Source organism: Heterocephalus glaber, unplaced genomic scaffold (assembly GCF_053883595.1).
Source record: "Heterocephalus glaber isolate CG9 unplaced genomic scaffold, H.glaber_assembly_v1.0 deba00001444, whole genome shotgun sequence".
Lineage (NCBI taxonomy): Eukaryota > Metazoa > Chordata > Mammalia > Rodentia > Bathyergidae > Heterocephalus > Heterocephalus glaber.
Genome location: NW_028258297.1, coordinates 28,035,661 through 28,096,608, shown reverse-complemented (window position 1 = coordinate 28,096,608; position 60,948 = coordinate 28,035,661). Strand labels below are relative to the sequence as shown.

The 60,948-nt window shown below is 37.8% G+C and overlaps 1 protein-coding gene and 1 pseudogene across 1 annotated transcript; one reads left to right on the top strand and one right to left on the bottom strand.

Annotated features, from left to right (window-relative positions):
* Positions 1–206: 206 nt before the first annotated feature.
* LOC101722069 (alpha-2-macroglobulin-like) lies at positions 207–53,607 on the bottom strand. The gene is given in 40 exon segments (XM_087214234.1): positions 207–2,915; positions 3,440–3,481; positions 4,214–4,316; positions 4,925–4,993; positions 5,604–5,649; positions 5,935–5,979; positions 7,451–7,578; positions 7,742–7,960; positions 9,769–9,863; positions 9,866–9,991; positions 11,118–11,298; positions 11,721–11,795; positions 12,106–12,345; positions 12,991–13,163; positions 13,383–13,559; positions 13,854–13,910; positions 13,913–13,936; positions 15,891–15,942; positions 17,022–17,143; positions 17,377–17,503; positions 19,046–19,274; positions 19,827–19,941; positions 24,772–24,853; positions 26,251–26,412; positions 28,174–28,323; positions 29,236–29,378; positions 30,516–30,579; positions 30,795–30,950; positions 30,952–31,023; positions 32,233–32,397; positions 44,038–44,147; positions 44,284–44,401; positions 45,213–45,348; positions 46,858–46,942; positions 47,305–47,473; positions 47,770–47,790; positions 48,418–48,470; positions 48,575–48,735; positions 49,447–49,625; positions 51,523–53,607. Coding segments are annotated over 40 exon segments (4,818 nt in total). The 5' UTR covers positions 51,793–53,607; the 3' UTR covers positions 207–2,838.
* LOC101722426 (S-methyl-5'-thioadenosine phosphorylase pseudogene) lies at positions 52,878–54,058 on the top strand (annotated as a pseudogene).
* Positions 54,059–60,948: the final 6,890 nt, after the last annotated feature.

Sequence of the window (60,948 nt, the reverse complement as noted above, 5' to 3'; positions counted from 1 at the left end):
TTTGAAGTCTGAACATCCCTATAAGGAGTATGGAATTCAAATGAATAATCAAAAAATTACTAACAGAGAATGGCCCAGAATCAGGTGGCTTCACGAGTCAATTCAACCAAACAGATAAAGAATTAAAGCCAATTCTTCTCAAAAACTTCCCCCAAAAAGAAGAAGCACTTAAAATTTATTTAATCATGCTAACATTATCTTGATTCCAAAACCAGATAAAAACAAGAAAATAAAATTACAAGTGAATATTGACCATTTATGTAGATTCAAATGGTGTACATAAAACACTAGGAAATAGAATCGAACAGCAATGACCTGCTGGGGTTTATTCCTGTGTTACAAGGCAAGTTTCACATACACAAATATATAAATGTGACAAAAGTACAAAAACAGAATAAGGAAAAAAAATCACAGGATAAGATCTTTGAATGTAGAAAAGACACTTAAATTCAAAATTCCTTCATTATAAAAAGCACTCAAGAAATTAAAATACGGGAAGATTATCTCAACATAGTTTGAGCCTTATATGAAAATTCCAAAGCTAACATTATTACACTGAATGGTGAAAAGCTGAAAGGTTTTCCTCTAAAATCAGGAAAAAGGCAAAGATGCCTACTCTTGCCACTTCTTTTTAACGCAGTCCAAAGCAATTAGTCAATAAAAGGAAGTACATGTCACCAAATCAGAAAAAAGTAAAATTGTTTATTTGCACATAGCATAATCTTATATATAGAAACCTCTAAAGACTCCACAAATATACACACACAAAATTCATGGAATGGATAAGTTTTGTAAAGCTGAAGGACACAAAAATCAGCTCCATTTACTTTTTATTAACATATTAACTGCACTTGTTGAGGGGTCAGCATGACGTTTCCATAGACACATATGGTTTGCACTAATCATAGCTCAACCACTAGTTTTCTACCACCAGCTACACACACACGCACACATACACACTTCTCACTCACAAGTAATCACTACTCTACTTTCATGTCCATTTTTTTTAATGGTTTCCACATATGAGTGAGAAAGTGCAGTATTGTCTTTCTAGGCATGGACTATTTCACTCAGCATCATGTCCTTCAGTTCCATTCATTTTGCCACAAATGAATGAATCCATTCTTTATATCTGAGTAATAGTTCATTTATTTATGTATATTTATATATTTCCATGTGCCATATTTTCTTTATCCATCCCTCTGTTAATGAGCATCCTGGTTGATTCTATATATTTTCTATCCCCCAATTTTCTTTTCTCTATTTCTATATTCATTTGTCATCCTTCAAACACATCTCTCTTTCTGCCCCAAAAAGCTGACATCCCAAAAGCTGAAGCAGGTTTCTCCCCACAGCTCAGCAGTACAGGGTGGCAGTGACAGGTGGAAATTTGCGCTAGAATTCCCAAGCTCACCTTTCCACTTTTATAACTTGACCTTGGTTTCTTCTATCCCTTTTCTATACTTCTCTATACCTCTTTCTTATTTTAATTTTTAAAAATGAATTAAAACTTTTGGTTTCTCACGTAAGAGAAATTATGCAAATATATATTTTAAAAAACACACAAGATCTTGTTATTCAATTCAGACTGGCCTTGAACTCACTATATAGCCAGGCTGGTCTCAAACTTGCAGTGATCTTTCTGCCTCAGCCTCCCAAGTGCTGGAATTACAGGCATGTACCACCCAACCCCCAGCTAAACCATGTGATATTTAAGATTGTGTGTCTGATTTATTTCACTTCATATTTTGGTCTCAAGGTGCATCCATTTTGCTACAAATGACTTTAGTTTATTCTTCTTTCCAACAAAGTAGTATCCATTGTATGTAAATACCACGTTTTCTTTATGCATTCATCTCTTGAAGGACATTACAGGCTGCTTCCAGGATTTAGATATTATGAAGGGCTGCTATAAACATGGGTATGCATGTATCACTGTGATATGATGTCTTTAACTTTTGGGAAAAGATACCTAGAAAGGAAATAGCTGGGTCAAGTGGAATTTCAATTTTTAGTTTTTTGTTAACAAAATAAGTTAAGGTGGGAGGAAGAAAGATGTGGCATTTTCAGTGAGTTGGAAATTAGTTGGCTTGACTTCCAGTCCTAAATTTACAATTTACCATTTGTCTGCCTTCAAATAACCTCTGAATGTCAATTCCATGTGTCAGAGAGAATCTGAAGTTAGTGGGGAAGTGATAAACACAAACGGAGACAAGGTTTCTGAAGATACAAGAAGATGTAGTAGCACGAATGAAGTAGAAGGGTCAACTTAATTGTTTTAAAGAGCAAACTGGGTGTCTACCGTATGCTATGCACTGTTCTAGCCATTTTGTTGATATTATGTAATTCCATATAATCATGTTATGACATATGTGCTATGATTAATTTGTTTTTTACTTTTTTGTTGTGTTTTTTTTTTTGGTACCAGAGATCAAACTCGGGACCTTGCGCTTTCGAGGCAGGTAGCGGAACCACTGAGCTAAATCCCCAGCCCCGTTTTTTACTTTTTTATTTTTAACATTTTTTTTAATTGTGCTAGTACATGTGTGTACTACACCATGTTTGCACTGTTGTGGGGAGTTGAAATTCCTGTCTAGTCTGGCAAGTCTACGTCAATGCGTGGCATCCAAGACCACTCCTATCTTCTCTGAGGTAACCACACCCAAATATGCATGACATTCTTGCTCTCGGTCATCCATCCATCAACAAAGTTTTCTGTGCAGGTAAAGCTTTCTCAGATCACCATTACAATACTCTGCACAGCCTGTGGTTCTGTATCCTTGAAGCCGTTTTGAATCGCTCCCAATTCTACAATATCCTGTCTCCTCCATTAGAATGTCATTTTTTGTTGTTGTTCAATGCAAGTACAAGGTGCAGCGCAAAGTCCTGGGACCTCATTCTTGCCTGGAGTAAATCTGCATTGAATGAAGAAGGAATCCATGACAGGGACTCTCCAGAAATATGTGTTTATTTACCAAGCATGTGCAGTGCCTATATTGCAGAAACAGAACAATGCTCATGAAAAATCTCGGGGGTGGGGATTCCAGCAAACCACTGTTTAGGGAGAGGAGCCTCAAAAATTTTGTTGCTCTGCATCTATGGAGAGAAGAGGACAAAAACAGGATGATTTCAGGTTTGCTACATAGTGAATATAATTCTAGTATGGACAGCAGGTTTTGCTAAAGGAAACCAAGTTGACTCTGGTGAAGAGTGGGCGCCATCAGATATTTACCCTAAAATATAACAGACTTTTCTGATAAGAGAACTAGACAGGTCTTCCAGAGAGTTAGCGCTCTGCTCCCCACGTGTGCGTTTCTGTGTTATCGTGCAGTGTGAGGAAGCCAACAGCAACCATAAAAGCTGCAGACAACTTTGCATTTGGGAAGACGGGTTTGGAGAGCAAAGTGCAGGTGGAGGACAAGGGCTGCAAGTTGTTTACCTGTGCTGCGGGGGGCGCTGTATTCAGCAAAAGCTGCTTCACCTGAAAGACACAATGGAAACTTTGAAAACAGGAGCTTCGATAGGCTTTATGAAGAGCCTTTGACATATTCGAACGGTGTCCTCGCTGGATCATTGCCTGCATGATTGCTGAAGTCATCTCTTTGGGAAAGAGACTGGCAAGAAATGTCAAGGAAGTGCTGTTCCTGAAACCACTGATATAATGGTTTCTCACTCTAGGGGAAAATTAAAGCCTGCTCACTCCGCTGTGGTCAAGCTAAGCCTGAGGAGGTCCCTACAAGTATCCATTCCCCCTCTTTCTATATTTGCCGCTTTTGTCTTCGTGACATTTCTGATAGTTCTGAAAAAGTTGGTATTCTCCTCTCCACTAATTAGAATAATACCTACATTTATCCTCCAACTGAAATTTTGCTTTCTTTGTTTGGTCTTCAGGGACCATAAGAGCTATCGTCCTTTCCCAACTCTCATTCCTTCTGTAATTCCTACAAATGTTCACGCTCTTACTGGCTGCTCATGACTGCTACATTGTTAGGGAGATGTATGTATCCTCATATCGATAAGCAGATACCCTGCTTATTTTGCATGAGTAATAGACTTATTATATGGGGTTCACAGTCGCTTTGTAGGCTACAGATGCAGAAATAAGGCATCTGTGATGGAATAAGGTAAAGAGAGGACTACAGTGTTCCCCGCACTCTTAATTCCTTGATTAGGAACTGAGTTTATTTGGAGTCCTTAGTCCCTTCTTGCTCACCTGTCTCATAGTAGTCATAGACCTTCACAAGAGCAGGCTTCAGGTTTCTTACAGGAACGTCTTGCACCACAGTGAAAGCAAAGCTCAGTGTCTGATTGGTAACCTGAGAAAGGAAAGAGCAATGATCCGGAACCAGGGTTTGATACAACTGCTGATCAACCCCTGGGAACCCTTCTTATCCTGTTTTAGTTCGTGTTGTTTCAGAGGCTTTGCAGGGAGCTGCATCCCCAGCCCTTTTTGTTCTTCACTTTGTGACTGTTGCTAAATCATACATTGCCCAGGCTGGGCTGTAATTTGTGATCCTCCCCCTCAGGCACCCGGAGTGCTGGGATTGTGGGCATGGGCCACCACACCTGGCTAATTCTTATCTTTAATCAGCAATTTTGAAAATGGTTTCTAGATAATCTGGCTTATTTATTTTTTAAAAATGTTAACTTGGAGTCAAGACATACTCATGCTTCCATTTTAGTATATATAAACCAATAACACACTGGCCTCCCGCCAATCCTGCCATCTCTGACACTGCAAGTCCTAGGGATGCCTGCAACGAGGAAAGGGAATTTAAAATGTCATCTAACGTGAACAGAGAGGAGGTACTTTTTCAGAAGCTTCTTTAGGGTTGCTCATTTCGTACCACAGGCTTCCTAGAGGAAGAGACCCACAAAACAGGACCATCTACCTGGGAGTGGAGCAAGGCTGATGGGGCCTCACCTGATCCACATAAATCAAGACATTGCTGTTGTTCACTTCCTTCCTGTTCACAGGGCCAGATCTTTCAAGCTTAGGAAAAATGAGAAAAATCCTGATGTTATTGTATAAATGCAGCCCTTGGGGTACAAAGAGACAAATAGATGGTGGGATTCACAATGATAAAAAAAGAAGCTAAGGTTAAATTCCTTTAAACGAATTTGAAATTCAATAAAAATAAAAACAAACTCAAAAATTGTGAACACTTCATTTGACCAATGAGAATTTTTTGACTTTTGTTTGTCATAAGGGGAAAGTATCCTAAAGTTGGATAGTTATTCATCTGATATTATCTGTCATAATGTCTTTCTTCACTGTTATTAATCTTAGCATTCTTTAGACTTTCACACTATTTTTTAAAGTATATACCATCCATTATAGTATATCTTTTCATGAATTGGTAGTTGACAGCTTCAGTTGCCAGTTTTTAATATTAACTAGAATGTAGGTTCAATTACACAGATAACTTTCTTTCTTTCTTTTTTTCTTTTTTTTTTTTTCTATTGGGACCTAGCACAGTGCTAGACTTAAACTTGGCACCACATAAATTAAATTACCTTATGGTAGGGTCAATGTGACTTTGATGCAGGTTCCCATTACTAGACTGAGGATGCAGAAAACCAAATATCTAGCATCCACTTACCATTTTCACTGTTGGTTTCAGTGGACTAAAACCAGATACCATTTTTTTTTTTTATTAAATTCTTTTATTGGTACATTGTAGGTATACAACACAATTACATTTCTCACTGGGAATTGTACCTTTATATAATGCTTCTTGGTTCTTATTTTTTCCCCATTCCTAGCCCTCCCTTCACCCCCTCCACCCTTCCCTATTTACAAAGACTTTATTTCCATTTTTTCCATTTCTCATCATTTTGTCCTTTCCCTTTTTTCCTTTCCCCTGTGCCTCCCACTACCCCTACCCCTTTGGACCTTTTATTCCTAGTTTTACATTACCAGATACCATTTTTACATCAGCGATCACCATGTTAGAGACTGGGCATCTCCCTGTGTAGCTACCAATAAAAGAAAGGAAGGAAATAAGCTTCACTAGACTTTGAATCTTGCCTATTTCTCAGCCTAAGTCACAACATCTTTAAGTAACTTCCCTAATTACTGCCTTGTTCCCAATTACTTTTCCATTCCTCAGAATGGACAGACCTCACAGTCATGAGGAACAGCCCTGAAAATTGCCTGCATGGTATGACACTTGCAGAGTTCACCACAAATCCGTGTGTCTGAGCATAGCTGAGGCATAATGAACAACATTCCCGGGGGTGGAACCCGGAAATGTACATTTTCAAACAAATTCTACACAAGATGCTAAGCAGATTTTTTTTGGCTCAAATTTGCAGTTCATGTAGTTTACAATCATCTTGGGGAATGGTTACATGTACATATTCCTGCTTCTTTCATTTTTTTTTAATCCCCTTGCCTCCTCCTCCTCCAGTTCTCCTATCCCATTTTTCATTCTTCTTGATATTATTTGTCTATAATAGAATACTACTTGGCTATAAAGAATGACAGATTTGAGACATTTGTAGGAAAATGGATGCACCTGGAAAACACAATGTTGAGTGAAATAAACCACACACAAAGTTAAATACTTTATAGTATCTCTCATTTGACTGAGGCAAAGTATAAAAAAATATCTAAATGAAAAAGGATGGGTAGAAGGGGACAAGGGGATAGATCTCCTGCAATAGGGAAGTGGTCCAAGGGAACAAAGGTGAGGGTTGAAGAGGTGAGGAAGGGGAAATAAGAATAATAAAGATATGCCATGTTCAGGATCTTAATAGCTTAATAGCTTCAATTAATGTAAATGTTATATGCCATAACATGAGCTAAGCAGATTTTTTAAACTCTATTATATGCCACTTCTTCATAACTTACATGTTTCAGATTAATGAATGCTCTTTTTCTGTATGTGATGATTATGTTCATAACTAGAGTATAAGATTTCTTTAGTTGAAAGACTATATCTGCATTTATATTTTGCCTAATTAATATATCATGCTTTTGTTAAACACATTTAGATTTTTTTCTATTAGGTATGAATCAAATTATGAATATTATTTTCTCTGTTCATCAGAAATCCATCAGATTTTGCACTTATACCAGAAATCACTAGATATATTTTACCTAGAACCTTTGAAGTGTGTTATTGAATAGTGAGTCTTTTTTCTCTAGAAAAATGGAATTTTAAAAGAGTATTTTACAATTAAGAAGAGTGAGCCTATCTTAAAGTATTACTGAAAGGAATGATTTACTCTCTAACCACGATGGTGGGAATGAATCCTGCAAGCAGACTAAGTAGTGCTTACAAGTACAAATTTATCACTGCCCACAGTGGTAAAGATGATTCTTTTATACATAAGGTAAAAAGTGAAAGTGAAAAGACTTAGTTAATATATCTTCAAATCGACTTTCTGAAAAGCTCATGGTGGCTAGTATTTTGAAAGCTAGGTAGCAGAGGCAGATTCTTACCTGAATTCTAGTGAAATCTGGAAGCTCATGTGGGCTTCGGGACCATCACAAGTCTGAGGTATTGTCTGCACTTCAAGAGCGAAGCCAGAGTCTTCCTTCTCCAAGAGCGCATTGTATTTCAAAGCTGTCTGTTGAATTAAAGAATAGAAATAGTTGTCTCCAGACCAGAGGACCCCTCAGTCTGTCACCATGCCATGTTCCCTGATTTGCTCTTTACTTGTAGAGGCAGGAATAGGTATGGGGGGGGGGGGGGAACAGCTGAATCTATCCGACTTACTGCAAGAATCTTACCTGAGTGTATACACATCCTTCCCCTGACACATTTATGTTGTACTCCCCTGGAATGTTTGGTAATGTGACCTGCTGCAGCAATGGGCAATTACTGTTCTCCACTTGGAATTTTGTGGAAAATGTCCCTGAAGACTGGATTGTCACCGAAGACATTTTCCCAGTTCTGGAAAAAGTAGCGGCTCCATATCTGGACAAAGCATGGAGAGCTACCACTGTGTCCTGGAAGAGATGGAGGTGAGAGCTCAAGAATGCATCAACTGTTAGGGGCTTAGATTCTTCCCAAAGCCCATTTCTGGTATTACAAAGGTGTGGGAGGTTTGCTCTCCTATTAAATGAACTCTGAATTTTAATTCAAAGACAGATGTTAATCCATGATATATCTGATAATCAAAATGTTCACATTATTTCACTATACTCTTATCCCTAAAATAAGCAAATTCTTTCATGGCAAGTAAAAAATGTATGTATGAATCCAGGCCATTTCCTATAGTTTCCTATTTTTCTTTCACTGACACCCAGAGTGACTCCCGCTATTTTCCCACGAAGTTACAACCTTGTTCTCTCTCTTCGCCAAACATTCTCTGGCTTCATATGTGAACTCAAGAGACACAAAGGTAGTCACCAAGTATTGCTCTAATCAGATTAGTGCTCTAGTCAGATAAAGTGAAACCCTATTCTACTGCTGTCCAAGATTTTTCACTCTCTCCATGCTAGAGAATGTACTCCATGCTCCGGAAGGATTTCTCCCATTAGATCGCTTCTTCTCTTCCATTACAAATGGATCTTGATAGTGTCCTTTAGAAAACAGAACTCAAAAGAAACAAAAACAACCACACAGACAGTGTCTTCATATCCTGATTATCCATTTCAAAGGAAAGATGGAGAGAACTGAATTACAAAGCGGAGTGGTACAGATAATAAAAATTTCCTCTCCCACGTTGTATTTCTCCTTTGGAAGAATCAACCATTTTGCCAAGCTTCTCTAAAGTTCAGACATATATCCCAGAATACCAGAATTAAAGGTTATAGTGCTATGTTGTTACAGGTGTGTTTTTTAGAAATATTTCTTGATAGAGCTATAAGCGGCTGGAAGATCAGTGAATGGTTTATAGTCCTGATTGATCCAAATATCCGAAGGTGGTGAGAGGAAGCATGAATTTCTGTCACTTCTGAGAAAAGTCAAGGGTGACCTACTTAAAATTAAGAGCCAGATAGTCTTTTAGGAGAGGAGCGAAAGAAGATGTACCTAGGACAGCAAGAACATCAAAAATACAAGTTTGGTTCACACACCGTATCTTAGACTATCTACTGTGCTTGCTCAGTTAAGAGATTACTTCCATAGGACACATGTGTAAATACCAAATAGTTTCTCAGGTGTGAAAAACTAAAAGTGTAAATAAGGATCAAAATGTATAACTGATATTGTGAAATAGGAAGAAAAGGTCTAAAGGAGTAAGGGAAGTGGGAGGGGCAGGGGAAAGGAAAGAAGGGAAAGGAAAAACTATGAGAAAAGGAAAAAAATGGAAACAAATAGGGAAGGGTGGAGGGGGTGAAGGGGGGGCCAGGAATGGGGAAAAAATAAGAACCGAGATACATCATGTAAAGGTACAAGATCCCAATGATGAATGTAACTGTATTGTATCCCTAAAATGTACCAATAAACTTAATGGAAAAAGAGAGCTACTACCCCTAGGATTCTAGACATTTCAGAATTTTTGCCACTGTTCATAAATCAGGATTTGCTTCCTGACTAAAGGGCTCAGTGGTGCAACCCTGCTTTCATAATTAAGGTATAAAGAGAACTCTAGAACTCCAGCACAGGCGTGAGGAAAACTGTGGGGAAAGTGAATGTTTGGGGCTCTTTGTCTCATTTTCTGCAGACTCAAAATGCTCTTACTTGGCCTTCCCTTGACCCTTTCTGTCCTCCTCTCTCTTGGCCTTGCCCTTGTGACTGCTCATTTATCTCTTGTCCTGACCTCTCACCGCACCCTGACTCTCAAGGACGAAGGCTGAAGGAACCCACCCACCTGGGTGGAGGAGAAGCCGCCCTGGGAGTTCTGTTGCTTTGTGACTCAGTTCACAATGCGCGCTGCGGAAGTCAGCTCCTCTGGGTCAGGGCTGGCTGGGCTGTGAGGTGAGCGAGGAGGACGTAGGCCGTCATCTCCACCTCCGCAGAGGGCGCCTGGGGTTGGTACAAATATCTCTCCGGTTCTCTGGGTTTCTGAGGTCGCTCCCAATGAACTGAGTTATCTTCTGGATAAGAACAAAGGAATAATTAAAATATGATTGTACATAAAAATAAATATATATAAAAGCTGGAGTCACTTTTTAAAGCTGTTAATCCAGGGTAAAAAAATTGAGCTTATTTTCTGTGGTTGAGGAAAATAATGAGGCTAGAAGTTCGTAAGGTAACAACTGAGTTATTTTCTCAAATGTCATTCTAGTAGAATCGGTGAGGAGAATAAGGCATGATTTCTCACTGGTTCACCCCCTCACTTCCAATCTCAAGTTATTTGTTCAGTGTTTAGCTGAAATGAAAGAGGAAACTTACCAACTTCAAAGTTGTAATAAAAATAGTAAAACACCCAAGCTATTGTAATGGATTATAGTCCCTTTCCTAAGGTTCTTTTTTTATTTATTTTTGGTACTGGGGATCAAACTTGGGACTTGGGTCCTTGCCCTTGCATGGCAGGCAGCAGAACCACTGAGCTAAATCCCAGCCCTTTCCTGTGGTTCTTAGTAGTTTTTATTCATCTTGATATCTAGGTGGCTCATAAAGAAAAGTATGTCAACCATGTTGTCTTTGTAAAGAGGCTGAAATACCTGAGTTTTCCTGTAATACTGCTTGTTCTGTGTGTGTGTGTCAATCTGATTGCCTTGAGAGCCTCCTAAGGATTAAAAAGGCACCTTCAGGCTGGGCCTGGGCAGGCCACACAGGTGTGGCATTGTTCCTTATCTGATCCCTGATCTCCTCCTCTTTGGTGTCTCTGCTCCCCTGCTCTGCTTCTTGGCTGCCATAGCTGAGGACCTTAGCTCCACCATGCTCTTCTACCATGATGTTTCTCCCTGGGAGTCTGCTGACCATGGACTGAGCACCCCAGAACTGTATGCCAGACTAAACCTCTTCTCCTTGAAGTTGCAGGTTTCGTGTATATTGTACCAGGGACAGGACAGCTAATATATGACCTAACAAAATATTTCTGGGAAAGTGTGGGTATATTATGACCACTCATCTTGGAATGGGATGAGTTGTCATAGAAATCACAGTATTTCATAGTGGACCAAATCAAAAGGGAAAGTTATTTTCAGGAATTCATATCCCTTTTGCAATCCTTTGGAAATGAATGGAGAGAAAAATCTTGACAAATACCTTCACCTTCTTTCACGGCTTCCTCATCAATTGATTTCAGTATTTCTTTCTTCTTCTCCTGGTTTCCTGCCAGGGCAAATGCGTATGCCAAGAGTGCCTTGGTGTAGACATGGCTGCCGTTAGTCACCTCCTTTGTTGTTTCCCAGGTTGAATTCAGGCAGATCAGTGCTTTGCTGACAACAGGATGCTATGAGGAAGAACAGTGGTGCTGTGAACTCTGGGAAAAGTGTTCCTAGGGGGTCCTGAAATGACCATAGAGACTATGGGATAGACATACCAGTGCTTTTCCAATCTGTCTCTCTATCCATCTATCTAGCCACCTGTCCATCTATTCTCTCACCATCTTTTTCTAAAACACACTTTTTAAAAAGATTATTTTCTAATTAAAATATAAAATAATAAGGAATCGATTAGATACTGCATGTTTTGGATTCGTTTTGGAACATATCTAGGGTTGTTGAACAAGTATATTCTTCTTGTCAGAAATTAGCTAATGTGCAGAACTGTACAAAATGAAAGCTGCCATTTAGCATTTCAAGGCATGATGTAGCCACAGGTCAGTAGAACTCAAAGCAGTCTGGCAAGCTGGAGCGACACCATGGTACCTACAGTGGGAGGCAGTGGGATCTCCAGAAGGGCAATGGTGATATAGGCAGAAAGGGTCACCTCATCTTCTACTTCACCCTGTAAACACAAGAGATGAAAAAGAGATTAATCCCACTTCAGGAAGCCCTTTAAAGATGGACCAATCTTCTCATGGCCAATCTTTTCTCTTCTACGGTTCCTTAGAAGGTCTTCTCATCCATATCCCTATTGCACAAAGTCCATCCCAGCCTAGATTCCATTTCCTCCTCCCCTCTGGTATGCGGGTTTATTCTCCCACCTGTTTCCTGCCATGATTTCCAGTCCCTTCTTCTCACATATCTTTATCCTTAGAAAAACTGACATAGCTGAATGAGCCATGTGGTCATAACTAGCTCCCAAGGGAGATCACCTTCAGGTCATTGTGGAACAGTCTCCCGGAGCTCCTGAAACAGCCACTGTCCTTCTGCTTCTGGAAGAGCCAGCTCAAGGCATGGGTAATGTGGGTTTCATTGATGAAGATGAAGGCTCGAGCTTGGACAAAGGTCTTGAGCACAAAGGCTGTGAACCTGATGCAAAGAAGAATGGAGCGTGAACCACTGGTTTTCAGGCAGCACCTTCCCATACACAGGCTTCCCCCAGCACTCATGAGTCAGTATAAGGGTTTCCATGTGCTCACAGCTGGGAGTCTGCACTACCAAGTGAATTCAGCCTCCACCTGGTTTGCTTCCTTGTTGCTTCAGATGTTCAGGTTTTTCTTTGCTTACTCAGGTGGTTGATGAAGATGTTCCCACTCCTTTGTTGAGGTTTTTCCCCTTCACTGACCTTCTTTTGTAGATTAAAAAAAAAAAACAAAAAACCAACACTAATTTCCTGTTACATACACTAGCATTCTGTCAATGTTTTCTGCCCCCAAAATTAAATTTCCCTACACCCAATTGGCATCTGTCCTGCTCGTTTCACCAATCTCCTTGTCATTTATTATCTGCTACTTGTCTGTGCATTCTCCTTAGAAAAATAGTGTTATTTAATGTAAGGTAGTGGACAGAATGGCCACAGCTTTTTCAGCCTCAGGTTCTAGCATCTCTGGATGCTGGAAAACAACTTCAGTAGTCCTGAGTTTTATTTAAGATGGGTCCTTGAGAGAAATGAGAGAGCACTGGTGACTTATTGAATAAAAAATGAGTTTGGGAGTCAGAGCAGATAAAACCTTGGAGAAGTCTCAACCCTGCCACTTAGTATTTGTGCAATCAAGAGCCATTTGCTTAACAGCACCAGGTAACAGTTTCCACATCTATAAAATGAGGCTCATAAAATCTCCTGTGGGGAGGTTACGAAGCACAAGTATTGTACAGGGCCTGGCACATGGTGCCCTTTTCTTACCAATGTTGCCTTCATTCTTATAATCTTGATGCCCAAAGGCACTGTAGGAGCCATCTGGGTGTTTGTAGTTCAGTTCTCTCTGATAACCTGGGGTGGAAGGTCTCAGGTGATTCCTGAGGAATCAGTGATGCACCAGAGACAGACAGGCTCCCCACACATACAAACTGTAGCAGAGACCACCAACATCTCTGACCTCTCCAGCACGCAGAACCTCCAAGAGGACGGCTCTTCTTCCCCACTGAATGGCAAGCCTGCTTGAGGAGAGAAGGTTTACAACAATAAAGAGAAGTTCTGTCCCCTACTCACCAGAATAGAGATAGCTAATAGCCTTGGACTTGATCTTCTGAGTCAGCTGGTGGGTTTCATTCAGGTATTTCAGTATGTAGATGTTGGGAGTGAACAGGACCATGTTCTGCTCTCCACAGCCATAGGGCATCTGGAGGAGGTTCTGTATATTTTTTATGGAAGAACTTAATATATCACCTGGAAATGAGATAGGAGATATCAGGACAACCACTGTCATCAAGAATCAATGATATTTATATTTATGATGTTTATATCTTAAAAAATAGCTAATGTGCAGGAATTTTAATGTGATTGGAGGGTCAGACAAGCTGGAAACCAAGTGAATAATGAGGAAAAATAAATGTAAGCCGGAAGTTAAAGAGTTGAAGTGCAGTTAAAAACTATGTTTGTAAACCAAAAAAAAATGTGGTGGTGTGGAACCGTAGCACCTTGGGATATTGTCCAGAGTCCTCGAGGGGCTCAATAACTCACCAAAAACAGAGAAATAAGCTCTGGCTGAATCTTTCACCAATTTTGGTGGGAGCTTCGGGATAATTTTTCAGATTTCCCAGCATCTTGATAAACAAATACAATACATAGACATTTACCTTTGATGTCTATATTTTTAAAATCATACAATTAGTGGTTACAGGCATACATCTCAAACTTTGACTAGCTACCTCCTTAGAAAATGCTCTTGATTTTTAATATTCCAAATTCACATTTCCTCGTACTGGGTGGCTTGCCAGGCTATATTTCTTCCTTTTTTATTATCCATCACATTGAACACCTCAGCAGCTGTTCAAAGAAGGCTCTGAGTTTCTGAGGTGTCTGATTACCTACTTCTACTGGGGCCTTCATAAAATGCTTTATAGACTTATGAAAATAATGTATTTTTGTCTCAAAGGGAAGTTTGTGTATGAATAGACACTCAACATGTCAGAATAAGTAAAATAATAAACCAAATACAGCTGCTTGCCTTCCGGGGGCTCCTCCCTCTTGCCATGATCATGACATATTTCATTAGCTGTTCAGAGACACTTCTTTCATGGGAGCCCTTGCTATGGGTGTTGTGCAGGATGGTGGTTAGGAGATTAGATTACAATGATAACGTACCAGGAAAACAAGAACTGACCAATGGTAAGATATGTCTTTTGTTATTCTACTTGTAGATATTTCAAAAATAAATCTCATTCACCTCTAGTGGCCCACTTTACACCTTCTACCTTTCAATAACTGTGAGATAATTTAAGACTTTCAATAACTGTAAAATAATTTTTTCAAATGTGCCTTGCATTAATAGGAGTTGGTCACTTTTGGCAAAATCATTTACTTTATCTCCATCTATGCTTTGTTAAGTTTCTTGTAAGAATGGATTTTGGACCATGAGTTTACTTTTAAAACTTTATTTAAAATTATTAATTATTTAAACCACTATACACTGAAAAACCAACTTGTGCCAGGCACTATTCTAGGTCCTGGGAATAAAGCTGTGAACAACAGCAGACACAATCTGTACCGGGTTTTTTCATTATGTTTTGTTTTATATTTTTGTGGGTTGGTTTTTGGTTTTTTTGCTTTGCTTTGTTTTGTTCTGTCTTGCTTGGTATTGGTACCAGGGATTGATTGAGCCTAAGGCTTTCACACTGGGCTACATGCCTAACTCCCTTTTATGAGACACAATCTTGCTAAGTTGCTAAGCTGGCCAGGCTGGGCTTGAACTTTTGATCTTCCTATCTCAGCCTCCCAGAGTGCTGAGACTACAGGTGTGAGCCACCTTATGGACTTTGTGCTTTTCTTAAGTTCACACCTAGTAGAATTCCAGTTTTATCTTTTTTTTTCAGTACCAGGGATCGAACTCAGGACCTTGCACTTGCGAGGCAGGTGCTGTGCCACTGAGCTACATCCCCAGGCCAACCAGATTTATCTTGTATCATAAATGCCTGTAGCCTCTTTTCAAATAGTCATTTAGGAGTACATATACAGTGGTCAAAAATCAATATCACAACAATGGGAGAAAAATACTATGGTAAGTATATATTTTCATGATTTGCTATAGTAATATAGGAAATTTTCCTGCCATAAAAAGGTAAAATTTACATAAGCTGTAAGACTAGAAACACATATTGCTTTACCAAATATTCATAGATTGTTCCCATTACTTAAGGTACACTTTGACTCTGACCTCTTCCTAGCTTTCCCTAAGCTACTCCCCTTCTCAGCCTTCATATGTGCTAGATGAAAAGGTTCCTGTATTCTAAAGAAAAGAGCTCTTCTGAGAGGCTAAGATGTCCCATTTGGAGTTCTGTTTGTGGCACTGATAGCTCTATTAGTATAGCTAATAATCTTGATACTCTATAAGACTCAGATACCTTGTTTGTTTCATGGACATAGGTACATAGTGTCTGGATTTCCTGCTTAGAATACAAAATATCATTTAGGTGATTTAATAATAGATAGTATTTAATAATTATTATTTAATAATAATAATGTTATTGTCTTCTTATTGCTGTTTTGAATGACTCTTACCTGATGCACACAGAAATGAATTGAATTTATATTCTTTCTTGATTCCTTCAGGCTTGGATGGGAAAAAGGAAAATTCAGAGATGAGAAGATGCTGAGTATCCAGGCACAAAAATAATAATAATGGAAGTTTTGAGAGGGTATCCATGCCCCCTTTATTTGTAACTTGAGTTAGATGATTTCTAAATTCTGTTACATTTAATATGGGCACAAGGTTTGAGAAATTTAGGATACCTCAGGTTAAAAAAAAGAAGGGTATTGAAAGGATAATTAAGAGAAAAGGTAGAAAACTGATAGGAACAGAGAAAGATGTATTCCAAAGAAAAGATACTGGTACAAGGCCAAGCAAGGTGGTACACGCCTATAATCCCAGCACTCTGGGAGGCAGAGGCAGAAGAATTACAGGTACCACTCAACCAGGGCAACTTAGTGACTTAGTAAGACCCTGTCTGAAAATAAAAAATACAAAGAGAGCTGAGATATAGCTCAGTGGGAAGGCCCTGAGTTCAATCCCTAGTACTAAAAAATTATTACAGAATATACCCAGTCCGACTATTAGCTAATAAGAAAACAGCTGAAAAGCAAGTAGGAAAAAGTAAAAAACCTTCACTCTGCTAGTATTAAGGCATGAATTTCTCATATGCTATGAAATACACTGAGCTCCTGTACTATTCTTGTAATTATTTTTAAGGATGTATGAAATGACTTTATTATGACCATGCTGTGTGTAACATACCTGAGAGATGTTTAAGCAGGCAGATGGGCAGATGGCATAGTCATTTTAGTTCAAAGGGCAGTTTCTGAAAGGTACACATTTGAGAATCAATGGTATAGATACTCTATCAGCAGCTATATGGGTGCATATTTTTGTTTTATTTTTTTACTGGTACCTATTTGCAGTGCACAATGATTATATTCATCATAGGGAGTCGGTACATGTACAGAATGTGTCATAATTCTTTGTACTTCTTCCCCCTCTCTCTCCCATCTGTTGGTCCCCTTCACATTTGCAAAAGACCTAGCTCCCTGTTTCTTATTATCCCTCTTTTATTTTGCCCTTTAAATTCTTTTTAAATCAAAGATTATAGACAGTCTGAATTCATTCTCACTATCAGACAAATCAGACTTACCCACCTCAACTAACAGGCCTTTGACAACAGTGTCTTTCCTCCCGGCTTCAGGGACCGTGGCTACCCCATTACCGCAGAGCTCTGGGGACTGTCGAGTTTCCGCACTCACAGAGAAATTCACATTCCCTGAAACAAATGGCCCGTGGACCTGAGCTGGAATGTGCAGGGACTGGATATCCTCTAACTAATCCCCTGGATCCACAAAGTATCCTGAGTTCTGTGGGTCGTTCAAGGCTTACGTAAGAAGCTGGCAAGCACAGGATCAGAAGTGGCAGGGACTGGCACTTTCTTCGTGGGGCCCAGAGTGGAGACGATAATTAAAGGGACCAAGAGAGCGGCTTCGGGGCACTTTCACTCACCCAGCAATTTGGGAGTCACCAGCCAGGACACAGTTTGCCTCCCATCCGCACACAGGCAATAAGAATCTTGGTCTTTCTCTACTGGGACAGCCGTGAAGTCAGGAGAAGCTGCCAGCTGCACACTCACCTGTCACCCACATGGGGGGAGAGCCCAACACGACTTTAGAAGGGTAACCAGTGTATGCAAGGGGGAGCCAAGTGCAAGAGCCTGGGAGGAATTTGAGTGTTAAAAGGGACTGGAAGGAGAACTTGTAGAAGGCACAGAGTTGAAAATGATACATAAGCTGACCGTGTTTTCATAACAAGCTGTACAAACTTCCTGTAGAATACCTATTATATACATAAATATATATATATATATATATATATATGTGCAAACATACATAGAGATAAATATGTATCTATTGGTATTATTTGTTTTATTTTGGTGTCAGTAATGGGGGACAAGGAAAGGCAACAAAAGCATGTTGTCCTCAGGAAATTTACCTACGGGCTTGGGCTTAGATTCGTAAGAATTCTCCCAGGTTTCTATGTGGTTACAGTGTGGCTGAAGTTACTTCCTTTTCTTTTCTTATCTATGTGCTCCTCCATCTATTGGGTTGAAAACATATTGCAAGCTTTATGTGCATAAGGCGCTTCTAAGCCATAAGTGGCTCCTGTCCTCAAGGAGTTTTTCATTGCTGGACACTTAAAATACCCAGAAAGAAGAATTATGTTATATACAGGTAAATGACTTTACAGAAAATCCAAACAATGGAACTGAATGATAGGCAGTGACTTACATCATTTTTTGGTATACAGCCTAGTTTATAATAAGGTTTTTTTGTAAATTTTTAAAAAGTTGAGATCTGGAGTCTGTAAGCTGCGGTTTTGCAACTAGTGTTTTACGTATTTTGGGAGAGAAAAAACGTTCATTATGTCCCTTCTAACTTAGGACTTGGTTATTACTGGAATGGGTGGTAAAACACATGCCTTCATGTTAACGTTTAGTTCAAAGATAGACTGCATACCCAATGGTGATTCCATAAGCCATAATGGAACTGAAGATTTCTTATCACTTGTTGACACTGTGGCCATTACAAAGTTGTAAGAACACATTACACATGTGTTTGTGCTGATGCTGCTGGAAATAAACCTTCTGCACTGTAGGTTTTGATACAGTATACAAGAATAACACAGTTGTGTGAATACCCAATACTTGGAAAGAACAATAAATGACTACACAGTATTACTGGATTATGAACTTATGATACATTTTTATCTTTATGTTAAACTGTATTCCTCCTTCTATTAAAAAAAAAATCTGCTGTAAAACGGGATGCTGTGTTTCTCTAGCTGTAAGCTCATATATCTTATGCTCACTGCATGTCCTGACTGCATCAAAAGGCCACATGGGTGACTAACGTGTGCCATCTAGGTTAAAGTACACTATGGTGTTGCAATGATGACAAAAATCTCCTAATAACACATTTCTCAGAACATATCTCCATCAAAAGGTGGCACATTACTGTATACGTGTAGCTGCAGAAGGAATTATTGGAGGATCTGGAAGAGGTGTTAGTGAGCTAAATGCAACTTTTCATTTTTAAAATTTAAATTGTTTTGATTCACCCAAAATAATTGCCCTTTTCCGCTTCTGGTCATGCTTCGTAGGGAATGGTTCTCATACCCGGATGCAGTCGGGAAGGTAGTTCACTACAGTTGCCTTGAGTGTGAAGGCCTCGCCACGGACCACAGAGTAAGGCATCGTGAACTCCACAAAGAAGGACTGGAAGGCTCGGAGGGAGGCAGTGGGGGAAAGGCCAAGTCTGCTGTCACTGGACAGGCAGAAGGCCCCTGCCTTCCATTCCGTGATGGTGTCCGGGACTGTGACTCCTACTTCAGCCACGCCTGATGAGCTGGGACAGAAAGCAAGCCGGTGAGCTGCTTATTGCTGAGACAGTTAACTGATAAGCCTGACCTAGAACTATGCTTCTGAGTCCTCTCCAAAGAGTTATAGAAAACAAACCGTGTAATCAGGGGTCAAGGTAGAAAAATAAAGGCCTCTCAGTAGTTCTATTTTTCCGGCTATGATGGTCATACTTCTTACACCACCTTGAACTCTGCTACCACTAGAAATCTGAATAGGGATCTGAAATTGTCATTGAACTCTTCTCTCTTAAATACTATCTGGCAATCTTATAAATTACAATTCTCCAAATGGTTTACACTATGTAGGGTTGCCTCTGATTTTCTGCTCAATTATAATTCTATTATAGTTATCACATTCACTCTCTGGGATTGACAAGAATACAAATATTTATAATTAGTGATTTGACTTAATTGGACCACAGTTTTGTAAAGTGCCCTTTCTTTCCTTTCATGGAGATAAATTAATTGGAAAAATAGCTGAAAGTAATGAAATAATGTTTTCATACCCAAAGCAGATCATGCAAATGGCAGTTACTTACTTCACCACTATCAAGTCCCAGATCCATGTTTCAGGAAAGTAGTTTCTCACACTCTTGGTGAATGGCTTTTCAGATCCTTCCACAAGAATCTCATTGTGGGATAACATAACAGGCACTATGAATTTTACAATGAAAGAAAAGAAAATATTTATTTGAAACTATTTGCATATCACATAGTATACATATGTCTTTACTTGCTGACATTAAAATATTAAGATAACTGCATGGGAAACTATGTGATTAGCTATTCATTTTTTGGGTGAATAAAATCTTTGTCAAAAGCAGAAACTGTAAAATCCTTGAGAAAGCAGATCCTGGTGTAGGTGGAGCTGGAAAGAAAAATGAAGTAAGTCTATTTCCCTGGGTAGGGAAGACAGGGGGCACTTCTAAAAAGAAAGTAGGGCTTTCATCTCAAAGGGAAGGAAAAATCATAACACCACATTTCAAGAACACCATGTGTCTGTAGTGTAAATAGTTTGAGTATCTAATGACCAGAGCCAGACAATGTCAACATTATCAGTTGAGAAGGTCTTCTAATATTTTTCTTTCTATAGACATATTGTATCAAGCCTGGTCTTTTAAGTTATTTGTACAGTTAGTAAAAGGGAAAACTATAAACTGTGAACCAAAAAGCCACACACCATGCATAAAATCCCTAACAAGTATCTTTCTTTGGTGAAGCAAAAGAACCTATAAGCAAAAATCATAATATTGGCTTGGGTTTCTACTGGCAGGCAATGAAAATCAGGACCAATAACAGAAGTTCTGCGATCTGCATTTTCTTAAAATATTTTCATACACAGATTAGGAATTAAGGTATTGCCTTCATGGATTGACTTATTTTCAGAAATAATTTGTGATGAGTAGATGCAATGAAGAAGCTCCTTCCAGAGATTATTTCCCCCTATTGTTCATTTGGAAGTTTCTGCATTTATACAGTTTCACTTCTCCAGTTCCTTCTCTATGATGGGCACCAAGGTTTTAACTTGCTCTCTCACTTTCTATTTGACTTCCATACTCAATGTTTTCTAGTGTCTCACTTCTCCACTCAGTAGCTTAAACATCTAAGCAATGCCAAGCCAATTTATTCATTAGTTAGAGGGGGTGTAGTGCCTAAGGCTGCCAACTCTTCTAGGAAATCTTTAAAATATTCCATGAAATGGAAACACAGAAAAAAGCAGGAGTAGCTATCCCAATTTCAAACAAAGTGGACTTCAATCCAAAACTGATCAGAAGAGGCAAAGAAGGGCACTACATACAGGTTAAGGGGACAATTCAACAAGAACAGATAACAATTATAAACAAAATGCATCAAATACCAGTGCACTCAAATACTACTGGACATAATCATCAACACAATTACAATTACATTGAGAGACCTCAATACCCCACAGTCACAAATAGATAACTGAATAAAAAACCAAGAAATATGAGAGTTGACCCAAATCTTTAAAAAAATGAACTTAAAAGATATCTACAGAGTATTCCACCCAAAAACCACAGAATACTCATTCTTCTCAGCAGCATATGGGACTTTCTCCAAAATAGATCACATGCTAGCCCATAAAGCATGCTGAAGTAAATGAAAAAGAATCATAACTATCCCATATATATTATCAGGTCATAAAACAAAAAAGACTAGCAGTCAATGGCAAAAGAAAATACAGAAATTAAGCAAAAAAATGAAAATCAAACAGTACCCTCTTGAATAATCAGTGGGTCACAGAAGAAATTAGACAGTTCCTAGAATCAAATGATAATGCTAGTATGACATACCAAAACCTATGGAACACAATGAAAGCAATCCTCATAGGGAAGTTTATAACTATGAACATTCATATTCAGAAAAGCAAAGAAAGTCAAAAGAAATAATCTAATGATACTCCTCATGGTCCCACATAAATAAGAAAAATCCAAATTCAAAGCTAATACAATGAAGAAAATTATAAAGATCAGAGCAGAAATTAATGCAACTGAGACTAAAAAATACAAAGAATTAATCGAAGAGTTGATTCATTGAAAGAATAAACTAAACAGACATAGCCCTGGCCAAGCTCATCAAGAAAAGAAAAGAAAGGATCCGGGTCAATACAATGATAAATTATAACAACAAGATCACAACTGATTCTGCTGAAATCCAGAAGATTATTAGTAACTATTTTGAGAACCTGTTCTCCAATAAATAGAATTCTGAATAAATTGATAGATTCATAAATACATATGAATTACCAAAACTGAACCAAGAATGTACAAAAATCCTGAATAATCCAATAACAAGCAATGATTGAAGAATTAATTACCAATTAAAAATTACCAACTAAGAAAAGCCCAGGACCCAGTGGATTCACTGCTGAATTCTACAAGAACATTAGGGAAGATCTAATGCCAATATTCCTCAAACACTTTCATGAAATTGAAAGGGAAGAACTACTCCCAAAGTTATTCCTAAAAGCTAGCATTACCCTGATTCCAAAACCAGAAAAGGACTCAACCAAAAACAAGAACTACAAGCCAATCTCTTTAATGAACAAAGACGTGAAAATCTCAACAAAATAATGGAAAACAGAATGCAACAAATCATCAAAAAGATCATACATCATGACCAAGTAGGATTCAATCCAGGGGATGCAGGGATGGTTCAACATATGCAAATCAATAAATGTAATTCATGACATGAACAAAAACAAGGACAGAAATCACATGATCATCTCAATAGATGCAGAAAAGCCTTTGAAAATATCAAACACACATTCATGTTAAAAACCCTGAAGAAAATAGGTATAAAAACAGCTTTCATCTCAACCTGATAAAAGCTATGTACAACAAACTAATGGCCAACATAATATTAAATGGAGAAAAGTTGAAAGCTTTCCCCTCGAAATCAGGAACAAAACAAAGATGTCCACTATAACCACACTTGTACAATGTAGTTCTAAAAACATTAACTAGAGCAATCAGTCAAGATAAAGAAATAAAAGGTATAAGTATAAGAAAGAAAGAAGTCAAATTATCATTATTTGCAAATCATATGATCCTCTGCATAGAAGACCCCAAAAACTCCATAAAATGACTCCTATAATTAATAAATTATAAAATTCAGTAGTATAACAGGATACAAAGTCAACACACAAAAATTAGTAGTGTCCCTGTACACTAATAATTAAGTCACTTAGAAAGAAATTAGGATATCAATACCATTTGTAATAGCATCAAGAAAAATTAAATACTTCAGAATTAACCTAACCAAGGATGTAAAGACCGCTACAGTAAAAACTATAGTACCCTGGAAAAGGAGATCAAAGAGGACATCAGAAAATGGGAAGCTACCCCCTGTTCCTAGATAGGCAGAACCAATATAGCCAAAATGGCCATACTTCCAAAACTAATATACAGATTTCACACAATCCCATTCAAAATAACCATAGCATTCTTCACAGAACTACAGAAAACAATCGTAAAATTCAAATGGAACCAGAAGAGACCCAGAAAGAACAAAAGCAATCCTGGGCAACAAGAGCAAGGCAGGAGGAATCACAATCCCAGACTTCAAGTTATACTACAAAGCCACAATGATTAAAACAGCATGATACTGGGGGGAAAAAACAGACATGTGGATCAATAGAACAGAATAGGAAATGCACAAACAATTCCTGGCACATTCAGCTACATGACCTTTGACAAAGGGGCCAAAAAAGTATGTTGAAGAAATAATAGTCCCTTGAACTTACTTTTGTTAAACAGCAATAAAATGTGTATATTGAATTGATTCTGGTAAATTGAATATCCAATTTCCTGGATTGAATATAGTTCACTCTAAATTTAAGTCCTATTACTTTTTCCTTTATTTTTTATCTTGGAACCCACCTATGTGTCTATCCTTGTGATCAATGATTTTAAGAATCATATGTCCAAAACCTGCATCATCTTCTATTAATAATGAATTTTATAAGATTATAGTTTGGAAATACTGCTTTGAAAATGAGGTGGATGTGCAATGAGTTTATAGACTAGACTTGTAATGTTGCTCAGATATCAAAGATGTTAGGGAACAATTCTTTCAGTAGTCATTATCCAGGGAATATCTTACAATCACATTACATACCATATGAGTATCTTGCATCACATTATTATATAAGAAGGAAATTTAATAATCAATTATTTTGACTGTCCCACTTTATCAATAAAATTGATTCTTGAAGAGAATTGACTTCTTTCATGCCACACATCATGAGGTTTGGATCTTAATAAATCTTTCCTTTAATTTTCACTATGTTTATGAAGATAATCAATTGAGAGATAATATTTTAGAGAATGTTGGAAAGAATGAGTAGAATCAGAGGGGAAATTTTTGACCATACACCCTCAGAGTAAATACCCTGGACCAAGACTGAAAGTCTCAAAACATTGCAAACAGAATTAGGAAATAGAGTGACTATATTCACTTTGTAGTGCAATTTGACATTTCTTTTGATATCTTTTCCTTTGCTTCAAATGATTTTATTCACCACTTTCTACCTCCCATACACTTGCAAAACTTCTCTTCAATCTATATGCTACACCTGAGAATGTTTTTTGATGCTTCACAGAGTTATTTGCTTTTCTTGTATGTTCTATATACCTGCTTTAGTAATTAGTATATATTATCTTATTGCCTTGTTTTTGCTTGTTGGATGGCAATGCAGTGTCTAACCTATCAAAAGAAATGGTCCCAGTCTTGTCCTTGACTCTTATTGTCCACATAACTTTGGGTGATTAATTTGTCAATTTGCCCATGTAATCTTGACTTGTTTTCCATTGATATGAATGATATATCTATCATATATGTCATTATATATCTATATATCTATATCTATATCATATATATGTATCTATCATTTTATTGTCATCATCTTTGCTAAATAATTCATTTTCCATTCTTTCAGAACAAGCTGATTTGTTATTTTACCTGCTATCGGGGATAATGTGTTGTCAAGACATAATCTAGGGTTTCTGATCTTTAAGTTGGTGAATGTGTTTAAGCCCATGCTCTGGAAAAACAATGATTATCCAATGAAACATAAATATTTTTAAATTATGTAAAAATATTACAATATCCAGCCATGACATAATTTTACATAACCATAAAGAATATCTCCTCGAATTGTGTTCCTCATGCTCTAGCACAGCAAAGCTGAGTACTATAATATAAAGTTCAGCATTGTAGAGCCAGAGTATGTTGAAAAGAGCACAGGATTCATGGTCAAATGTTTGGCCTGCCCTGGGCTCTGCCACGAAGAACTATGTCTTGGTTTCCTTAGCAGAAAAAAAAAGCCTAAGTTGGGCAATTTCTAAGATTTTTTTTCCATGTGGTACTGGAAATCAGACCCAAGGGGGTTTTTCCCCATTAAGTTTATTGGTACATTTTAGGTATAAGATACAGTTACATTCATCATTGGGATCTTGTACCATTACATGAGTATCTTGTTTCTTATTTTTTCCCCATTCCCCAGCCCTCCCTGCACCCCCTCCACCCTTCCCTATTTGCAAAGACTTTGTTTCCATTTTTTTCCTTTACTCATATTTTTTCTTTTCCCTTCTTTCCCCTACCCCTCCCACTTCCCCTCATTCTTTAGACCTTTTCTTCCTATTACACAATATCAATTCTACATTTTTAAAATTACAATATCAAGATCTAGGAGACATCAGATTTTACAGAATTTAAAAGGATATAGAAAGCATATTACAATAATCTTTTTTGAAATAAATTTGACAACCTCTAAGAAGTACCTTGGAAGACAAATTAATGAAACTAACTCTGGAGGAAATATAAAATTTGAATAGCACCTACTAAAGAAAGTATATTCCTAGCTTGAAAACATACCTATATGACAACAACAGGGTCATAAACATTTTAACTGATAAATTATATCAAACATTTAAAGCATAAAAAAGAAGAAACACTTCTCCCCTCATTTTAGGAAATCAACATTGTGCTAATCCTAAAACTGGATAAAGATAATAGGAGAAAAAAGTCTGAACATAGATAGAAATTTGTTTAACAAAACAAACTATTAGAAGTCAGATCTGGCAGTATGTAGAAAGTGGTTTTATTATAGGGATGGCAGTGTTGGTTCAGCATTGGAAGATCCACCCCCAAAAGTCATCATTTTAACAGAGGAAAGGAAAAAGCCATATGATCCTGTCAGTAGTGGGAGAAAAAGTATTGGACTAAATTCTACAGCTGTTCATGGTAAAAGCTATCAGAAGACTAGAAGTAGAATAGAACCTTCTCAACGGAAGACCCAAGATTTTGCTCTTGAGGGGTCAGCACTCTACCACTGAGCCACATCAGCAGCTCGACTCTGAGATTCATTACCAATATCCTATTTTGTGAATCTTAAAATTACCCACAGGGCAGAGTACTAATTAACAATATGGACTTTACCTCTATGTAACCGAAAGCATCCTTGGCAAATTTGCATAATTGTGAATATGAGATTTTATCAAAATTTCCATGTTCATCATTCTGACAGTTTTCTGGGTCATTTGCCACATGATTTAAACATGGAATGAAGTCATTGTCCATCATACTTAGCAGGTTATATATCTATAAAAGACAAGAAAACAAATGATGAAATCTCTTTCTTGCTCTTTCCTGGATGATGCCCCTAACCAGAAAAAAAATATATATATGATTGCTATAAGTCATTCCTTAAGTGTGTTTGTGATCTATTAGAAATTTTCTAGATATTTTGTTTTGAAGGGTGTTTTAGCCTAAAGGTGATTATCACGTTCAAGAAAAGACTAAAAATTTTCCAAATATCCAAGAATCACAGCAACATAAAGAGAAATTTAAAATTCTGAACCTTACATTTGAGAAAGATAATATTTATAATACTATTAAGGTAAAATATATTACATCTATATTAGATAATATTTTACAATATATCAGCCAACAAATAAACATAAAATATCAAGATTACACTTTTTAGTTGACTATTGAAATGTTTTTTTAAAACTCCATGACATCTGGATTAGCCAAAATATAAATAACTGGGAGAGGTCTAAATAAAGAATTCTCTGCTTCTTCTTTTTTTTAAATATCCACCCTCCCAAAAAAGAAAAAAAATCTCCATCTTTAATAAAATTAGGATACATTTAATTCTCCAAATACAATTCCTAAAATGGGAAAGCAGATAGAAGAATTGCAAATGATTTGGCCAAATGGAAGAGTAATGTAACTGCATGAGATACTGCTGAGGTACAAGTACGTTTGCCAAAAAGCTTCTTAAAGCTTCAGGATTTGAAAGCATGGGGTCCCTTAGAAGGAAAAAGATGGGTGAACATGGTGTGAAGGAAGCCAAAGGAAAGAGAGATGGGTTTGCTTCACTGGAGAGGGCTATCCAGCTGTGTCTCAGGAATGGTCACAGCTCAGTTCTGTCTCAGGAATGGACACAGTTCTTGGGATGGAATGGACAGGCCCAGGGGAAAACACATCTCACAGACACCTTTAGCATTGTGCATGCTCCCTTTCAAAGTTCTTGCTGGCCACTTTACAAATCAACAATACAGCCCATAGTGTGACAAGCATTACTCCCAAATCCAGACCATAAGATTAATGACCAACTTTTACTGCTTCAGTCTAAACTATGAATAAACAGCTAAGGATCATCAGTCAATTTCCAACATGAATAACAGAGACCAAAACAAGAAAACAGAGGAAAATTAGGAAATACCAGCAAATCAGAGAGCAAAAGAAAACTCCAAAAGAAAAAACCAAATCACAACATAATATCCTATAAAATTCTCCTATGCATAGAAAATACTACAACCATGAAACTACAACAAGACATAAAAATAATCAGGAAACAATAGCTTCCAAAATTAGGAATGAGAGTAAGCTAATTTAAAACAAAATCTCTAGGAATATTAAAATGTAAATGTTGAGGAAATCTTCCAGAAAATAGAAAAACAAAGAAAAATAGGGGTAAGACGTGGTATAATAAATTATATACACCAATAAAATAAAATTTTTAAAAATAAATTGTAGACAAGTGAACAATATTTGAAATCAGATACAAGCTTTGAAATTTACTCCTTGCTTTAACTTCTGTTTCACCATGAGCACAATTCACTGATAAGTTCTTCCAAACTACACTTTTATATCTGATAATGAAACTATCTCTTTGTAATGCCATGAGCATTAAAAATGATAATAATACGTTTAAGAAATTTGACAATTATTAATCTCCAAACTAATACACAGCAGCTTGGATTATCACTCCCTTTTCCGAACAGGGGTTACGCCTTGCGCTGAGCCCCTTCCGAGGTCCTTTCTGATCCCCACCCAACGCAGAGGGGAACTCACCGAGGACGCGGAGAGCTCGGCCTCGGGCCTCAGGAGCAGCACGCTTTGGTCCACGGCCCGCAGGGCGCAGAGCGACTGAGGCGCAGCTGTGACTTGGAGGTGGGCTTGTGAAGCCGGGAGAGTTTGTGCTGAGCTGAAGCTCAAACCCACCTGTGAGAAAGAAAAATCAGAAGCTTTGTGAACTACTTGATATTGCAGGCCTAAAGCCCACCAAGGTTTTCAGTCCTTTGCGTATTCCACACGCAGTCGTTTTGCTAAGAAAGATCTATTCGTATTGGTAAATTAGGATTTACAGAGAGTTCATCCTGAGGATCTTCGCTTCCATTCCTTTACCCAGGTTTACTTGAACAATCAGCACTTGGGATGTCATATTCTAAAGCCACAAACGAACAATGGGACTGATAGATATTCTTGTTCATTAATTTTAAGGACAATTTATATATTTGTTGTATTTTTCCAAGTGAAATGTCAGTGATTCTAATTGTGGATATTTGTCTGTCTATCTATCTATGTATCTATCTATGTATCTATCTATCTACCATCTTTAACCAAATTCCCCATTTCATTTCAAGTGAGTGGGATGGATGGCTCTAGCCCGGGTTGAGTTTAGAACACACAGCAGAGTGTGATTCAAGTAGGCCAATGGGAAGAGAGTAGCATTGTAATTGTTTGAGTTTAGGGAAAGGGGAGAAAGGAGGACATTAGGGACAGGATACAAAGTTGCAATTACACAAGATGAATAAGTCCTAGAGATCTACCTTACAGCACATATTTAACAATGCTATATTGTACACTTAAGAACTTGATATATTTTATCTTAAATATATCATACACATGCAAAAATAATAAAGAAATAGGATGGGATAAAAGTGTGTTGAACAAAGAATTGGGAAACCTGATTCTTAGTCTTGATCCTGCCATAAAATTTCTATGGCTTTGAATAAGTTACTAAGTTATTAAGACCTCAGTCCCTTATCTATAAAGTAATTTATGTCCTTCTTAAATTTCTGTTTGTGTTCTTTTCATTTTTGTCATTGGTATTTTAGAAAATAAATTACTAACCTTGCTTAAAGGACAATTCACAATCTTAAATTTTGTAGAATCTGCGATCACTTCCCCTTTGGGTAAAATGGCATAGATGAGCATTTGAGAGACGGGAGCCATGTATGGCTCCATAGGGATGGACAGGTTAAAGTGGCCTTGCACTGCAGGACAGAAGGGAAGGCAAGACAGAGTCATGACCCAGGTGGTGGGAGGAAACCCGAATGGCTGAACTACAGCCTCACACGAAGACATTCCTATGCACATGCAGGGCTTAATGGTCTGCAAGTTAATGGTCTGGTGAGGGTGTGAAAAAAAAGTGCAGGTTATCTTCCTCCAAAAAAGCCTGGCTGTGGAAAACGTGTCCACTTTATTTTTCCCTTCTGGATAATCATATAGTAATCTCTGATGTTTTTTATACCCTGGCAAGGCTGAATAGCATCAGTTAGCTCTCAGAACACTAAGGTGGTATCAAGTACTGAAACCACCTCAACTGACATTGCATTTGTAACTTAAGGAATAGGAACGACATGGAGATGATGGCCCAGCCCTGAGGGACCCAGTGATGGGACTGCGAAGTATAGGTTACTGCAGGGCAGTGTTGATGCTTAGAAATAGACATACTTTTTCTTTAAAGCATCTTGTTTGAACCAAATGTCCACAGTACTTACATTTTGTAAGGAAAAATTAAGCAACTATAGAAATCTCCTTTATCACTACTCAAATCGAAGATATTAGTAAGTCCCCAAATGGTTCTATTATTTCTCTTTATTCCTTCCTTCTTTTTTCAGTGCTGGGGATCAAACACAGGGTCTTGTACAAGCTAGGCAAGCATTGAGCTCCACCCTCAGCCCTCTGCTCATTTTTTTAATCATCCAACACTGCTGTACCTAGAATGACCAAAGGACCAAAGCAGACAACATCTAGATCTTACTGAATAAAGAAACAACATAAATTTTGCCTTTTTTGATGAAGTTTCTGATCTGACTACATGGATTACTCATTTAAGGTACATGTACGAGTATTTTATATTTTTAGATTACATCTCCAAAAATGTATATTTACTTGTGTTGGGTAATGTTCACCTTGAGAGCCAGACTTCACCACACTCAAACTGAGTTAATGATGTGAGTGAGAATACCCAGTAGGAGGCACAACTTTGAGTTCTGGCTGTTGACACTGTGTCGTGGTGACACACAGGCAGCATTGTGCCATCCCTATTTTGCTCAATTGTGGGGCATCCCTTGCTGAGTGTGTACAGGGTGCAGCCAGAGACATATTAATAGGTTCAGAGCACTCACGTTCTCCTGGTTCTATGAGGAAAGCATGGGTTCTAGTTTGAATGATGCTGCCCTTGGCCATGATCTAAATTAAAAAGCATTTTGTCAGTATACCTGCCCACTTCTGAGATCTGAGTCCCGTGTAATATACTCAGTGTTGAGGTTCAGAGGGTCAGACCACATTCTCCAGCCCAGTGAGAAGTCAAAGGGTCAAGAGAGACATGGTTAAGAAATCAAAGGATTTCAATATTTTGGGCCTCGTGGTTACACTCTATTTCTCAACTTGGAGGCAGAACTCACCAGGCAATAGAAGACCATCTTCCTCAGCTCCCCCAAGATCTGTCCATTCAGAGTGTAATGTGCATGAACTGTATGGATTTGGCCACAGTGTAAGGCTCCAGGCACAGGGTCAAGGTAGACAAAGCTCTTGGTGAAGGAGAAAAACCTGATCCACACTATAAACAAGTTCTCTGAGTTCTTCTTGAGTGCAATAGTCCTTAAAACAAAGACCCTGCTCCTTGTAGTAGACCTGGAAAAACAAAAATAAATACTGCATTGTAGACTACCTACTAGAAGGAACTCCTGTTCTAAGGTGCATAAGCTTACTCCCCCACCTGGTTGTATTGTTGGACATTTTTTGGTTTCTTAATAAAAACTGAAGAAAATTGTCCCTTACTGCTAATTAAATGAACTTATGCTCAGTCCCCTTAATTTCAGAAGTTTTAGAAAAGCATTTATATCTACATGTAAAGAAAAGTGAAGAATATCTTCTGTATAAACTATTATGTAAATAGGACAGATCCAGAGGAACTAGGAAATCTCATTGAGGAGAACAATTGTGATAAGGACCTAACTTGATCTTCAGTAAATAGATGTCTCTAAATAGTGAGGCTTCCTCAAGTTGTATAAATGCATAACCAATGCATAGGTGAACATTGCCACTACTGTGATATCATGAACTGGCCTCACAACGCCTCTGAAGCTCTATACCTTTCAGCCTTGCAGAACTTACTTGTGTGACAATTACACTTTGCTCTCATATAGTATTAGTTCCTTAATAATTCAGGTTTTATCTTCCATTTTGTTTTTGTGAGGTTTTGTTTGCTTGTTTGTTTGTTTGCGGTATTAAGGATTAAACTCAGGGTCTTGCACATCCTAAACAAATGCTCTACCTCTAAACCACATCCCCTCATCCTCCTCTTTGTGCATCACAAGACTGCCCTTCTTCTCAACCTTCCCTCTACTTTGTTCATATCACCATTGTAATGTTCACAGGTGTTACAATATTTTATGGATTTTTCTACCATCAATGATGTAGATGGGTTATGATTCTTTTTAATAACAAGGACTAACACAGTGTCCAGCAATTCAATTATGCCATGAGTGTCTCTGCCTGGGAAATAAACATAATATTTGGGGCAATTTGAGAATGCTTATATCCCTAACGGAAAAAAAACAAAAGTTATTCTTTTTGGTTTGAAAATGACTTGAGAAATATAGAATATAACCAAAATAAAAGGAGAATAATTAATCAGGAATATATTTAAAAGGACATCTTTCATGTATGGCAGTTAGCTCTCTATTCTTTCTCCTCTTTAATTATTTATCAAGAGTGTCTCATAATTCACTACAAATTAAGGCAAATTGGAATATGAATCTCTTTTTTCTTGAGGTAAGAACTATTGAGCTGCAACTCTGTTACCAAGACTTCTCCTTGTGTTCTCACTTCCAAACTTACTTTGAAAGTGAAGGAGAAAAGCTTAATGTCAGTGGTGTTGATGGAGAACTCTACCAGGCCATGCTCATCAGTGGTAGCATTGGTGGTGTAAGAGTTTCTTGCATACACTTGGAGGAAGACATGTTCATTTGCAATAGGAACTCCTTTTCTGTCCTCAAGGTGTACCTGTAATAGAACAATGCAAGAAGCTGTGAATTAGATTTGATAGGACTATAGGAGCAAAATACTTTTCTGACATTACATAAAGGCCAAATAGCTTCCCATCATTACCCGAAGTCTGCTTTTTTTTATCCAGGTGAGATCTTTTATCTCTCCCAAATGTACACCATAAAAATTCTCTAGTCCTCTATTTTTTTCCAGAACAGTGAAATAGTACATGCTAATTATACTGAATATATATATATATATAATTTTGGTATATTCCAAATTACAGAATTGTAGGACCAAAAACTGAGATAGTCTTCTCTTTGTAATTATGAGCCAGACCAGAAACTCACCAGAAATGCTTTCCAATGGGCTTTGATGAATCTGTTAATAATTAACTACTATGACATATGACATCAAATGGTCACATTTTCTTATTGTTTGCATTTCTCTGCATATATACAGAGAGAGAGAGAGAGAGAGAGAGAGAGAGAGAGAGAGAGAGAGAGAGAGAGAGACTGACTTCTTAGAGTGGTTACAGCCACAGGGCAGACATAGCTGACCAACCAAGTACAACAGGAAGGGCAGGAATGTCCAACAGTGGTACAAAAACTTCAGTGTGGAAACAAAATAGGTCTTGGCAATAACTCACTATCCTTCCCCCATATCTGTGGAATTCCAAGATGGCAGACCCTGGAAAGAAGCCATTCATTCAAAACCACAGAATGTTTTTTCTTTGGACATATCACCCTTTTTCCCCCACTGGTTCTTTTGGGTATAGGATTTACTTCAACTTCTGTTCTTCTTTTCTTTTAATTTTTTCTTTTTTCTCTTTTTTCTTTTATCTTTCCCTCTGTTTTCTCTTTTTCTTCCCTTTCTTGTCAGCTCTCATCCATTATTTTTATCTAATTTTACTAATTTCCTTTTATTCTATAATAGGGTCCTTATCTCACTTTCCTCCTCATCTCCCACTGCTTAATTTTTCAAATTTTTCTTCTTTTATTTTCCAATTCCTCACCCCCTCTATCTTTACAAGTATAATCAGTAAGTTTTACTAATATTTATATATTTAATTAACTATGCTATTACCACTGAATTCTTTTCTTTTGTTAGTAGAAGTATACTTGTTGCATTTAGAAGAGTTTTACTGAATGTCAATATCTGGTTTGTCTTTGTGTTTATGATATAATTATAGAACTCTTTCCTGTGATAAAGGGTGGTACATTATTGGTTCTTACGGTATACCAATATTTAGTTTGTCTTTGACTTTACTATTGTTACTGATTTTGCTTTTGCCAGGGTGGTATAGTACTTGCTATTAATTGGTTTTCTCCCTATGCCAATATCTGGATTGTCTTTGTGTCACTAAAAATACCATGGTCCATTCCCAGAGAACTGGGTGCTGAGCCAATTACACTGCACCCTCCCCTCCCAAATTAATAGAGGTGATTGGGTCTTTGCACAGGGGCAAAGGCCTATAGTAAGGCATTCCCAGAGTGCATCACTGTAAAGCAGACACTAACTGAAGACTTCTCCATACTAGCAAAATGTCTTCCACTATAATCAACCCACAAAGCTCAGCACACCCACAGGGAAAAAAAAAGAAACTTGAGAAAGCCACAAGATGCATCCAAAAACTCCTAACTTCCCCAAAGCTGATACATGGGGCATGGATGGGGATGAAATGAAAAGCAATAGAGCTGAGTAGTCAAAATTATTTTTGTAAAAAGGAGATAAACAAACAGATGCTCAGAGAGCTCAAAAAAATATATAACTAAACTGATAAAGGGCTGAATAAGCAAAATGATAAGTTTACAGAAGACACTAATAAAAAGTTAGATGGCCTAAACAAAGTGATACAAAACATAAATGATCACTTTAGGAAATTAGACTCCATGAGAAGGCATCAAGCAGAAATTTGGGAGATTAAAAATTCTGTTGAAAGTATCGGCAGCAGAAGCAATCAGTGTGATAACAGGGTGTCAGAACTACAAGATAAGGCTGCTGTCAGAGGCAAATTATTCAGGGATATGTTTAAAAAAACAAAAACAAAACACAGAAAATGGACTCACTAGCTGCTAGATGGATGACACAAGGACTAATCTAAGATTGAATGGAATTAGTGAAAAATCAGAAGACAGCACAAATGTCACAAAAATCCCTGTTAACAAAAATAATAACAGAAATCTTTCCAAATTTTATGGGGAGAAATTTTGACATACAGATAAGTGATTGACATAGGACCCCAAATAGCCATGGTCAGAAAAAAATTCCTTGACATATCATAGTCAAAATTCCAGAATTCTAAAAGAAGGACAAAAATCTTAGAAGCTCTTAGAGCAAAGCAATAAATCACTTATAAAGGTAAACTCAGTAGAATTACAGCAGACTTCACAGCACAAACTTTAAAGGCCAAGCAGGGCATAGAGTGAAGTGTTTTAAGCACTAAAGGAAATCAACTTCCAACCCTGCCTGATATATCCTGCAAAAATATCTTTCAAATGATGGAGAAATAAGGTATTTCCATTTACAACAAGCATCTTAAATTTTGCAAGACAGAATAGTAATGAAGATGTAAGTGATTATAAGGGTGATTATAAGGGCAGTAGTTCCTATAAAACTTCATGGTGTTTTTTATATTTCTTCCAGAGTCAGTTTCATTAATTTGTCTTCCAAGGTACTTCATAGAAGTTGTCAAATTTATTTCAAAAAAGATTTTTGTAATATGCTTTCTATATCCCTTTAAATTCTGTAAAATCTGTGGTAATGTCCTCTAAATCTTGATATTGTATTTTTTAAATGTATAATTGATACTGTGTAATAGGAAGAAAGGTCTAAAGGAGTAGGAGAAGTGGGAGGGGTAGAGGAAAGGAAAGGAGGGAAAAGAAAAATATGAGAAAAGGATAAAAATGGAAACAAAGTCTTTGTAAATAGGGAAGGGTGGAGGGGGTGAAGGGAGGGCAGGGGAAGGGGAAAAACATAAGAACCAAGATACATCATGTAAAGGTACAAGATCCCAATGATGAATGTAACTGTATTGTATACGTAAAATGTACCAATAAACTTAATGAAAAAAAACCTTCATGGTATTTGGATGAGAATAACTACAATAACTAGTTCTGTATGACTTACAGAGGAGTAAGTGATGACCACCAAACCAGCACTACAAAAAGCTCTCAAGGATATACTAGAAAGACAAAATGAGGGCCAGGGATTTAGCTTAGTGGTTTTGCCGCCTGCTGCACAAGCGCAAGGACCTGAGTTCGATCCCGGTACCAAAAAAGAAAAAGAAAGACAAAATGAAGCTAACAATGCCAAAAAGTCTAATAAAAGGAATGTACCAGGCAGGGTGAGAAGTTAAGCAATGGGGAAGAAAAGAATGAGAAACAGGTAAATAATGAAATGACAGGAATAAGTAAATGGTGTTCAGAAATGACAATATGAAAAATTTCAATTCTCAAATCAAAAGACAAAGATTGGCAAAATGGATAAAAAACAAATGGATCAAAAATGAGTTTCTGTATACAAGAAACTCATTGAGTCCAAAAAGAAATTCAGAGACTAAAAATCACAGGATGAGAAACAATATTCCATGCAATGAGAACTCAAAAACAGCCAGGAGTAGCTAATCTATTTTCAAAGTGGACTTCAAGCCAAAATTGATCACAAAAGGCAAGAAAGGTCATTACATGTGAGTTAAGGAAACAATTCAACAGGAAACAACAACATTTACAAATATATGTGCACCAAATACTGGCAAACTCAACTTCATAAAACAAATACTATTGGAAATTAAAAGTCAGATAAAGAATACAATTGCCGAGCCAGGGATTTAGCTCAGTGGTTCTACCGCCTGCCTCACAAGTGCAAGGTCCCAAGTTCAATCGCTGGTACCAAAAAAAAAAAAAAGAATACAATTACAGTGGAAAATTTCAATACCCCACTGTTACAAATAGATAGATCAACTGAATGAAAGATCAACAAAGAAATATGAGAACCAAATCTTTGGAAAAAATGGACTTCATGGATATGTACTTAGTGGTCCACCCAACAAAAACAGAATACACATTCATTTCAGAAACACATGGAACTTTCCTTAAAATAGATGACATACTAGCTCATTAAGCATGCTTAAATACAGGCAAAAGAATTGACATTGTCCTGTGCACATTGTCAAAATATAGTGCATTGAAACTACAAATCAATAGCAGAAGAAACCATAGAAATTATTCATACATGGAAATTAAACAATACCATGTTGAATAATCAGTGGGTCACAAAAGAAAGCAGAGAAGAAATTTGCTCCTAGAAGAACCTGAAATTCCAGTATACCATACCAGAATCTATGGGATACAACAGACATAGTCCTAATAGGGAAGTTTATAGCTGTGAACACTCGCATTCAGAAACAGAATGAGCCCAAATAACCTAATGATGCACCTGAAGGTCCTACACAAACAAGAACAATCCAAATCTAAAGCTAGTATGTGGAACAAAATAATAAAGATTGAAGCAAAAGTTAATGAAATTGAAACTAAATAACAATAAAAAGAATGAATCAAGGAGCTGGTTCTTTGAAAGAAAAAATGGACAAATCTTTAGCCAATTTTACCAAGAAGAAGAGGAAAAGGAAGAGGAAGAAGAAGAAGAGGGAGAGGAAGAGGAAGAGGAAGAAGAGAAACAAAAGATCTACATCAGTGCAGTGGGAAAGGAAAAAGGCTAATTTACAATGGATATTACCAAAATTTGGATTATTAGTAACTACTTTGAAAACCTGTTTTCCAAAACAACTCATAATAGAAAAGAAATAAATAGACTTCTAGAAATATAAGAATTATAGGAACTAAACAAAGAAGATATGAACTTGCAGAATGACCCAATAATAAGCAATTAATTGGAAGCATTTTTTTTAAAAACTACAAACTAAGAAAATCCCAGGACCCAATGGATTCACTGTTAAATTCTGCAAGAAATTCAAGGAAAGTGTAACACCTATACTCTTCAAATACTTTAATGAAATTGAAACTGAATGAGTACACCCAAAGGCCTTCCTAAAAGCTAGCATTATCATGCTTCCAAACCCAGAAAAGGACCCTACCAAAAAAAGCACTTTCAACCCAATCTTTCTAATGAGCATTGATACAAAAATTCCCAAAAGATACTGGCAAACAGAAAGCAAACAGTAATAGGAAGAAAAGGTCCAAAGGAATAGGGAAAGTGGGAGGGGAAGGGGAAAGAAAAAATTATGAGAAAAGGAAAAAATGGAAACAAAGTCATTGTAAATAGGAAAGGGTGGAGGGAGTGAAGGGAGGACAGGGAACGAGGAAAAAATAAGAACCAAGATACATCATGTACAGGTACAAGTACCCAATGATAAATATAAATGTATTGTATACCTAAAATGTACCAATAAAAGAATTTAAGGGAAAAAAAAAAGAAAGCAAAAAGTCATCAAAAAGATCATACATCATAACACAAGAAAGCTTCATTCCAGGAATGCAAGGATGGTTCAACATATACAAATCAATAAATCATATAAGCTGAAGGAATAACAAAATTTACATGATCATCTCAATTGATGCAGAAAAACCTTTTACAAAAGCAAACATGCATTCATAATAAAAATTCTGAAGAAAATAGGCATAGAAGAACTTTCTCTCAATCTGATAAAAGCCATTTATGACAAACCTACTGCAAACAATACATTAAATGGGGAAAAACTGAAAACTTTCTCCATCAAATGAGGAACAAGACAAGGATTCCATTATCACCTATCCTGTTCAATATAGCACTCAAAACATTAGCCAGAGTAATCAGGAAGAAGAAAGAAAGAAAGAAAGAAAGAAAGAAAGAAAGAAAGAAAGAAAGAAAGAAAGAAAGAAAGAAAGAAAGAAAGAAAGAAAGAAAGAAAGAAAGAAAGAAAGAAAGAAAGAAAGAAAGAAAGAAAGAGAGAGGGAGAGAGGGAGGGAGGGAGAAAGAGAGAAAGAAAGAGAGAAAGAAAGAGAAAGAGAGAGAAAGGAAAGAAAGAGAGAGGGAGAAAAAGAGAGAGAAAGAGAGGGAGAGAAGGAAGAAGGAAACATAAGAAAGAAGTAAAGTTATCATTATTTGTAGATAACATGATTTTTTACACAGAAGACCCAAAAAATTCCAAAAAAAACTCTGAAAATTAATAACCAAATTCACTAGTGTAGCAAGATACAAAGTCAACATACAAAAAAATCAAAATCAGGGCTGGAGATTTAGCTCAGCAGCACAGCGCCTGCCTTGCAAGCACAAGGTCCTGAGTTCGATCTCCGGTACCAAAAAGCAAACAAACAAACAAAAAAATCAAAATCATTCCTATACAACATTAATGAACTCACTGAGAAAGAAGGAAAACCATCAAGAAAAATTAAGGGCTAGGGATTTAGCTCAGTGGTTCCACTGCCTGCCTCACAAGTACAAGGTCCCCAGTTCAATCCCTGGTACCAAAAAAAAAAAAAAAAAAAAAAAATTAAATATTTTAAAATTAAAGTAAAAGACCTCTACAATCAAAACAACAGTACTTTGAAAAAGGAGATCAAAGAGGACAAGAAAATGGGAAGATATACCCTGATTCTGGATAGACAGTATGAATATTGTCAAAATGGCAATACTTCCAAAACTGATATATAGATTATTACAATCGCTGGGGATTTAGCTCTGTGGTTCCGGCGCCTGCCTCGCAAGCGCAAGGTCCCGAGTTTGATCCCCAGTGCCAAAAAAAAAAAAAAAATAGATTATTACAATCCCAACCAAAATGCTAATAGCATTCACCCAAGAACTACAAAAAACAATCCTAAAATTCATATGAAGCCATAGGAGACCCAGAAAGAGCAAAAGCAACCCTGGGCAATAAGAGCAAAGGAAGGAATATCACAATCTCAGACTTCAAGTTATATATCAAATCCACAGTGATAAAAACAGCATGATATTGGCAGAAAAATAGACGTGTAGATCAATGGAACAGAATAGTGGATGCAGAAAAAAAAAACTCCAGATACATTCAGCTATCTAATCTTTGAAAAAGGAGACAAAAACACACACTGGAGAAAAAGTAGCCTCTTTAATAAATGCCACTAGGAAAACTGTCTACCCACATGCAGAAGACTGAATCTAAACACGTATCTCTCACCATGTACTAAAGTAAAATCAAGAACGGATCAAAGATCTGAATGTTAAAGAAGAAACACTTAATCTTCTGGAAGATAAACTAGGTAAAACTCTTGAAGACATAGGTGTAGGCAGGGAAAAACAGAACCCCTAGGGCACAAGAATTGACACCAAAAATCAACAATGATATGAACTCATATCAAATTACAAGCCTCCTGCATAGCAAAGGAAACAAATAGAGTGAAGGAATAACCTACAAATTGTGGGGAAATGACTGTCATCAAGAAATCAAGTAATAACAAATGCTGGTGAGGCTGTAGGGAAAAAGAAACCCTTCTACATTCTTGATGAGAATGTAAACAAGTACCATTACTATGAAAATCAGTGTGGAGATTCCTCAAAAAACTAAAAATAGACATTCTATTTGACCCAGTTGTCCCCCTTCTAGGTACCTTCCTGAAAAAGTTAAAAATATATTGCAGTGGTATATACATACCCATGTGTACAGCAGCACATTTCTTCATAGCTAAATCTTAGAAGCGTCCTATGCATCCATCAGCAGAGGAATGGGTAAAGAAAAGAGGGCATTTACACACAATGGAGTAGTATTCTTCCATAAAGAATAAACTTGAGTCATTTGCAGAAAAATGGATGTACCTTGAGACCATAATGCTAAGTGAAATAAATCAGACACAGAAGCTTAAATATGACATGGTTTCTCTTATATGAGAAACTGAAGACATAAATAAAGAGAAAAATCAGCATAGATAACAGAAAATAGGGAGATATATCGTTTGCAAATGGGAAGGGGACCATGAGGCCAGAGGGAATGATGAGAGGGGGTGAAAAAAGAACTAAGATGTCTTATGTCGCTGTACCAATTCCCCTTGAGGAATGTAATCATTATGTATTGAAAATGGGTACTAATAAAATTTAAATTTTTTAAAATAAAATTTTAGCAAGTTTTGAAAGGATACAAACAATAAGCTCATTGAGCAAAACAAGACAATAAAAGATATGAATGACCATTTTGGTAAAAAAAAAAATTAGAGATTGTGAAAAGAAACCAAGCACCAATGCAGGATATAAAAAGTGCAACTGAAAATATGAGTAACAGGCACAACATTGTCAGGAAAGAGCACCAGAAGTTGGAAACAAAGTTGATTTAGAGCAGTGGTGCTGGTCATTCAAGAGATGCAGATGAAAACAACACTGAGATTGCACCTCACCCCAGAAAGAGTGGCTGCTATCAAGAAATCAACCAATAACAAATGCTGGCGGGGTTGTGGGGAGAGAAAGGAACCCTTCTCCATTGTTGGTGGGAGCACAGACTGGTGCAACCACTATGGAAATCGGTGTGAAGATACCTCAAAGAACTAGGGCTAGAGGTCCTGTTTGACCCAGCTATTCCCCTGCTGGGTATTTTCCCAAAAGAATTAAAAGAATCATACCACAGTAATATATGTGCACCCATGTTTATAGCAGCACAGTTTGTAATAGCTAAAGCTTGGAAACAGCCCAAGTGCCCATCGACTGGAGACTGGATAAAGAAGATGTGGGTTTTTTTATAAAATGGAGTACAACTCAGCCATAAAGAATGAAAAACTAGAGTCATTTGTAGCTAAACGGATGCATATTGAGGCCATACTCTGAAGAGAAATAAATAGGACACACATGTGTAAATACCAAATAGTTTCTCAAGTGTGAGAAACGGAAAGTGTAATAAGGACTAAAAGGATTAATAACTAATAATTGATACTTTGAAATAGGAAAAGGTCCAAAGGGGTAGGGGTGGTGGGAGGAGATGGGGAAAGGAAAGAACGGAAAAGAAAAATTATGAGAAAAGAAAAAAAATGGAAATGAAGTATGTAAATAGGGAAGGGTGGAGGGGTGAAGGGTGCACAGGTAATGAGGAAAAAATAAGAACCAAGATACATCGTGTACCGGTACAAGCACCCACTGATAAACGTAAATGTACTGTATACCTAAAATGAACCAATAAAAGAATTTAAGCAAAAAAATAAAAAATAAAAATAAAAATAAATAAATAAATAAAAAGCAGTGGTGGCGAACCTATGGCACCCGTTTGTTTTTCTCTTAAGACAAATGAAGTTAATGTAGAGTTATTTTTTCTAAACTAAAACCTCAGATTCAGGTTTAATTGCAGTGTTGTCACTTCGCAATAAAAAAGTGGGTTTGGGTGGAAATTTGGGCACTCAGTCTCTAAAAGGTTTGGCATCACCAATGTAGAAAATAATATATTCAGTGATACCTTAGAAACAAGAAAATACCATGGAAACTGCTCCAGCAACTATTGGATGACTCAAAAAATGGATTTAAGAATTACTGGAAGAAGGAAAGATGAGACAATGACTTGAGATTTTTAAAGAATTTATTCACTGAAATCATAACTAGAATTAGGATAGTTCTGGCTGAGGAGAAAAAATAACAATGGGATAAGCACATTCAGCGTGAGGGAGAATATTTTGAGGGGAATTACTTACAATGTGTCTTTTATTATAATAAACTTTAAATTTAAACACTCACCACTTATTTTGATCACACTTCATATAGTATCATTTATGCTGGTGGATTAATATTTTATTCCTGAAACACTGCTGTTATAAAAATATGAAAATTAATGAGTGTTGAATCCATAAGATATTTTCTTTTCTCACCACATTATAATATGGACACTTGGCAATGAAACCACCTAGAAAAAAGGATAAAACCTCCATTCTATGTGTTGAGAGTCAAGGGTCCCTATGCGGCAGCAAACCCTGGTTCAAAGAGCAGCACAAGGGCCGGGGATTTAGCGCCTGCCTCCCAAGCTCAAGGACCCGAGTTCAATCCCTGGTACCAAAAAAAAAAAAGAAACAAATTACAAAAGACTCATCAGATTAAACAACAAAGAGTAGCATGAGCAAAGCAGGTGCTGGAGAGGATACTGAACGTTCTGGTCTGGAGACATTTGTGTTGTTACCCCTGTGTTCTATACCAAACTTTCTCAATATGATCCCATAATTCCAAAATGATAGTTTCCTCTGATGCAAAACAAAGGCAGATAACACATTCACTGTGTGGAGCAATCCTGCTCATACGATACATGTGCCATGATCTTGAACATAATTCACCCCAAGACTTGTCATGATCATCCTGGCTTTCTCATTTGGATGATCCATTAATTTTGCCCTCAACTATCCCTCTTTTCTGGTACAGCTCAATCCAAAGATGACCTGCAGTTTTTAACCAATAAGACGGACAATACACTAGATCTATATCTCCAATACTAGGATAAGTTGGCCAGGGTGCTGTTTTCATCCTTTGAATCACATTCTATCATTTGTCCTCCTTCAGGCTTAAATCCAATTATTCTGTGATACAAAGGCTTCCTCTGGAATAGCCAAATCAGAATCATTCATACCACTGCAAGTCTGAAGTCACAAAATAGGAAACTGAAGTGCTACATAAACTAGACCCTTTTCAAAAAATTACTCCTTTGGGACAGACCATGAAAGCCTTCCGATTTCCTAAAGCCTCTGACTCTAGGAACTTCTTTAAGGTCTTTAACATACCCTTTGTAGGACCTTGGATGATACACACTAAATATATATTCTAATGCAGTCCATATTTGGGGGGAAATATAGATAGGAATCTAGTGACACTCATGTGGAACCTCATTTTCATAACCTGAGGCATAGCACACAGTGTGAATGAATGTAACCAAGAACCCATAAAAAACTACCTAGAAGAGCAAGATCAAACTCCAGCCCATGAACTCTACCTCCAGGAACCCTAGCAGTCAGGCCATAGATTAAAAACTTGAAGGACTTCATCTTCATTCTTTATTCAGGAGGTTGTGTGGACTGAGGAGAGAGCAGCCACTACCTGGGTTCCAGTGGGGGTACTGCGGAGGCCCAGTCCTGTTCCCAAGGGAAAGCCCTTGATCACAGTGAGGGCAGCCTGGCCCATGACACCTTCTTGTTCTCAGAGCACTAGAACCAGCTGTGCCGTGCTGGGCCATGTTTTCCCAGAGTTCCATCACTACATCATTTATGATGTAGCCCATGCCTTCATCACATGCACTAACAGTATCAGATGTACTGACTTAAGGAAAAATTGTAAAAGAACTGATATTTGTTCATGATTAGAGACAGAAAATAATATGTGCCAAGAAATGAGGGCTGGTATAGATTTATTATCAATATTTACTTCCTGTTATTCAACCAATGAAACATTATGCTTTGAGATTTGTAGTTCTAATGAGCAATATTTTTAAGTAAAAAGATCTGTTATATATGATTATATGTTGTGGTCTTAAGAAGCCATAGATAATTTTTTTAATTTTTAGTCACTGATGCTGCGAGGTGAAGTCAGATCCTGGTACATGCTAAGAATTTGCTCTACCACTGAGCTCCACCACTGCCCTACCATCAATAGTTCTGACCAGGTCACATCCTGAGCAGAAAGGTCTGTGTTGTTTGATGCTACAGCACAATTTAAATACCTGGGAATCAGGAAGTACTTTACCTGCACAACAAATGGAATCCCTTGTCTGAAGTAAAAATCTTTTTGCACAAGTACAAGATTGATTCTGACTTTGTTAACTTCAGTCATCCCAGTTCTGGTGAATTCCAACCCTGAGAAAGAAGTTGGTGAAGAATGGAGAAGAATCACTGGCTTTCAAATTATTTTTCTGCATAATTCACCCTTCCCTCTTGACGAGAAAAAGGTGTCAATGTTCCTGGCTTCCATAATTTTATGTTGCCCACATACCTGTCCCCTCCTCTATAATCTTGGCATTCAGTTGAAGAACAGCAACTTGAGCCAACTGCCAATCTACTAAGTCCACATAGGTCATTACTGGTTGTGTGATGCAGCCTTGGCTGTCCAGCTGATAAGTGAGAAAAACATGGTTAAACAGCATGATGCACCGACCAGACACATGGTCAAACCCATACAGAGGCCTTCTTTGGAAATAACCAACTGCTTAGAATTCTGATTTAAACACTGGGTTTAGCGCTAACATTTAGTTACTGTGTGGCGTGATCTTGAGCACATTAAGAGTAGTATCCCTGGGCTGGGGATTTAGCTCAGTGGTTTCGCAGCCTGCTGCACAAGCACAAGGACCTGAGTTTGATCCCTGGTACCAAAAAAAAAAAAAAAGAGTAGTATCCCTTTGCCTTTGTTTTCTCATCTACGTAAGGATTTGTGTAGATTAAATATATTAATATATATATTAGACTACCAACTACTATGTCATAAGAACTTAATAGTCATTTCCTATTGTTTAAAGAACTACCATTGGCTAGAAACTGATAGAGTACATGCCTAGTAAGTTGGGGGCCCTAGATTCAACCCATGGCACTAATAAAAAATAATAAACTGTGATGAACATCATTATTTCATTCTTTTGACTAATATGTGGGGGACAAATTGAGTTCTAAATCTCTGGAAGTCTTCCTTCAATAATAGTAGATTTGAGGACTACCGTTGTTTTTTTCTTTTTTCTTTTTGGCAATTCTGGGAAACAACCCAGGACTTGTGTATGCCATACAAATGCTGTACCACTAAGCTGTGCTCCCAGTCCTTTAGCTACCATCTTTGGATATTTTGGTATGCTTTTCCTTCCAGACGTTCTTTCTACATTTGCAATTTATAGCTTCTTTTGGATGTTTACAAGCCTCTGAACAGCTTTCACTCACCTCTTGACTGATTTCCTCACATCCGGTGCCTGTGCCAGAGAAATAAACATACAGAGGTCCAAAAAAATAGTCGACAAGATATTTTCGGCATATATTTAACTTCACATGTCCTCGGACAGGCTTCCCATAGGTGTATCTGTCACAAGAAAAATTCATAGGAACCAAGGGTTTTTCCAAAAAGAAAGACCCTCTCTATTTCCATCCATATTCCATACTATGCATTAGTCACATAGATTTACTCCATGTAGTTCCAAGATAAAAACGACAGCTGTAGTAAACGACTATGAACAAAGCTTTTTTTCTGAGTACTTTACATAGATCATGTCATTTCATCCTGTTTATGACCTCAAGAGAGAGATGATATTACTTCCCCCATTTGGGAGTTCTGGAAAATGAGGCACACACTGAGGCTATGTGAGCCAATAAGGCCACTCAACTGGTAAGTGGTAAAGCTGAGACATTAGCTTAGTGTGCTCTCTCTCGCTCTCTCTCTCTCTCTCTCTCTCTCTGGTACTGGAGATTGAACTTGGGACCTTGTGCTTCCAAGGCAGGCGGCAAAACCAGTGACCTAAATCCCCAGCCATTAGCTCTCAACCATTGTTGTCTGTGCCTTTAAGTCTTATTGGGACGTGGTTCATGTTCATTGAAAGCAAGGCTTGATAGAAACATTCACTAAAAACCTTCTCAGTCTTTCTCACTTTAGTCTATTATTTCTCTTTTCTGATCCATTTATTCCTCTCAGAATCTTGAATGAAATATCTTAAAACAGAATTGGAGGCTAACGCAGGTCTCTTGTATTTGGTCTTTAGTGAGATGTGTAAGTTAAATCTGCTAGTGCTGTTTTGGGTTTCCATGCTTGCAAACTTTAATAGCAACTTTTAATTATTTAGACCAACATCCACACTTTCCTGATACAGCAATGAAAGATCAAAACAAGATAGTAATATCCTTTAGTTATAGAGACTTAGTGACAGGTGCTATACTTGGACCAAGAACTGTGATCTCTGAGATTTATGCTCTGTCTCAACACAATGATGGTTCATCACAAGGCCACATTTGTTTTCTGAACACCCTTATATGTTAGGACAAGTGTATTTCACCTCTCCAAAGGGTGAAACTTACTGTTGGCTGAAACCATTCATTTCATCATTTTTAAAGCTCTGTCATTATTAGAATTATCCCAACTTGTTTTTTCCTTCCAAGTGATGGAATGGACTTTCTTATGTAATAGATATAGAGTGGTAATTATAGTTGGAGGGGATATAAAAGAACGTCATGAACAGAAAGTTTTACAAGAAGAGATGGCTTAGGTATTTGTATATTTTTATGGTGGTTCAATGAGATGTCTTTCAAAACATTTTAAATTTATGTTGAATAGCCTGTACAGGTGTGTGAATACCAAAACATAATAAAGCCAAGGTCACAGTACATGGAAACACACATTTACTAAAGAGATGTCTGCAGTAGCAACAGTGTTTTTCTATCCTACCTGATCCTCCAGAATGAAAATAATAGAAACATGAGAAAACAAGGCAAAAATATACCTCCAAAAACTCTTAACTCCCCCAAAACTGATCTCACAGACATTAAAGTTGATGAATTCACAGGCTATTAGTAGTAGAGAAAGAAAGTAAAATTAACTCACATTCCACACACTGTCACATTCACTTCTTTATCCAGGAATGAGACAGTCTTCGGACACTTTACTTGCACATCAAAGTTGGGGAGCACTATTGAAAGAGATCACAGAAATACAGCAGGTGGGCAAGATGTTTTTGCAGTTGGTTAAATGAAAACCAGTGCTCAGAAATGATAACTTTAAAATTTTACAGTAACACCATACGAAGGAGTGGTCATATGTTATATTAATCCTAGAAAATCATAGAAGCTTCCACTTAAGAAAAAAGAACAAATTTTGGAAAATAATTTCCTTTCAAAAATAACCAAACTTTTATAACATTCCAGGTTCATAGGTGTTAGTACTTCATAGAATCAGTTGACGCCTGTCCCTATCCATACATAATAAATGCATTCAAATGGACTCATACTCTGGTAGCCAGACACTATGACATGCAATCTTCCAAAACCATACCATATTCTTCCACACTGAAGAAGTGTTCTTTCTTTGCTTCTGATTGCTTTAGGACCATGATCTTGTAGAAACCCTGAATGGGCTCTGATGACAGACTGAAGGACAATTGTTTAATTCCATTCTCTGATGTAATATCCCACCATTGCATAATTTGATTTGTTTGGGGGTCCTACATATATTAAAAAGGTAATAAGATGTACAGGAAAATAAAGAATTAGAGGCTATGATGCATGTAGGAAGACTGTATTAGTCATTAATCATTTGGGAAGTATCTACTAATATTACTTGGAAAGAAAGGAATAGGAGCATGGGACACAACACACCAGTTGTCTGGAATGTGGGAAAACTTCAGATATCGTCTCCTTTTAATCTACAGTATCCTTGGACTATTGTCATGACTTTCCAAACATCAATTTATTTTCAATATACTTATTTCTTTTGAACAAGAAATACTTTGTTTCTTACCTCAATATAAATGAGAGGAAACTAAAACAAAAGGAAAACAATATGTTAGTAAAAAACCTCACAGGTACAGCAAACTCAAATACAATAAAATTGTTCCAGATTATATGGAAAGGGGGAGAAGAGAACAATGCTTTCCCTCTAATTTCTGAGTTCTGTATAAATCTTCTGGATTGTTTTATGCTCCCAGAGAAGATGAGGCATTTTCAAAATGTCCAAGACTGAATGCTCATAATCAGTTTTTCTTAGGTTTAATTTGATTTAAAACAATGTTACCCTGATTGCATTCCTGAGCCTGTGGAGTAAGATTCATACCTGAGATACTTTGGTGAACGGTGAGATTTTTCAAAGAGTGGAAATGTAAGGCTTTTGAGGATTTGTGTTCTTAAATTACATGAAGGGCCTCACCTGGCTGTCATGATGTGGTGTGCCTCCACTTTGCCACTACAGGGCTTCCCTCCTGGCTAAGGCATTAACAACATCTGAGTGCCTAAAAAGTGCAGAAGACAAGAACTCTTTGGCTCCTTCCCTTTGGTGTCATCTCTACGACAATCTGGTTCTCTTCTGGGGTTAAGGTCCTGTGGCTGATTCCAGGTCATTTTTCTTCCTCCCCTCTGCCACTCATACCACTGATAGTCATAAAATACTCACCGACTCATTCAGCGGGCGTGAATTTTTATCCACAGACACAACTCAAAACTTCACTGAAAAAGGAAACTTTTCTGAGTAGACTGAGAGATGCGGGCCTTCCAGGTAGCCCGCCAAGGGGACATCTCATGTGTGGAGCCAGCATCCATGGAGCCCCTACCTGACTGTCCTGGCGTGTACATGGGCTTGTCTGTCTGGACAATGACAGCACTTTCTCTGTTCTTCACCAGCACTGCCATCCTGTCCCTGAACACATGTGTCGGTCCTTTTATCTGGACAGACAGGAAGGCGACCTCCTTAGGGGAGGAGCATCTCGGGAGTTGAGGACAAAAACAGATCAGAAGGCCATGGTCATCCTCCTTGTGGAGGCTGCAGCATTTCTCCTTGCCCTGTTCTCCCTTTACTCCATAGGAATGCAGGTGAGCCCACATACGTTATTTATTTCCTTACTTGCCTATTTCCCATGAATATTACTTAAATACAAGGTAGAGGAGAGTAAGTCAGAAAGGGGGGTAAGGAATGAAACCCAAATTTTCATGTGACTAAAACAGTACCTATGAAACCACAGTTACTTTTGTTGAGTAAATATGTCTTAATTAAAAAGTAAACACAACCCTGAAAACCACGGGAGAGGAGAAAATGTAATATGCTAATGATGGTAGGAATTATATCTTGAAGATGGATTGCCCAAAGAAAAAACTAGAAATAAATTCAAGGTATCGAATATATGTAGAAGATGCAGCCCTTCTTAGTAACAGTATTTCAATTTGTACCTTAATAATAAAAAAAAAATACCTGCCCTGTCTAATTCATCCTTTCTCTGGCTAGTAGGATTTTTGTGAGAATTTAATAAAAATTAGCATATCCATAATTACCAACTGCCTCAGTTTTGAGTGGGAAAATGTATACTTTCTTCTTTGGTTGTGACAAATTTTCTACGTTGTTCTTTGAAGTCACTGATGTCCTTCTAGGTTAATTCTCTGAAATTGAAAACCACTCTCCCGGTCCCATAGACAGCAGCTTGTACTCACAGTGAAGGAAACACACTGGAACAAGTCCTTGTCAATGACGAGGTCACTGAACAGGCTCCTGTTTCCCACACTGGACTCCAAGGAAGCACTTACAGTCACTGTCTCATTCAGGTGGCACAGGTGGAGACAGCTTTTCTCAGGTACTTCAGTGTGGAGCCAGGAGGGCACCAGCACCATGTACTGCCTGGAAAGGGAGCAGGCAGGTTGGGTGAGGAGAGATGCATTTTCCATGACTGTGGTTTCACCACAATAATTATTACCATGCTCACGTCTATACCCTGACAAGGCATGGTAATATGGTGAGCAGCAAGAAATTTTGTTTACATGAGCAGCTTTGGCAGTGGTGCCCCATTCAAGGTAGGTTCTAATGACATGATGGTTCCATACTTCCCTACTATGCCTGCAGCACTCAAGCTCCTGAATTTAGTTTTTAAGGACAAAATAAAAGAAATAATTATTCACTATACAAAGACACTCTATTAGGATTGGTTTCAAATGCTGTATTTAATTTTTGAAAAACCACCCAATGCCTCCTTTTTATTTTCAGTTTCTCCTCCCTAAACTCAGATCACTATGTGTGGAATTCAGAGTTGTATAACTGAACCAAATCATGACTGAGAAATAGATAAAGCTGAACTTCAAAGACATTTTCCCTCTTTCCTGGTATTAGAGATATTTTAGTCCTCAAACTGTCTATAATGGAGCCAGTGAATGCCATCTCAAAGTGTGTTAAATACCACTAGATTATCTCCCTTTATACCTGTCTTAGTTATTTCTCTCTTGTTGCTGAGGCAAAATATTCAACACTCACAAGTTAAGAGAGGAAAAGTTTATTTAGCTCAGTCTGTAAAGGTTTCAGTCCCTAATCTGCTGGCTCCAAGCCAGAGTGGCATGGCAGAGGGTCATTGCAGAGGAGAAAGAGTTCATGGCAAGCAGAAGGCAGTAAAGCAAGGAAGCAAGGAAGCAAAACAAGCCTCTCTCTCTGTCCCTTATATTATATTGTATCCAAGCTACCAGGACTAGGGCCATGCTAAACCAATCAGTGGACCCTTAATCCTAGCATTGCACCATGAATTAATCACACATTCTAGATTCAGCCACCTCTGAAAAAGCCCCACCTATGACTGCATGAGGCTTTGGGGAACATCTAGACATGAGCTATAATAATACCCCTTTTAAAGTCAAATATTCTTATTCTTCTATCCATAGGAAAGGGAAAAATAATGTGACAACCTTTGTTAATGTATTTCTTTCCAACACAAAAAATAAGCCCTATTGGTACTTCATAATTGTCAGGGCATTTCGATCCTTGCCATAAACCCTTTACATCAGGTAATGTCATTTAATAGACACAGAGACAGGGTCAAGGAGCCTTGCCTAGAGTCTTATCTGACTCAAATTGACCCTCCAGCCTTCATATTTAATCCAATAACAAACAATAATGGATTTCACCCTTCTTTTTAAGATTATTGTGTTTAAACGGCTTCAACACAAAAGAGTGGGTCTTAAACACTGTACTTTTAGGTCTTAGTGGCAGACAATTAAGAAGGCATTTTCCTAAGTCAAATTACATCTAAGTTAGTAAGACTAATTACTTTAGAGTTGACAAAAATTTTATAAAATCATAAAATATTAAAGCTGAAAAGGGTATGCAAGAATTTAGGTGGAACAAGTAGAATGGTGATTACCAGAGGCTGGAGAGAGGAGGCAGGGAATGTTATTCAAAGGGTACAAAGCTTCAGTTAGTGATGACAGAATCATCTGGCTATCTATCGTGCATCATGGTGAATAGAACTAGTCATAATATACTCTATATTTCAAAACTACTGAAAGCCAATTTTTTAAAGTCTCACCAAAAAAGATATGTAAGTTAGGTGATTATTATATTTATTGCTTATCTAATCAATCCACATTGTACACAGAATCCAAAACATTACATCACATCCCATAAATACATAGAGTTATTATTTGTCACTTAAGAAGAAAAAAAGAATGTAGATAGAGATTTGGGTAGAAATTAACAATGGAATGGGATAATTCAAAGACAGTTCACTGTATAAGAGGACCCTGGTGTTACTCATGGTTCTGCATGGACTGAGGCAGCTGCTGTTAGGAGATCAACAAAAATCAGAACAAAACCTAGCAGAGCATGTCTGCCTGTCCCCATGGTGTAGGGAGAATGTGCAAGAGGTGAGAGCGTGGCATCCTCCTCCTTATGGGGTCTGACTCCAGTGACTCCCCAAATCCCCTGGAATTTATTTGTGAGCATGCTGTATGCAAACAGGAAGCTCAATGCATGGCCTCCAATGAGCACATAGGATTTGGAAACACTCCCCATGCAGGTCATTGCTCTCAGGGTGGCCTTGTAGAGATCCAGGTTGAATCCAAACAGGCTCCAGAATGGTGCCAGATTATCTGTGTGTCAGAACTTTTTCAAATAAAAGCCCTACATCCATCAAAATTAACTCCCTACTCCTGCTCGCTCATTATTCAATGTTGACAAATGCATATGGTCAATAACTACCACAGCACTCGAGAAATATAGAGCAGTTCAATTATCCCCAAAAGTTTTCTCAAGCCACTTTGCAATACCTCCACTCCCTACTGACACCAGTAATGTGCTTTTTGTCTCTTTAAGTGCAGCGTTTGCACAATGTCACATGTGTGGACTCATGGAAACCTACTATGTGTAGCCTTTTGAATCTGACTTCTTTTACGCAGCAAAATGTATTTGGTTTTCACACATTTTGTTGTCTGAATCAGTAATGGTTTTCTTTTTAACTGATGAGTAGAGACTATACCACAGTTTGTTTATACTTTAACCACTACCTGTACATTTGTGCTATTTGTAGTTTTTAACAATTATTAATGAAGTCCCAGTCACCGTGTATGAGTCTTTGTGTAGACATATTTTTCATTTCTCTTGAAGAAATACCTAGAGAAGTAGGATTGGTAGGTGATCTCATAAATGTAAATGTCACTGTATTGCATTTTCACATTGATACTGTGTAGACCCCAGTTGTCAGGAAAGGTGAGTTTAGCAATTGATTATCAAAAATAATTTATTAAAGGCCAGAGATTTAGCTCAGTGGTTTCAGCACCTGCTGCACAAGCACAAGGACCCGAGTTTGATCCCCGGTACCAAAAAAATAATAATAATTGATTAAAAATGGAAGCTGCCATTATCACTACTTTGTGCCATCAGGAATTACTTCACTAAAACTGCAGTTTTTTGGGCATAGACCATATTGATGAAGGGACTAGTAAGTATTACACGGAAGATACAAGCAGTTTATGTATGCAGATTTCAGTAAGTTTGCCTTAAGGGGAAGAGCAGAAGAGTGGGATTGAGCATTTTTCACAGAGAAGTATCTTTCATTACTTAAAGGTATGTAAAGGTTCAGGGTGGATTATGTGTTAACTGGGGAAGTGATGGTGATAGAGAAAAAAGTTGAAGGACAGTCCTGGAGACAAGGCATGCAGCCCTTCACTGGAACAAAAAAATGCATTGCTTGTATTGGTTTGGGTCTTAAATATCTCTCAAAAGCTCCCTACCGTGCTGCGCAGCAAGCGATCCAGTCTCCGCCGCCTGGCCACGTGCGTCGCCAGCCAGCGGCCCTCCAGTGAAGGTCAAGTGACTACTACCTGTCTCTGGCTGAAGGCTGAAACGCCGACTGCCTAATGCAGGACCCTCGTACAGCCCAGGTGTATAGATTGAAGCTTGGGGCTGCTGGTGTGAGCATAGGATGCTGGATTTCAACGGGATACCTTTCACCGTTTAATTACTGCTTCCGTGCCGGGCAAGTTTGTCTAAACTGAGATTGGAATAATTGATGGAATGGGCCTGGATGATCCAGAGGTTTTAGAAGGAAGAACTGAAAAATATGTGGATACTTCTTTTGGCAAGCCCTCTGATGCCTTAGTTTTGGGGAAGATAAATATGTTGATTGCATCCTCCTTGCAAGACATGGGAGGCAGCACACCATCATGCCTACCAAAGTCAATCACCAGGCAAACATCTGGATTTTGAAGGAAGAGGGCTGTACACACATCATAGTGACCACCACCTGTGGCTCCTTGAGGGAAGAGATTCAGCCCGGTGACATCATCATTATCGATCAGTTCGCTGACAGGACCACCAGCAGGCCTTGGACCTTCTATGATGGAAGTCATTCCTGTGCCAGGGGAGTGTGCCATATTCCAGTGGCTGAGCCATTTTGCCCCAAAACAAGAGAGGTCCTCCTAGAGACCTCTAAGAAGCTGGGACTGTGGTGCCACTCAAAGGGGACAGTGATCACAATTGAGGGAGCCTCATGTTCCGCACCTGGGAAGCAGATGTTATCAATATTGCCACAGTTCCAGAGGTGTTTCTTGCTAAAGAGACTGCAATTTGCTATGCATGCATCACCATGGCAACCAATTATGACTGCTGGAAGGAGCAGGAGGAAGCAGTTTCAGTTGATCAGGTTTTAAAGACCCTGAAAGAAGATGCTAATAAAGCCAAAAGTTTACTCCTCACTACCATACCTCAGGTAGGGTCCATGGAGTGGCCAGAAATCCTCCATAACCTGAAGAATATGGTTCAATTTTCTGTTTTACTACCAAGTCACTAAAACAGAATGGCTGCCTAGAAGAAAAGATGACTTCCTAATTTTAACCATTTTGAGAATTTTACTTAACTTAAAAGAAGAAAAGATAGGAAAGACATGTAGCTTTCATTCCCTTGCCTGCAAAAGAAGAACATGTAGTAAGAAAGACAAGACACTAGTTGGAGAAAAAGTATCAAACTAAATTCTTTTTCTCCAACTAGTGACAGGATCATATGGCTTTTTCCTTTCCTCTGTTAAAATGATGACTTTTGGGGTCCAGGGATTTAGCTCAGTGGTTTCGCTGCCTGCTGTGCAAGTGCAAGGACCCGAGTTCAGTCCCCGGTACCAAAAAAAAAAAAATGAGGACTTTTGGGGGTGGATCTTCCAATGCTGAACCAACACTGCCATCCCTATAACAAAACCACTTTCTACCCAGATCTGACTTCTAATAGTTTGTTTTGTTAAACAAATTTCTATCTATGTTCAGACTTTTTTCTTCTATTATCTTTGTCCAGTTTTAGCATTAGCACAATGTTGATTTCCTAAAATGAGGGGAGAAGTGTTCCTCCTTTTTTCTGTTTTAAATGTTTGATATAATTTATCAGTTAAAATATATACAAGCCTGTTGTCATATAGGTATGTTTTCAAGCTAGGAATATACTTTCTTTAGTAGGTGCTATTCAAATTTTATATTTCCTCCAGAGTTAGTTTCATTAATTTGTCTTCTAAGGTACTTCTTAGAAGTTGTCAAATTTATTTCAAAAAAGATTTTTGTAATATGCTTTCTATAACCTTTTTGTTGTTGTTGTTAAATTCTTTTATTGGTACCTTGTAGGTATACAACACAATTACATTTCTCATTGGGAATTGTACCTTTACATAATGCATCTTGGTTCTTATTTTTTCCCCATTCCTAGCCCTCCCTTCATGCCCTCCACCCTTCCCTATTTACAAAGACTTTATTTCCATTTTTTCCATTTCTCATCATTTTTTCCTTTCCTTTCTTTCCTTTCCCCTGGCCCTCCCACTACCCCTACCCCTTTGGACCTTTTCTTCCTATTTTGCATTATCAATTATTCATTCTAATCATTGGTACATTTTAGGTATACAATATAATGACATTCATCATTGGAAATTTGCACCTTTACATAGTCTCTCTTGGTTCTTATTTTTCACCCTTGCCCAGCCCTCCCTTCAACCCCTCCAGTCCTCCCTATTTACAAAGATTTTGTTCCTATTTTTCCGTTTTCTCATATTAATCCCATTCCCTTCTATCCTTTCCACTAGCCCTCCCACTTCCTTCCCCTTTGCCCCTTTTCTTCCTATTTCACATTATCTATTATACATTTTAGTCCTTATTTACACTTTCAGTTTCTCACACCAGAGAAACTATTCAGTATTTATACATGTGTGTCCTATTTATTTCACTTAAGAGTATTGCCTCAATGTGCATCCACTTAGCTATAAATGTCTCTAATTTCTCATTTTTTATGGCTGAGTAGTACTCCATTTTATACCCAAAAAATGACATTTTCTTTATCCAGTCACCAGTAGATGGGCATTTGGGCTGTTTCCAAGTTTTAGCTATCACAAACTGTGCTGCTATGAACATGGGCACACATATATCACTGTGGTATGATTCTTTTAATTCTTTGGGGAAGATCTCCAGCAGGAGAATAGCTGGGCCAAATGGGACTTCTAGTCCTAGTTCTTTGAGGTATCTCCATACTGATTTCCACAGTGGTTGACCCAGTCTACACTCCCACCAGCAGTAGAGCAGAGTCCCTCTTTCCCCACAGCCTCGCCAGCATTTGTTATTGGTTGATTTCATGATAGCAGCCATTCTTTCTGGAGTGAAGTGGAATCTCACTGTTGTTTTCATTTGCATCTCTCGAATGACCAGTGATGTTGAACATTTTTTCATGTATTTATTTGCTATTTCTACTTCTTTGTCTGAGAAATGTCTGTTCATTTCAGATGCCCATTTTTGGATTGGGTCTTTAAATTTGGGAGGTCTGATCTTTTAAAGTTCTTTATAGATTTGAGATAGTAGACCTTTGTCTGAGGGAGAGCAGGTGAAGGCTTTCTCCCACATTGTTGGTTATCTCTTCACACTGCTGGTAGTTTCTCTTGCTGTGCAGAAGCTTTTTAATAAGAAGAGATCCCACTTGTTGATTGTTTGTGCTAGTTCACAGGCAACTGAGGTTTTGTTCATAAAATCTTTTCCTACACCGATGTCTTCAAGAGTTCTACCTAACCTCTGTTCCAACTGGTTCAGAGTTTCTATTTTAATATTTAGATCTTTAATCCATTTTGATTTTAGTTTAGTGCATGGCAAGAGATATAGGTCTAGTTTTAATCTTTGGCAAGTTGAAAGCCAATTTTTCCAGCATCATTTATTAAAGAGGCTATCTTTCCTCCAGTGAGGGTGTTTGGCTCCTTTATCGAAGATGAGATGGAGATGGCTGAGTGTGTCTGGTGTTGTTTCTGCATCTTCTAATCTGTTCCACTGGTCCTCAGGTCTGTTTCCTTGCCAGTATCATGCTGTTTTTATCACAGTAGCTTTGTAGTATAGTTTCAGGTTGGGGATTGTGATACCCCCAGCCATGTCTCTGTTACCTAGAATTGCTTTTGCTATTGTGGGTCTCTTCTTGTTCCAAATGAATTTTTGGATTGTTTTCTCGAGGTCCATGAAGTATGCTGCTGGGATCTCAATTGGAATTGCATTAAATCTATATAGCAGTTTTGGAAGTATGGCCATTTTCACTATATTAATCCAATTGTAGTGGGGGACCTCAACACCCCATTGTCACAAATAGATCAACTAGACAAAAAATGAGTAATGCAATACTAGAACTCAATTGAACTCTTGAACAAATGAACTTAACAGGTGTTTACAGAGTCTTCCACCCCACAAAATCAGAATACACATTCTTCTCAGCTGCACATGAGTCATTCTCAAAAATAGAACACATACTCACACATAGAACATGTTTAAGTAAGTTCAAAGGAATTGAAGTTATCCCCTGTATATTATCAGACCATAGTGTGATGAAATTGGAGATCCATAGCAAAAGAAACTCGAAGAATTTCATAAACACATGGAAATTGAACAACACACTTCTGAATAACCAATGGGTCACAGAGGAAATTAAAGAAGAAATCAGACAGTTCCTTCAATTAAATGACAATGACAGTACAACATATTGGAATCTATGGGACACAATGAAAGCAGTCTTATGAGGGAAATTCATAGCAGTGAATACTCATATTAGGAAAACAGAGTGAGCCCAATTAAACAACCTGATGCTGAACCTCAAGCTTCTAGAGAAAGAAGACCAGGACAACCCCAGAGCTCATACAAGGGAGGAAATTATAAAGATCAGAGGAGAAATCAATGCAATGGAGACTAAGAGAATGATACAAAAAATCAATGAAGCCAAGAGTTGGTTCTTCGAAAGAATCAACAAAATTGACAAACCCTTAGCCAACCTTATCAGAAAAAGGAAAGAAAAGGCCCAAATCCATGCAATTAAGAATGAAAAGGGTGAAATTACAACAGACCCAGCAAAAATCCAGAGGATCATCAATACCTACTTCCAGAACCTATACGCCAAAAGGATGGACAACACAGAAGAAATGGACAGATTCCCAGATACATATGAATTACCAAAGTTGAACAAAGAAGTCCTAAAAATTCTAAACAACCCAATATCAACCAATGAAATTGAAAATGTAATTAAAAATTTAACAACTAAGAAAAGCCTGGGCCCTGATGGCTTCACTGCTGAATTCTACAAGACATTTAAAGAGGAACTGCTGCCACTACTGTTTAAACTCTTCAATGAAATTGAAAGGGAAGCAATACTCCCCAAAAAATTCATTCCTGGAAGCAACCATCACCTTGATCCCCAAAGCAGAGAAATACCCAACTGAAAAAGAGAACTATAGGCCAATCTCAGTAATGAACATAGATGCAAAAATCCTTAATAAGATACTGGCAAATAGAATGCAGAAGATCATCAAGAAGATCATACACCCTGACCAAGTGGGATTTATCCCAGGGATGCAGGGATGGTTCAATATACGCAAATCAATCAATGTACTACACTATATCAATAGAGCCAAGGACAAAAACCATATGATTATCTCCATAGACACAGAAAAAGCATTTGACAAAATCCAACATGCATTTATGATAAAAACCCTACAAAAAATTGGAATAGATGCTCTCTACCTCAAACTGATAGAAGCCATCTATGAAAAACCAACAGCCAATATCATACTAAATGCTCAAAAACTGAAATCCTTCACACTAAAACCAGGAACAAGACAAGAATGTCCACTATCACCACTCCTGTTCAATATAGTTCTGGAAACATTAGCCACAGCAATTAGACAAGAGAAAGAAATAAAAGGAATAAAGATAGGTAATGAAGAAGTAAAATTGTCATTATTTGCAGATGACATGATACTCTATATAGAAGACTCCAAGAACTCCACCAAAAGTCTTCTAGACTTAATAACCAAATTCAGTCAAGTAGCTGGTTACAAGGTCAACACACAAAAATCAATAGCTTTCCTCTACACGAATGAAAGACTCACTGAGAGAGAAATAGGGCAAATAATTCCTTTCACAATAGCATCCAAAAAACTGAAATACCTAGGAATCAACCTAAGGAAAGAAATCAAAGACCTCTTCTCTGAAAACTATGGCACTCTGAAAAGAGAGATTGAAGATGATATTAGAAAATAGACAGACATCCCCTGCTCCTGGGCAGAAAGGCTTTCTATATCCTTTTAAGTTCTGTAAAATCTGTGGTAATGTATCCTAGGACTTGATATTGTAATTTTTAAAATGTAGAATTGATATTGTGTAATAGGAAGAAAAGGTCTAAAGGACCAGGGGAAGTGGGAGGGGTAGGGAAAAGGAAAGAAGGGAAAAGAAAAAATATGAGAACAGGGGAAAAAATGGAAACAAAGTATTTGCAAATAGGGAAGGGTAGAGGGGGTGAAGGGAGGGCAGGGGAAGGGGAAAAAATAAGAACCAAGATACTCATGTAATGGTACAAGATCCCAATGATGAATGTAACTGTATTTTATACCTAAAATGTACCAATAAACTTAATGGGGGGAAAAAAAAGACAAGACAGTGCATATTAGAGACTCCACATAAAAGACTTGGACTACATGAGAACACAGAAGAAAAGCAAATGGACAGCAGACATGGGAGGAATCTTATCTTTTAGAGAAAAACTTAAGCAGATAATATTCTCCTTCTTTCCCTTCCTATTAAATTTACAACAATAAAGGCTGAGGATAATACCCAATTTCCTACTCTGCCAGGGAATATGAGGAAAAAATGGGACTCTGTTTTATGTGGGTGATGGTAAATTGTACACTCTTTCTCAAGAGAAGTTTGGTAAAATGCTTCAGAAGGCATAAAAATATGTATGCACTTTGTTGATCCCTCCTAGGAATTTCTCTTTAAAAATGTGCCAGAATACACACAAAAAGCTATGTATAAAGAGGAGTTTTTAATAATGTTAGTTACAATAGCAAGTATTCACAGCAATCTGAATATCCAACTGTTGGAGGTAAATTATGTTTTATTTATGATTGGATTGTGAAGCAGTCAACTGAATATCATGTTTTCAGATATTTAATGTCCTAAAGAATTGGCTGCTGTGTAATAAAAATTTCTAAATGGTAAAGCATTTTACAATACTAATTTTGTTTTAAAATGCCATGTAAATGTACAAAAAAACTAGAAGGAAATATATAAAATCTTTTGTTATCATATTTGAGGAAGGGATACTGGATAATTTTTTTATTTTCTTTGCATATTTCTCCATCTTTGCATTTTTCTACAGCGAATATAATCAAATAATAAAGTTGTGAAAATAAAAAAAAATAGCAAATAAATATATCCCTCAGAGTCCATGCAGTGAAGGTTCGGTCACCAGCCTGTGGCCTGTGTAGAACATTAGGGATAGGGCTACATGGACGGAAGTCAGAGCACGGGAACCTTCCCATGAAGAGGACATTGTGCCCTTGGCCCTTCTTCCCCTTGCCTTGCTTCCCAGCCACTGTGCAGTGAGCAGATTTGCCCTGCCATGTGCTCCCCATCACGATGTCTGCCTCACCACAGATCCAAGTAACCACGGACTAAAACCATGTGCCAGAATGAGCTCTTCTTCTCATTGTTTATTTCAAATATTTTGTCACAGTGAAAGAAAACCGGCTGGGGAATTCAGTACTCTGGGTACCTCGCTGAGCTGGAAGTTCACCTGTTCTGCTTCTGACTCTGCTCTCAAGAGCTGCCATTTACTGCGCTGCTGTACTGCGCTACAATTTTAATGTAACCTAATTTAACTCTCCCTGCAATGCTGTTCCCGTCCCCTTTCTGCGGGTGGAGTAACCAGTGCTTGTGTAAACTACTGCAGATTTCACAGCTCCAAGCAGCAGAGCTAACACTGGAACTCAGGTGGTGTGGATCCAGAGTATGAATTCTCCACCACTTCTCCAGTGCTATGCGTTTCTAATGAAGTCGACTTTGACCCTCAGCTCAGCTTCAGCTCTCTGAACACCAGCATTGGGCTAGTGATCTTTTTCCCTGCCTTGCTCTCAAGGTTGTATTTAATGAGAAGTCTTAGAAAACCCATTTGAAAGTACAAGAATAGCGTAGAGATTGAGAATGTAGACTCTGGAGCTAGACAGCCAGGATTCCATGCCTAACTCTTCCAATTTGCTCACAGTCTCCACGCCTCAGCTCCTCAAACTTAAAATGTGGATAATGATAGTATTCACCCAATAGGGGTGCTGAGAAGGCTCCAGGAAGAAAGTCATTGACTGAGCTGCTTTCTCATCAGAGACACAAAACTCAAAACCCACAACTTAGAAGAGGAAAAGTT